The sequence below is a fragment of the Oreochromis aureus genome, linkage group 3 (genome assembly GCF_013358895.1).
Source record: "Oreochromis aureus strain Israel breed Guangdong linkage group 3, ZZ_aureus, whole genome shotgun sequence".
NCBI lineage: Eukaryota > Metazoa > Chordata > Actinopteri > Cichliformes > Cichlidae > Oreochromis > Oreochromis aureus.
In genome coordinates this window covers 44726879-44798967 of record NC_052944.1, presented here as the reverse complement: position 1 = coordinate 44798967, position 72089 = coordinate 44726879, and the positions used below count along the sequence as shown (strand labels likewise).

General features: G+C 39.9%; 3 protein-coding genes across 4 annotated transcripts; 1 reads left to right on the top strand and 2 right to left on the bottom strand.

The window, feature by feature from the left end:
* Positions 1-17369: 17369 nt before the first annotated feature.
* On the bottom strand, positions 17370-20790 carry LOC116318137 (tripartite motif-containing protein 16-like). Of its 2 annotated transcripts, XM_039608597.1 has the most exons (2): positions 19070-20790; positions 17370-17543 (listed from the first exon to the last, which is right to left on the bottom strand). In XM_039608597.1, coding segments are annotated over exons 1-2 (1437 nt in total). In that variant the 5' UTR covers positions 20506-20790; the 3' UTR covers positions 17370-17542. The 2 variants fall into 2 exon arrangements, with proteins under 2 accessions (XP_039464531.1, XP_031592947.2); XM_031737087.2 differs by lacking the exon at positions 17370-17543 and having other exon boundaries at positions 17783-20788.
* A 21997-nt stretch (positions 20791-42787) lies between these two features.
* LOC120438158 (tripartite motif-containing protein 16-like) lies at positions 42788-44493 on the bottom strand. The gene has a single exon (XM_039608590.1). The coding sequence runs from the start codon at positions 44462-44464 to the stop codon at positions 42788-42790; it is 1677 nt and encodes a 558-aa protein (XP_039464524.1). The 5' UTR covers positions 44465-44493.
* Positions 44494-51089: 6596 nt separating this feature from the next.
* Positions 51090-55556, top strand: LOC120438154 (protein NLRC3-like). Its single transcript, XM_039608584.1, has 5 exons — positions 51090-51156; positions 51730-51759; positions 53044-53119; positions 53249-53450; positions 53540-55556. Exons 2-5 carry the CDS (start codon positions 51752-51754, stop codon positions 54991-54993), a joined length of 1740 nt encoding a protein of 579 aa, XP_039464518.1. The 5' UTR covers positions 51090-51156; positions 51730-51751; the 3' UTR covers positions 54994-55556.
* Positions 55557-72089: the final 16533 nt, after the last annotated feature.

Sequence of the window (72089 nt, the reverse complement as noted above, 5' to 3'; positions counted from 1 at the left end):
CCACCGTGCTGCCCAATTATAAACATGTTTATTATTTTAACTAAATAAAGGAAGCAGAGCTGCCATTAGTCCAGAGTAGAGGTCGATCCTTCCTTTACTCTCTGTGTTTGATGTCTCAGGTTTTCTTTCAGGTCTCATGGCTGCAGAGACACAAACAGGTATGAGTCACTTAAAGTAAATATAAAACATAAAATAAAAACAATCTGCAATAAAATAAATTACATCTAAGTAAAAAGTATGTTTGTTTAGTACTGACACAGAAGTGATAACCTTTAATTGATAAAAAAAATCTAAAAAATCTTTGAATTGAACCTGTTACTGGTTGTACAAACCAAAGGTCACTGAGAGGCCGAGGACAGGAAGTCTTGGAATGTTCGAATGAATTATCGAACAGAGGCTGATTAAAAGAATCTAATCAACATGAAAAACAATGAAAGAGATCATTCATTATTTTCCCCACCAAAATCCCCGGCAATGACAGTGATCAAAGTGAAGAAAAACTATCAGTTAGACCTTCAATGCTACCAACCAACACTTAAGGCTTCACAAACATTCAGGGAAGCTCTCAGAGCTCCAAACTGAATATAAAATGTGAGTGAGGAATTTAGGAGAGATTACATAAACCTGTCAGAGCAGCTCTGAGTGAGAAACGACTAAAACTTTACCTCAGTGAGGAGGAGTGACCGAGCCCTTTGATTTGGAGGAAAACATGAGACCACAGATCAAACACATAAATAACAGTTCAATCTCAGAGTTGGTGGATTGGACTAAAAATAAAGAAACTGGAAGTCAGACTGTAACTGTGTTCCGGTCCTGGGTCAGTGACCCAGTGTTTTGTATTTTGAATTATTTATAGTCTTGGATTTCATTGTTATTTATAGTTTCTAGTCTCTTGACTTCTGTTTTGTTTCTGTGCCTCCCAGTGTTCCTGATATCATGTCTTTTGTGAAGGTTTAGTTCTGTACTCTTGTTCTCCTTATTTGTCTCCGTGTGTTGTTTGCTTAGTTCTGAGTCTTAGTTCTCTGTCACTACGTCTTCCCCTGTGTTCCACGTTTAGTTACTTTTGTTTCCTCTGTTCTGAAGTCTGTCATGTTTCCATGTCTCAGTGTCAAGTCTGGTTTTGATTTCATACTTCCTGTTTTATTTTGATAGTCCTTGTCCTGTGCTCAGCAAGTTGAGATTTTCTACATGGTTTGATTATCCCAGCTGTGCTCTCCTCTCTCCTGCATTTGATTCACTCGTTATAATAATGGATTGCATTTATATAGTGCTTTTCAAGACTCTCAAAGCACTCTACACTATTTATTCACTCTCACATTCACATACTGGCGGAGGCTACAGTTGTAGCCACAGCTGCCCTGGGGCAGACTGACAGAAGCGAGGCTGCCATATCGCACCACCAGCCCCTCTGGCCAACACCAGTAGGTGGTAGGGTGAAGTGTCTTGCCCAAGGACACAACGACCAGGACAGACAGAGCTGGGGATCAAACCGGCAAACTTCCAGGTTACAAGATGAGCGTCCCAACCCCCTCGACCGTGGCTCCCTTGTATTTAAACCCTGTGTTTTCCTCTGTCCGTTGTAGCGTTGTTAGCCATCATACATCTGCTCTGTGTTTCTGCTGTGCTCCTGACAAGTTCCTAGTTCTCTGTTCCTGGTTAGTTTTCTAGTTTGAGTTCATGTTTCCAGTTTCTAGTCTAGTCTTCTTGTAGTTAGTGTTTGAGGGTTTTTTTCCCAGTGAATAAAGCTGCCACTTTGAATTTACCTTTTGTGTTTGAGACAAACTGACAAACTGATTAAATATTTTAAAACTCCTCAGTGGGTAAAGCTACAGGCTGATATTTATGCTGGTGTTCATTTATTGTGTTGGTGTGTTTAATACTTAATCCAAATGAATAAAACTGAGAAAATGGTTCAGCTTTTAACAACAACAACAACAACAACACCATCAGCTCTTAGACCCTAAATAATTCATAAAGTCAACTGTCTCAGTAGCCTCATCAAATAACAGTTTTACACAAAGTTGCCCATTTTTATTTCCTCACCTGGAGGAGAAACATTGTTCCAACATGTTTCTGTGAACTTTGTCTTTCTCTCTGCTGAAGAAACTCCTGAGCCTCTCACAAGTGCTTCTCGTCCCTCCTCACAGCTTTAGGAGCTCTTTTATAAAAAAAACTTAGATCTTAACAGGAACTTTGAAATTCTTAGATTTTTTTTCCTGTGCATGAGCTTTGAATTTTAACACGGAAAGAAACTTTTAGTGAATGTGGGCCCAGATAAAAAGGTGCTTAAATTAAATTTCAATCTTACCAAATAATTTGCACATTAATCACCAAAACTGCACAATAGGAAACAAAGTCACCATCATAAAAATTAACATTACATACTTCACTCTGACTTTGAACTGAATTCATTCATAGTTTACTGAAACAACTCACCAGTGATGTTGAGTCGACATCTTCCAACACTGAAGCCATCATCAGTGTTGACATCATACAGGTACAGACCCGAGTCATCAATCCTGAGTCTGGACAGTTGAAGTCTGATTCGTCCTTCTCTGAGGGCGTCTTTGTCACTCTGGACTCGTCCTGAAAACTTTGCATCCTGAGACTCTGACACCTCAACACCTTCATGAACATGATACTGGACTAAATCTTTATCAGCATTTACTCATCTTCTCCCTGTGAGAGGAGACAGAGGTGAAGAGTCATCAACACGTGAGGTCAAAGGTCAGTCAGTACAGCTAGAAGAAGGAAAATCTACAGTCTGACTTCATTCACTCATTACAACATGTGAGCCTGTTCATGATCCTGATTATTACACTGACTGAGCAAAACTACACGACCTACAACCACTGCAATGGAAGCAACCAGAAGGAAAACCTGCACTTTGATTCACATTTTAAGGTTTTCAGAGCTGCAGAAATGATTTTCAGTCACAAGGTGGCGCCATGTTTTAACTGACAAAAGGGTAATACTGAAGTCTTTCTTTTTTTGCTTGTTTGTTTTACCTTACCTTTCAAAAAGAACAACCTAGACTGAGCTAATTAAATCTTACCAGACTTTTTTTAGTACAATAAAAAGGGAGTCCATGTCTTGACACTTTTCTTTTTTTACATTTCACACTGATATAAACAAATTTTTTTCGGTACTGACTCAGGTTTCTGTGGTTCAGTCAGGTAAGAAATAAAAACATTTTTGTTTAGTAAATCTAAATTTTCTGAAGAAGAAACATTCAAATAAAGCCGTTCTCACTCAAAGCTCTTTATAGCTTATTTACCAACTTACTCAAGTGCTTTTTTTCTATGGATGTGTGCCCTTTTTAAATTGGCTAAAAGATGCTTTTAACAGATGTGTAAATAACAAATAACACTCAAATTCAGAGCAGCAGGAAGTAGACCTGGAGGAAAATACAACAAAGATCACATACATACTGTTGTTGTCTCCTCTTCTTTCAGATGCCAGCTGTTTGATTCTCTTCAGCAGATGTTTCATCAGTGACCACGTCCGTCCTGCCAAGACATGTGATTCATTTTCATTTGTACACAGGACTCTCTCTTTCTCTGGCTGTAATGAGTATGCGCTCACACCTGTCGGGGTATTTTAAGCCTGATCTAGAGAAAAACATCACATCAGATAAGACAGTCACATCAAAACTGCTTCTCTAAAGTCTGATCTCATATAAACTATTGTCAGTTCAGACCTTCGGGATTTATTTGGAGAAAGTTTAAGGAGCCAGCATGTGATTAAAGGCCTCATAGTAAAAAAGCAGAAACTAAGAAACTTTTAGTGTTTGCGTGTTCACATGATGCTGGTTTATGTTGCTAACTGTCATTTTTGTGTTGGTTTGTAGTTTTTCAGCCATCAGTGAGGTGTGAGCTGCATTCCTGACAGCAGCTGTATTTGTGTGAGGAAGGCTGTGTGAGGGCTGGAGCCTATCTCTGCTGTCTCAGGCGAGAAGCAGGGTACACCCTGGACAGGTTACCAGTCTGTCACAGGGCTGACACCATAGCCCTCACATTCACACCTATGGGCAATTTCTAGCAGTTTCTAGTTAACCGAATCCCACTAACTTCATGTCTTTGGACTGTGGGAGGAACCGAAGGTACCTGGAGAGAACCCATGCAAACCCAGAGAGAACATACAAACTGAACAAAAACCCCCAGTCTGATGGTGGAATTGAACTCAGGAACTTGTTGCTGTGCGGAAACAATGTTAATCACCGTGTCACCATCCTGCATTCTTTCTATTTTATCTATTGTGACTTTTAATGGTGATTCAGGACCAGTTTTCTTGTACTTTATTCGTCACATGACAACACTCAAAGTTGTCAGTACATGGCGCCCAGCACTCAGGAGGAAAATAAAGATCAGTCCAAGAGAAGTCCTGCACAGTAAGTCCTGCAGTGGTGTTGTACACAAGCTTCAGTTTTCAGCCTTTCTGATTGGACAGTTGAAGAGTTTATGATCACACAGCTCCCTGACACTGACCAGACCAGATCAGCAACCTTTGACTATGCAGAGCCATGAAGGTCAATCACTCACACATTTCTAACCATGTGCAACTATCAGTAAATGGAAAACTTTTAAGAATAATGCAAATTTGATGCAACACTTGTTTAGTTGCTGCTTTGATTTAGTAGATGATTTCAGTTTTTCAAAACATGAAAAAAATGATGCAGAAAGACCTAGGTCATTGCTCTGCTGCGGGGAACAAATAAAGAATTTTACACAGAGGAAGAACTTATGTTGCTTTTATAATGCATGTGACAAGCAGTAAATCAGATTCTGATATTTTCAGACTTCTTTTTTTTGTTTTAACAAAAAAATCTATACATTTTTATTTCAGGAAATGTTTGGTTTCAGGTGCTGCTGCTTAATTTTGCATCTGTATTGGCTGACTGTCACAGTCATGTGTTAACGAGGAGAAAAAGATGATTGTTTGCATATTTTCATTTTGTGCTCTAACTGCCTGGCAGCTTCTACCCATTTCTGTTCAGGCACATTTATTAGTTTGATTTTTTTTCATGAGACACATAGTTAGATGTGGATATATTTTGGTAGCATATTATTCAAACAGCTTCTGGATCCATAAACACTTTATTAGTCTGACTCTGCTAAAACCTTGTCAAAACTTATGAAGGTTGTTGTTGGAGATGCTGGAGATTTAGTTAAATGAAGCTTATGTGTAAGTTCATCAAGGAAGATCTGCAATCACTCGTCAGTGTGCTTTTCCAAGTGTTTGGCTGCTGGTCGATTCATTACATCACGTTCACTTTCTCATGCTCTAAAACATAATGCTGATATCGTTGCTGTAGTCCAATCATCTTTCTGCCTGCCCTCTTCAAGCTGATCAGCCTCCACTCTGTGTAGTGAGCCTTCATCTTAATACCAGCTCTTCACAAGGTCGTGTGTAAGTCCTCTACTGCACACAGACAGTAATGTTGGATATCCTGTTGTAAGAAGAATAGCTAATGAATGCTGAATTTAATGTGAGGTGTTGAGTGTGATACCTTTCCATGTTGGTCACAACCTGCAGTCACCTGATCAAAGAGAGATAATTGTTTAGAATTGTATTTACTCTATATCTTTTCCCAGTTTCTGTATGGATCCTTTTTGGGTTGTTACAAAGGCAGTGAGCTATCTCAAAATTATGAAATGGGTATAAAATTAGCATCCAAGTAAAGCTGAGTATGGGTTCTTAAATCTATGAAAATAGTTCAACAAGAGAGTACTGCTTCTAAGAACTGAAAGAATTTGGGTTGAGTTGAGTTTCAGCAGATGTGGCTCATCATATCACCAAAAAAAAAAAAAAACGGAGAATCAAGTCAAATCCCTGAACACCAACTGAACCCACAAAGCTCAAGACTTTCATAACACAGACTATGAGTCATCGGCTGTTTTATATAAGACACATTTTTTCTTTTTTCAGATGATCAGTGTGTCAAAATATTCAACAAACTGAATTATGGAGCCTCCTTCATTTCTTTAAATCTATGTAGGTTGTATAATTGTATTATCATGTATTATATATTAGGTTGTATTATCATGCTAAAGTTAACTGCAGTCTATAGTTAAACTATTCAGTCTTTTCTTTCTCAGTCTTGACTCTCTGAATGAATGTTTTCATTCTTACTGTGTGGAAACTTCCAACAATAACCAAATAAAGAATCATCAAGAATAATAAGTCCATGTATATTTAGGAATATATTTCTCTTTAGTAAAAGTAATTCAAAACTTACCAAATTTTCATCAGCGTTGTTCTTCAGTCTGCAGCTTTACTTTCTGCAGCATGGTGTATTTAATTAATTCATTATGGCAGTCCTGGCATTCCATACATGTGAACGCTCTATATATGTTTTGCAGGTGCCGACATGCCTTCATTCTGTACCTCAAGGTAAAGTGTTTGTATAATGATTATAAGTTGTCTTAATAATCCTTTATTTTTATTTATAGATGGAAGTCTGCAAATTTTTTTTGTACCAGGATTTTAGAAAATCTGAAGGGTCAGAAATTCCTGACTGAATATAACAGAGCTGTAAACAACTGAGGCTCTGACTGAATTTCACTCACTCTGTGTGCTGAAAAGTGGGGTCATGTTGCTGGTGGTGCAAAGTCTGAGATGTCAAAAAAACATGTCAATGTGGGAACAAACACATGATGGATCAAAGTTTATGTCTGCAAAGTCTTCTCAGGCGTGCTTTCCTTGAAAACCAGTTTCAGTTTAATAAACAACAAATGAGTTCAGAAAATGGAAGAACTTCATGAAACATTTCACATTTACCTCTGTGGAAAAGAAACACAGCTTACTCTAAGCAGAATATTTAAAGAAGAACAGAATTATAGATTTGTGATACACAGATAGGAAGTGAAGTGATTACATGTTTATTACAATGAAATAAAATTTTAAAACCTATCCAAAAAGATTTTCTAAACAAAGATTTTGAAATCGCTGATATTTTATCCGTCAATTTTAATTTATCAGCAGGATGAATATATGGTTTGGTGTGAATAGCAACCTACAAGTGGAGCATAGATATTCAGCATTGGTTAACAGATCACAGAGTTTTAAAGAAAATTTAATTGAAAATGTTCACATAAACTTTTTCTTAAAAAAACCAAAAAGACAGAAAATATAGATTTTACATTATTTCACATTCATTTTATTCTGTGATACGTCAGATAGGCTTTTTTTTCTGTCACTAGGTGACGCCATGTTCTGATTATTTAAGTCATTTCTTCCATCTTTAACACAGAAGACTTTCAGTCACTGGTGCGGTAAAGTTAGACCTAGATCACACATTGGTTCACATGAACAAAGCTGTGAACAGCTCGCTGTGTCAAAACGTGTCTTCAGCTTAATGTTTAGAGTCCAATGATTCATATTTGCTCTGTAAATGTTTCCAAAGTTCAGAGAACCTACAGCCGATGGTGTGCCTGAACGCATCTTCCTCCTATCGGACCCATGACTCACACGCTCACACTAAAAGCCACATCACATAAAAAAGATACATTCGCAGTTCTGAGGTAAAACAAGACTCAGTCTAGATGTTCACACAATCTGATGCTTTGACTCTTACGTGTCATGAACCTTTTGAGTTTTCTGTAGTTTCATGACTTTTTGCTTTGAGTTTCATTTCTCTTGAACTCTGTACTTTTCTTATAACAGCTTTTCCCGGCCGGTTTGTTTAGCATTTCTGTCGTGTCTGTCTTCGTGTTTGATTTAGAGCATAGCTGACCTGATGATTATATTTGTGCAGTTAGAAGAGTTTACAGTTATCCATTCATACCAGCAAACCTCTCTTTCTGAGAAAATGACTAAATGAGTCATTTTTAACGTGTGCTCTCGCTGTATATAAAGGTGGACATGTGTTCACTCTCTCTCCCTCTAATGATGAAGAACCACGTGCATCTACAGATTGGACAGGTTGGTAGGAGAACAGAGACAAGAGGAAAGAATGAAGTTAAATGTTAAATACTAAGCTCTAATCAGAATAACAGTCTTGCAGTTTAAAAGCTCAGTTTCAGTGAAAGTCTGTATGAAGTTTTTTGATAACTGACTTGTACTTGAAGCTTAATGTGAAATCATTCGAAAGTTTTTGCTCACCTTGTGACTGACTCTCTGTTTAAACAGCGAATTATTATTATTATTAATTATTTCTTTTGTGTGTGTGTGTGTGGTGTTGTTGGACTGTGAGATCTTAGTTTACAGTCGGGTTTGTCTGTTAGATGATCTCGTTCCTCTGAGGACGGCCAGAGTCCTGCTTTGTGGTGTTGCTCTCTGGAGCGCAATATATTAATGCCTACTGAGATATTATTGATGGGATCATAACTTATAAGGTATGAAGATGCATCATTACAATAATAATTCTTCATTTTAGACTGTAGGTTTTATTAGTGTCACAACAGTTATGACCACATGGTTACAGGGTCACACACTCCTGTTTTCTGTGTGATTCACCTGTCTATTCGAATGTTACTGTTCCTTAAAAATCTAAAGACCCTTTTAAAAATGTCATTTAGAGAAAATCTGATGCTGTGAAAGCCTTAAACATTAATTCTGCTACTGGCTGAATTATTTTCTCATCGCTTTGTGTGACGTGATATAATTTGTAGTTTCCTTTGTGATGAACAGAATCAACTTTTTTGTGATTGTGCAGGTTTTTCTTCTGGTTGCTTTCATTGCAGTGGCTGTAGTTCTTGTAGTTTCAGTCAATTCAATTCAATTTATTTATATAGCACTCTTCACAGGATAAAAACCACAAAGTGCAGTAGTCAAACAGGGTAATAATCAGGATTATGAAGAGGATCAGATGCTGTAATGAATGAATGAAGTCAGACTGTAGATTTTCCTTCTTCTAGCTGTACTGACTGACCTTTGACCTCATGTGTTGATGACTCTTCCCCTCTGTCTCCTCTCACAGGGAGAAGATGATCTGCAGCATCCTGCTGCTCATCATCCTCACCTCATGTGTCTCTGGTTAGTTTATAGCTCTCTTTTGTTATTTAGAGAAACATTCTTGGAAAACGTGTATGAACTTAAGTGTTAGCAGTGACAGGTTTTTTGAATTCATGTGATTGACTGACATGTTTTTGTCTCCTGCAGCAGCAACAGACTGGCCAGAACCTGAGAGAAAATCCGAAACATCACTCACAGAAAGTTGAGACAATGATTCAGTCTCAGTCTTCACACAAACTGATGTTTTGAGTTTTCTGCAGTTTAATTACTTTTTGAGTTTTCATTTCTCTTGAACTCTGTTTTTCCTATAACAGCTGTTTTAAAAAAATGTATATTTTATCTTCACATCTAATTCTGTTCATGCGTGGAGTTTGTTTTATCTTTTCTTCCTCGACCTCCTGAGTCTTCCTGTCTCCTTTGTGTTTCCATGTGTCATTCAGTCTCTATGTTTGTCTTTTTGTGTCGAACTAGTCTCATTTCGCAGTTCTGTTGTGTCGGTCTTCATGTTTTAATTTCGTGATTGTTGTTCTCTGTTGTTCTGTTTTGCATTAATTTCCACTTACCTTGTCTCATTTTTTGGATTACTTTCAGCTGTCCCCCAACTCTTACTTCTACCCTAAAACTGAAACACACAACAGTTGAGATCGGTTTCATTAAAATATGAGTTTTACTGCTGAGCAGCAGAGCGGGACTCAACTCTAAAAAGTAAGAGTGAGAACAGAGGGAGAGCAGAGAGAGAGAGTTATGGTTAATTTTTTTGTGTGAAATAGAAACGTTTTCACTGCCATATAAAACAAGTTTAACCTGAAAAATATGCACAGCTCCTCTTTAAAAAAAATCCCGACAGCAGCTCAAAAAAAATAAAATCTCTAAATGAGGTATTTATAATAATAATGTGTTACTCATTATTATGACAGGGAAGTTGTGGCTCGAGAGTCAGCGGTCTAGGGCACTGAACCAGAATAGAGTCAGGTTGGTTCTGAGAAGTGGCGAGCAAGGTCCAGTTGAAAACGTCTGAAGTCTTACTTGTTTGTAGGTGGAGTAAGTTGGAGGGGAAGGCGAGTGTTTGTGGCCTGAGTCCAGTGAGGATTGATCCAGAGGTTCCAAGTAGTAAAGCAGGGAGGGAGGCAGGTGTGGTTAGAAAGCATTCAATGAGAGATTACCGGCTGTGGTGGAGCAGAAGTGACCAGCGTCCAGGTCGGAGAAGTTACAGTAAGATTGAGAGAGTATTTCCGTGAACTGGCAAAGACAAGAGAACAAGGTAAGTAGCAGGCACTATGACTAACACAGGATACGAGAAGCCATGAAGAAACATAGGTCAGCAGACATTCTGGCAAGGGTTAGTTGTGAGCGCTGGTGTTAAGTACTGCCAGTCTAATCAGCTCCAGATGGAAGCCCTGGGAGGAGTGATGATGACTCCACCCAGAGGAGGAGGGCCAGGCACTATGCAAAACACTGACGCACCCAATAAATAGAAGCAATAACATTAAAAACGACTACTTAACTTCTTTAATTGCAAGTCCCGCCTCAAATTAGTTTGGCCCATCCACAGCAGTGCCTGGGTCAGAGTCTGCATCACTAATCTTATTGGAGAAGGCACATTTATAAAACTCAAATGTGGTAAACTGAACGCCTGCTTTGTGTCAAGGCTGCACTCGCTGGGAGTGTTAAAATAAATGTAGTCATCATTTGTGTGTTTGTTGTCATCCTTCTCTGCGTCATAGACACTCTGAGTCCTTTTTGAAGTGTAGGGGAGGCACAGGAGTGTCGAGTTATTTAAAAAAAACTTCCCATTGTGTTTAGGCTGAAATGAAATGTGAATGTGAAACTCATAGAAAGGAATCAGGCTGAATATTTAAAAGATCATCGTTCATCGTTTCCCTGTGAAGACAAAACAGTTTGATTCGAGGAAAAAACTATTTAACCAGTTTGTAGACTAATCAGGACATAAAACAGAAATACTATATTTATAAAAAAACATAGTTAGTTTGGATATTTTGTTCTTTTTCTTATTGCTATGATTATCATAAAAGCACCTGTTGACATCAGAGTGCAGCAAAACTATGGAAACATGTACAAACCAACCAGCTTTAAACTCAAGGTGATGTACAACGAAAGGAGAGTGGGAAAGGACCCACCACCAGAGAGGTCACACGTTTCACATCCAAGCACAAACACAAGAAGTCCCAAGAAGCATTTTAGCTAAGTTTTGGGAAACTTTTAAGCGCTCCCCTCTGGTGACCAAAATGTGCAACTACACAAAACTGTAAAATGAACATATTCAAGTGCACAAACCGTGCAGATAACAAAATAGCACAAACAATAAAATTACACTATAAGATTTATGAGGGACAGCTTTGGCCACGTGCTTAATCTTGTCCCTTGTGCACAGCTCCACTGAAACATCTATCCTCCAGCATCTGTCTCTGCTCCATGTGTGGGAGGAGTGAGCATCACCCTTTGTGGGCAGGGTTATGTAGTCCTGTCCTCTTTATAAGCAGAGGTGGGAGTAAATTGAATCTCTTACACTCCACACCATTTTGCTGTCTGCCAACTGCCAATAAACCCTATATAAAAGAAGAAGATGTTGAATCTCTTTGTTGGAGGTTGGAGCTGCGAGTGTCAGGGCTTGTGTGTGGATGTGAAGTGGTGACCCAAACGCAGGACTCGTTGATTAGTGAAGGATTACCAAGATGTTTATTGTAGGTTGGATGAACAGAACATGAATGAATATTGACTGACTGGCTAACTGAACTGAAAACACACATGGGAATGGCAGTGACAACATCAATGACACGACAAAGGACCGAAGAGAACTGAGGGCTTAAATGCATGACTAACGATGACATTAGTGGAGACAGGTAAGTAACGGCTGAACTTAGTCTAACTAATGATGCATGGAATCAACTGGAACACAATACACAGGTAGACAGGCTGGCACAGAAAACAGAAAGTGAAAAACATGGATGTGGAAAATAAACTGAACATGACAAAACTGAAAACACTGGGTGAACCACCGAGGAACCCTGACAGCGAGTAAGTGCCCTCAGTGCAGAATGATGGTGTGACTGATTTCTGAAGACAGACTGATTTGGGTTTTGTAGAAAGTTTCATTTTCAGTCCTGTGAGAAGCTAACAGCAGACCCTCTTCTTGTATTACTGTACCTAGAACAAGTGTTTTACTTATTCTAGGGACATATTTCCAGACTGCTGCATACATGCTGCTGTGTACATGTTAAGGGTATTGCGCATTACAAACCGTCTGTTGGCCTGAATGGTGATAATCACTCGCGTTTTTATATACTGCCCGTAGAAAGTGCCCTGTTTATGTGAACTGTTTAATTGTTTAAGCGCCTCACTATTGTCTGTCACTGTTTGTTTATAGCTTATTTCTCAAATATTTATGCGGGACTTGTTTTCTGTGTTTGGTTTGTTCCATTGGTGCTGATTTTACAAGATTTCTTAGAAATAAAACTCAAATGTGGTAAAGTGAATGCATGCATCCTGTCAAAGCTGTGCTCACTGGGAAAATAAATTTGAACAGACATAATTTGTGTAAACCTGTACAACACCTCCCACACAGTCTGTTAAACCACACAGTTTAACAGACACAGAGGTTGTGTGTTATCACTTTAAACTGGCATGATTCGTAGAGATTAACCGAGTAAGGCGGGGATTTCGAGCAGTTGATGAGTTACAGTTCATATTTTTGCTGCCACGTTGGAGAAACTGTGTGTATCCAGAAAACCCAACATGGAAAAACAAACAAACAAAAATTAAAGTTTTTACGTTCAGGTGCAGCATGGAGCTGTGTGGGTCACTGTGAATTTTGCATGCAGTCAGAGCCCAGAACAAAACATCAAACTAAACTAAACTTAATGTCCAAATTTTTTCAGAGACTCTGTTTTATTCAGTGTTCTTTTTATTCTGAAGCTTCAACTGAAACATCAGTTTATCAGTGACGATCTTGTATATGAGAGTGAACTCCCGCAGTGGCAATAATCAGAGAAAACTCCACTTAAATGTTTTATAAAATTCTCTTTCGACACATTTCCTGTGTAGACTCTGATCTGAATCAAATCAGAAATTCTGCTCATTCTGTTTTTCCCCTTGTGACAACAACATTTCTAAATGGGACTGTGCTTTGGTGTTTCTGCAGTTTCTTCTTGATTTTTGTAATGAATTAAGTGTCAAAAAATGAGTGTCTGCCTCTGTTTCTTGAAATTGTGGCGACTAAACTTTGACCACATGAATGAACCTCCCTAATTTATTCATTTATTTATTAATCATGACCCGTAAAATAGGAATCGATGTGTGACTTTCACTTTGAAAAGTAATGAAATGACATGATTTACTAAAGTTGCTAGAAAACAACTGACGGTTCTGATGACTCCAACACTGAAAAGAAACCATCTAGCATTGATCCTGATGTGATAACTGTGGAGCCATTCACCTGCAACAAGAGCATTGACTCTGTCCTCTAACTGTGCCCCCCTCTCCCTGTTAATGCCCTACCTGGCCCCCCTGGCAAAACATTTGCTAGACCCGCCCCTGCACAGTTACCAGCTGTCAGCTACGTAAAAAAAGGATCCTGGTGTTATGAACTGTTTCTGAGAGACAAATAACTTCCCTTCAACTCATTCATGTCACCTAAAAAGTAAACCCGTTTCTCCATCAGTGATGTACACTGTCTTGTTGGTATATATGTATCAATCTAATAAACTTAAACCTACACCATCCTCCCTATTCTGGTATTCTAAACCAAGGGCGTAGATTTGGTTTAGCATTGGTGGGGACGGATGATTCAACCACCGAACCCTGCCCTGTTTTTTTTTTTTCCTTTTGTCTTTGCTTCTTGATAAAAAAAAAGGAGAAATATACTTGCCTACATGTGCTATTCTACATGCTTTTAAACCATTTAAAATTACAAATCATAGTTTTATATGTGAATTATATAATGTTAAATTACAATTAAACAAATGACTGATTTTAGACTTTAGTTTACTTCAGCCATATTCCATATGAATCAGGTATCATACAAAAATAAAAAAAAGCTTCAAATAGAGTCATGACAATAAAAGAATATGACTTTAAGGACCTAACAACATTACTTCAGTTATAGTACACCAACATCTCTGATACATTAGCACCAGAGATGGGCAGTAACGCGTTACTGTAATCTGATTACTTTTTTCAAGTAACGAGTAATGTAAGGGATTACTGTTGCAAAAACGGTAATTAGATTACCGTTACTTTCCCGTAGGAACGCTGCGTTACTGCGTTACTAAAACCGTGATTTCTTGCGAGAATGTCTCATGACAGTGACGTAAGCAAGTGCAACGTTCGTGACAACAGCTGTGTGCAGATCAACAATGGACAGTGCGGGAGAGAGTTTGAGCATGCAGCGTTTAAAGCGTGGAAGTACTGACCTTACTTTAAGTTTGATTCCATAAAAAGTGGCATAAACATTAGTGTCCGTTGTGCGTGGGAAGAAAACTTCTTTTTACAGCGAAAAAAACCCCTAAACTTCCAAGCAAGCAGCGAGTGCGCTACGACGTAATGTGAAATTCACAGAGAAACTCGCGGATTCTTCAACTGACCGCTGCGGCACACCTGCACCAGGGTAAACCTCCGCCTACCCCACTCCTGCTTCACAGGTGAAAATAGAGCAACTAGTCTTTGACTTTATTTATTTTCTGCTGTGTTTTACTTGCATCTATTTGAAAGAGTGAGTGTAAACACAAAAAAATATTTTATTTTATGTGCTGGAATGTGCAGAAAATAGGTTTAAATGTTAAACAAATTTCTTCCAGTCAGAGAATGTTGCATATAATTAAGTTTTTGCTTGATGCATAAAGTTAAAAGATTTAAAGTTTAAAGTTTTAAAAAGAGACTTTTCCATTTGATTACATTTCGTATGATGGATTATGCAGAAAAAGTAGAATTGGGCTGAAAGATCTATCGCTTTATCACCTATTCAGGTTGTAAATCGTGTTTTTAAAAAGTAACTAAGTAACTAAGTAATTAATTACTTTTGAAAATAAGTAATTAATAAAGTAACAGGATTACTTTTGGGGAAGTAATCAGTAATTAGTAACTGATTACTTTTTCAAGTAACTTGACCAACACTGATTAGCACTAAGGGAACACTGAATGACCTGCTGGTTTTTGTCCATAAAACTACTCATCTAAGATGACCAGAAAGTAAAAGATCTCTCAGCAAAATTATGCAACAATTTAGGCACTATTGCCCCGATCAAATCAGTGAGCTGGGACTTTTTATTCTAAACATGAACTACTGTTACAGCAACAGACATGGACTACTGGTGCCCCACACAACAACTCAATGTCCACTATGTGAAGGATACTATACTGTCCTGGTGGACATGGCAACACTTTTTCATGGTTACATACAGTTTTAGACTGATGTGGGCCAAAGCCTAGCACATACTTGCCAACCTTGAGACCTCAGAATTAGGGAGACATTCAAAGGGGTTTTACAGTGTTTACTTATCGGAAAAAAATAAGTTAAATGTCACCGGCGGGTGTCCAAATTCAGAGGCTCCGTCCACCTGAGGACCCGGCCTTCGCGGTCTAAGTGGGCCTCCAAAGCCGGGTAGACCGGAAATGAGCGACTGTGAAATTGGGGGGTCAAGCCTTCATAATTACGTCACCTCTGCCATCTGCTCCTTGCTGTCCAAATAAAATAAAATATAACCGGACGCTTATGTAGATTCTCGACCATCTCACACTTCTGTTTAATCAGTTTTCTGTTTGACATTTATTCAGCTGTGTGAAAACCCCGGAGGAACCCCCGAGGATTAATAAAGTTTTATTTAATCTAATCTAATCTAATAACTTTAATCTCAGCCAAACCGATTTACTCATGAACAAATAAAACACTGAAAAAGGCCAAACAATAACATGTTTAAGTTATTTGAAGTTTACACAGCTACATTCTCGCCTGAAAATATGTTAAAAGTTTATTTCGCGACCCAGAAAGAGTAATAAGAGTAATATTAATACTAAGTAGCTGCAGTAGTAGTAGCCATTGTTGGAAACTGGAATTGGCTGGGCCAGTCTAGGATATGGTTTTTCAATTTTGTTGTCTGGGTGGAAAATCGGGAGAAATTGGGGCGAATGGTGGCTCTGGGAGATTTTCGGGAGGGGCACTGAAATTTGGGATTCTCCCGGAAAAATGGGGAGGGTTGGCATGTATGGCCTGGTATTGCCTGTAACGTTATTATGACGGACAGATTTTATGAGTGAACTTGACTTTAAGTGACTTACAGGTTTCTTTGAAAAATACTTTCTTATAACCAGGTTCTTCCTTTTTGCTACCATCCTCCTCTCCTCCTTGCAGGTCCTCACAGCGCAGGCTTGGTGCTGCTAAAACTAAACAGAGCTCCCTGAAAGGCACAGCCAATCACATTGGCCATATTTGTCACATGAGGTAGGACTCCAGTAGAGAACGTAATTTAACTCTTTCTGCACCGCTGGGCGAATGAGACGTTGACAGATCTTTTTTTTCTTTCTATCAGTTTTGTTTTTCTTTACTCGAAGAGATCAAATTATTGGTGGGGACAATTCAATAATAGCTGGATATTGGTGGGGACACGTCCCTTCCGTCCATGCCAAATCGACGCAGTACTTAGCTGAAACCCAAAGACTGCTTGGTCGAGTTAACCTCCTGAACTATCTACAACACATGGTGGAAACCTGAAATTAAGACAAAGAAGGCTAGAGGTGAGACATGATCATTACTGAATATTAAAAATAACAAATGACAGATTTTGTGATATTTCCATCAATTATTTATTTACCACATCAATTAACAGCATGGCAGGGTAAAATATTTTTCTAGCATGTCAACCTTTAAAAAGTGAAAGGAGACAGAAAGACAGGTGAGAAGAATAAAACTTAATTGACTTTTTGATGGCATTTTTACACACAGTACTGGTACAGAATCTAGAAAATGTGGGAAAACACTGGCATCATAAACAGTACTTAGCTACTTCTGAAGAAATTATGATGGGACCCTGAAAAAAAATTACTATGTACAATAATGGATTTCTATACATTTTACATCAGATGAAAACGTTTGTTGTAAGATTCAGATAATTATTTAATATATTATTTAATAAAAGCTAGATATTTTAAATGAGAATAAGAAAGAAAAGTATATCTTTCCCTGTTAATGCCCTACCTGCCCCCCTGGCAAAACTTTGCTAGACCCGCCCCTGCACAGTTACCAGCTGTCAGCTACATAGAAAAGGATCCTGGTGTTATTTGTCTCTCAGAAACAGTTCATAACTTCCCTTCAACTCATTCATGTCACCTAAAAGGTAAACCTGTTTCTCCATCACCTGTTCAGCTCTGATGATTCAGTAAGGACATCTCCTGGTTTCATCTGCATGTTTCCCTCTCACCAGATAACCAAACCGATATCATGACCAGCAGCTTTACAGCTGTGGCTCCAGCAAACATCAGCTGATACTAGAAATTAATATTAAATAAATTCTAACAACAGCTGATAAGGCTTAAACGTGCTGATGTTGTTTAACACGACCGCCGCTGGTTTCTTCTTTCTGGCGTGAAACACAAACAAGAGAGATGGGACTTGCGTCAGAAAAGCCGATCAGCTGCTCATTGATCAGTTTCATGATTGAAGTAGCAACAGGAGAGGGAGGGGGAGAGAATGAGAGAAGAAGAAACAGCTGTCCAGCGTAAAGATGCAAAATAACTCCAGCTTTGTGTCTTTTTTTTTCATTCTAGCTGAAGTCCGGGCCAAACTGTGTTCCTTTTCAGCTCAATACGAAACACGCAATATTTTCTCTGAATGCGGGATGACTCCGTTTTTTACGGGATGGTTGGCAACTCTACTAACTAACCTTATGAATAAAATAAAGTTCACTATTAGTAACATCACACCACCCGCCCAGCAGTATAGAACAATTGAGTTAGCTTTACACATCTCCCAGCATCTGGCCAATCCACCACCTTTCATTGTTTATACTGTTACGGGGAAAAAACAAAACAAAAAAAACATCGGCCCATAAAAAAGAAAAATCGCTAACGGCGCACCGAGTCCAGCTATGGCTGCATATGTGTTTAGTAGTAATTTGTTTTTGTAAGGCATTGCCATATTGGAATCCCGACTTCTCTGACGAGGCTAACCAGAACACCGTTTACTCAAGTGTGATATTATTCCCAGGTCTGTGTTCCGATTTCCGAGGTAAGTCGAACGCAACACACAAAGTAACGAATAACGACCCATCTAAATCCCAGTAATGATTAACGTATTCCTGATTTTGGCCTGTATTTGGCCTGGCCTGTATTTCTTTAGCGCTTCACTTAGTCCCTATGGACCCCAAAGCGCTTTACACTACATTCAGTCATCCACCTATTCACACACACATTCACACACTGGTGATGGCAAGCTACATTGTAGCCACAGCTGCCCTGCCCTTTTGGCATAATAACTAGTTACCGTGCTCGTTACCACAATAATAACGTAGTTACTGTAACGCATTAGTCCCTACACTACTGATGAATCACTGCAGCTCCAGTATATTGTTGCATTTGACAACCCACTACAGCAACTACAGAATAAAACCACTAACCAGACTGATGACAGATTTCAAACATGCTGAATATGAAGAGTAGTATCATTTAAACTCACATGATTATCAGCCATAAGAACAAATTCAGATTTATATTGATGTAAGGTATATAAATGTAAGTACAGTTTGAATCAGTGCAATATTATTTTCACACATCAATGGACCACTGAACTTCTCAGCTTCTAAAATGTAAAGCCTCATTTAGAAACTACACAAGTACATATAATGGTCAGGGATCAACATGAACCTGTCTTCTCTATTTGACTTTAATCAACTCTGCAGTGTCTCCATCTTTCCAAAGCCAAAGTCCAGCATAGAGCGGCTGAGTGAATGTGGTCTGGACTCTGTGGAGGAGAGTCATGGTTTCAGAGACGCTGTAGAAAGACAGAATACCTGCTCTGTGATCCAGGTACACTCCTACTCTGGAGGACCGAGGACCTGAGAGGTCAGTTCGGACATTGTTGTGCCAAAATGTAAAACTTTTTACGTACCAATATAATGCCCACGATATGTCAGTATTTCCAAATCCACATTCACTGCCCTTCCCTGTTCTGCTGATATTCTTGTATGTAACTGCTACACAAGCGTTGACCCCGCTCCACTCCACCTCCCAGTAACAACATCCAGTCAGACTCTCTCTACTCAGGACCTGATACCTTCCAGTGAATCTGTCTGGATGATCAGAATAAGACTGTTGTTGTTTCATTAATGTTACTTTTCTGTTCCCATCAGATAATAACAGATGTGTGTTTGCTGTGTTTGGATCCAGTGTGATTTCATGTGAATATTTTAAGAATCCAGCTCTGGTCTTTCGCTCTGGTGACAGTAAAACATCCACTTCAGTGACTGTCAGTGAGATGTTTGTCCATTCCTCTCTCAGAATGTCCTGTAGTTTATCTCTGGTCTCTGACACAGCTGCTGTCACATCCTCAAAGTAGCTCAGAGGACGAATATTGATGCTGGATGAGTGTGTAGACTCACTGAGGGCTGACAGTGAGGGGTAGTTGTGTAGAAACTGGTTGTGATCCTCTGTGTGTGAGAGCTGCTCCAGCTCGCCGTCTTTCCTCTTCAGCTCAGCGATCTCCTGCTCCAGCTTCTCCTGAAGCTCTTTGACTCGACTCACTTCAGTTTCCTGCTGGGATCTGACCTGCTGCTTCACATCAGAGCTTCTTTTCTGGATGAGACGGATCAGCTCAGTGAACATCTTCTCACTGTCCTCCACTGCTTTATCAGCAGAGCCATTGATGGCCTCCACCTCCTGTTGAAGCAGCTTCACATCTTTCTCTCGCTCCTGGATTCTCTGCTGGATGTTTAGTCGTCTCACCTCGAGCTCCTTCTGCTTCTCAGTCCTTTCTGCTGCAGCTGGGACTGTTTCATGGCCTTTATGTTCATCCATTGTGCAGAGATAACAGATACTCTGCTGATCAGTACGACAGAAAATCTTCATCACCTCATCATGACGAGAGCAGATGTTCTCCTGGAGCTTCTTGGAGGGGGCCACCAGGTTGTGTTTCTTAAACTGAACTACATCACAGTGAGGTTGGAGGTGTTTCTCACAGTAAGAAATTAAACAGACTAAACAGGACTTGATGGCTTTCAGCTTCCTCCCAGTGCAGACATCACAGGCCACATCTTCAGGTCCAGCATAGCAGTGATCAGCTGGAGCAGCTTGGAGTCCAGTCTTCTTCAGCTGCTCCACTAAACCTGCTAACATGATGTTTTTCTCCAGGACAGGCCTCGGTGTGAAAGTCTTCCTGCACTGAGGGCAGCTGTGGATTCCCTTCCTGTCCTCTTCATCCCAGAAACCTTTAATACAGTTCATGCAGTAGCTGTGTCCACAGGGAATAGCCACCGGATCCTTCAGTAGATCCAAACAGATGGAACAAGAGAAGGTTTCTCGGTCCAGCTGAACTCCTTTCTGTGCCATTTCTCCTCTCAGTGTCAGTGACTGTGTGAGTTTCTCTTCCTTATAACTGAAACCAGTCTGAGCTCTGATCTCAACAACATGTGTTTCTGCAGTGAATGGAGCCTGTCAGCTCTTACACGTCACCACATGTTGGTTACACCCATGTTCAAAGTGTAGATCTGAAGGGGAGGGAACGAGGAAACACGTGGACAGAGAGGAGGTGCTGTGTTTAAGAGCAGGAAGAAGAGGGAGGGTTATCAGGCTGTGCTTCACTCCAGGAAGAGGAGCAGCTTGAGAGCGATACTGTGTGTTTAACCCTTTATTTTCTGCTTACATCAACTTTTAAGCTTGTTAACACTTTCTTCTAGATAAATAAACTTCACTTTAGAAATGTCAGAGTTCTCACTGAAGTTAACAAACAGTCCTTCAGTTTTAGTCAATGCAGGAGGATAATGATCCTAAACATACAGATAAAGCAGCCACTGACATGATGCTTATGTTGCATTTCAGTTTATGTTTATTTTAAAATGTTTCTGTCCCTCAAACACCATCAAAGGTGAGAGGGTGCAGCAGGTGTAGTAGTTGGTATATGAGGCAGTAAACAAATTAAATGGTTTTCAAATACAGTCATCTCCATAAAAATGTGATAAATGTTTGACAGGAATAAAAAAGAAACTCTGACTCCTTCTTTAAAAGTATTTTTCTGTTATTACGGTCGAGTTAATCACAACAATAATCTTGAGTAGGGACGTGGCTAAATACAGGTATGTATTAATATTAACCCTTTATTGACCAAGTATCATGCAGGCTGTCTGGACTTATTTGGTAGTTTTGGCTGTAAAATGGCCAGAAATCATACTATAAGTGAATGTTTTTGCTCCTTTTCTCAGAAAAACCTCAGCTTTCAATATCTAGCATTCATTTTACATTATTGTATTGTTAAGACAATGGAACAATAGTTTAAAGTGGAAAAAAACAGACTCTGTCTTATCAGATTTATAGTTAAGTGGAAACTGATATTCAACAGGAACAAAATGTAATATAACATCAACTTTAAATATGAATTATAATAAATATGTACAAAAGGCTTTTGAGCCTAGGCCACTCAGTTTTTAAATCTCCAGGCCTTTTTTGGGGCATTGCCACTTCCCACAGCAGAATAAGAATAAGAATGAGCAGTAGGATTTAAGATTGTAATAACGGACTGAGATAGAAGATGGCAGCACTGCATGAAGAAGGATGCCAGCTGCCGTTAAATCCCAAGGAAGAAAAAGCAGTCTTCGGTAGGGATGGGTATTGATAAGATTTTAACGATTCCGATTCCATTTTCGATTCTGTTTAACGATTCGATTCTTTATCGATTCTCTTATCGATTCTTGTTTTTAAAAAGGAGAACACTAAGGTCGATTAGCTTAGAACTGTTTTATATCTTCTCTTTCAACAAGATAGAAATTTAGGAGTAACATGGCCTTACAAACCCAACAGTGAGATCTTAAGAGATCCACAGCCTACGGCTCTTCAATGGGATGTCACAGGGTCCCCGGGGAAAATTGTAAACGTAAAATAATAAAATAAATATTCTTCTGTAGCAATAACAAAGTATAACATAAATTATTCTGTAGCAATTACACAAGAATATCCAGTAATGTCCCTGCCTACAATTAAACACATTCACTTACCATCTGCTGTGGCAAATGGCTGCAAGGTTTTGACCACAAACTAGTCACTGCTCGGTGACATGCGGGCCTGAAAAGAGACGCTACCGGTAGACTGCAGCGACAACTGCCAGCGGCGCCAGCCAGACTCTGTCTGTCTGTCTCATCACGGTCACCTAAATGCACAATGGCAGGTTTTGTAATAAAGCAGATCGCGCTAACATAATATGCACTGTTAGTTGATTATTTACCTGCCGCATTAACGGGAGATGACGTGCAAACGTTACCGCTGCTGCTGCTGGGTTGAGATTCACGAGTCCGGAGCGGAATTAAAGACATTCATTTAAGTTCATCGCGTGTTTTGTGAGCAAATGCTTTTGCATATTCGTAGTGTTTCCTCCCTTAATGAAATATCTACTTTGCAAGTATTGCAAGTTGCCCTGTTGTCATCCGTTCTCGTAAAGTATAAACAAACTCTTAAGCGTTTGAGCCGCTTAGGCGCCGTGTTTCCTGCCAGGTACGCTCCGACGCTCCGCAACGTGGTGACGTCATTCGGGGCGACTGGAATCAATAAGGGAATCGTTTGCAAAAATGGCAAACGATTCCAAGGAATTGAAACAGTGGGAACCGGTTCTCAACAAGAACCGGTTTTCGATACCCATCCCTAGTCTTCGGTATCGTAGCTATGTCCAAATTCAGAGACCGCTTTTGTAGGCCAATTATGTTACAGCAACGCGAGGAAGGCTGTCCAAATTTGAAGACTCTTCCAAATGCAGCCGACAAATGCGTCCTTAATTTCCCCAGATTTGAAGGATGGGTCGGGTGTATCCTTCGATGCCCAACCTATCCCAGAATTCATAGTGCGGCCCAGCAAATTCCAGTTTCCAGGCGAGAATGTAGCTGTGTAAACTTCAAATATCTGCTAGGTTTATCAAGACAACACATTTTGAATCCAGCTGATTTCCTCTCTGCGCCATTTTTCCTGTTTGTGAAAAACAAGAGGAATATCCGAGGTGAATTCTTTCCTACCAAGGGGACAACATTTATCACCTGACAAGTGTGCTAGTTCCATGACGCCAGGCTTAGCACACTCAACAAAACATATGTGAATTTTATCTAACTTCACATATGTGAAGTTCCAGCAAAAGGCTTCAGTTTTCAGCCTTTCTGGTTGGACAGTTGAAGAGTTTATGATCGCACAGCTCCCTAACACCGACCAGACCAGATCAGCAACCTTTGACTATGCAGAGCCATGAAGGTCACTCACTCACACATTTGTAACCATGTGCAACTATCAGTAAATGGAAAACCAAACAAATAAAGCATTTTACACAGAGGAAGAACTTATGTTGCTTTTATAATGCATGTGACAAGCAGTAAATCAGATTCTGATATTTTCAGACTTCTTTTTTTTGTTTTAACAAAAAAATCTATACATTTTTATTTCAGGAAATGTTTGGTTTCAGGTGCTGCTGCTTAATTTTGCATCTGTATTGGCTGACTGTCACAGTCATGTGTTAACGAGGAGAAAAAGACGATTGTTTGCATATTTTCATTTTGTGCTCTAACTGCCTGGCAGCTTCTACCCATTTCTGTTCAGGCACATTTATTAGTTTGATTTTTTTTCATGAGACACATAGTTAGATGTGGATATATTTTGGGAACATATTATTCAAACAGCTTCTGGATCCATAAACACTTTATTAGTCTGACTCTGCTAAAACCTTGTCAAAACTTATGAAGGTTGTTGGAGATGCTGGAGATTTAGTTAAATGAAGCTTATGTGTATGTTTATCAAGGAAGAACTGCAATCACTCGTCAGTGTGCTTTTCCAAGTGTTTGGCTGCTGGTCGATTCATTACATCACGTTCACTTTCTCATGGTGTAAAACATAATGCTGATATCATTGCTGTAGTCCAATAATCTTTCTGCCTGCCCTTTTCAAGCCAATCAGCCTCCACTCTGTGTATTTTAAATTGCACTGCTCATCTTTCATTCTCTCTTACGAACCACTTCATGCAACCCACCTACTCCTCGTCTTTGACCCATGTAAGCTTCAATCTTATCTTCACCACCACCAGCTTCTAGACTCCAAAGGTTTTTTTCCTTCAGTTCCCTGCTGGGATTTCATTCTGCTGTGATCAGCCTTCGGAGTTTGATCCCTGAATAGCATAATTGAATGTTCTATATCAATAAATCATGTTCAGTTCATTCTAATGATCTTTCATTATTGAAATGTTTTCTTTTCTTCTTCTCTACTGAAAATCTGTAACTGTTTTCATACCATTAAATATTCTCACCAATAAAATCAAATACAACAGTCTGACTTACAGCTGATCAAAACCAGTTTACGTGCTGTGTGTACAACCACATGTGGATTGTTGCCCGGCAGAGATGGGCAGTAACGTGTTACTTGTAACGCATTACTGTAATCCGATTACTTTTTTCAAGTAACGAGTAAAGTAAGGGATTACTATTGCAAAAACGGTAATTAGATTACCGTTACTTTCCCGTAGGAACACTGCGTTACTGCGTTACTAAAACTGTGATTTTTTTGCGAGAATGTCTCATGACAGTGACGTAAGCAAGTGCGACGTTGGTGACAACAGCTGTGTGCAGATCAACAATGGATAATATATCGAGTGCGGGAGAGAGTATGAGCATGCAGCGTTTAAAGCGTGGAAGTACTGACCTTTGAGTTTGATTCCATAAAAAGTGACAAAAACATTAGCGTCCGTTGTGCGTGGGAAGAAAACTTCTTTTTACAGCGAAAAAACCCCTAAACTTCCAAGCAAGCAGCGAAAGTGCGCACGACGTAATGGGAAATTCACAGAGAAACTCATGATTCTTCCACTGACCGCTGCAGCACACCTGCACCAGGGTAAACCTCCGCCTACCCCACTCCTGCTTTACAGGTGAAAATAGAGCAACTGGCCTTCGACTTTATTTATTTTCTGCTGTGTTTTACTTGCATCTATTTAAAAGAGTGAGTGTAAACACAAAAAAATATTTTATTTTATGTGCTGGAATGTGCAGAAAATAGGTTTAAATGTTAAACAAATTTCTTCCAGTCAGAGAATGTTGCATATAATTTAATTTTTGCTTGATGCATAAAGTTAAAAGATTAAAACTAATAAAACAAGTTTTAAAAAGAGACGTTTCCATTTGATTACATTTTGTATGATGGATTATGCAGAAAAAGTAGAATTGGGCTGAAAGATCTATCGCTTTATCACCTATTCAGGTTGTAAATTGTGTTTTTAAAAAGTAACTAAGTAATTAATTACTTTTGAAAATAAGTAATCAGTAAAGTAACGGGATTACTTTTTTGAGGAAGTAATCAGTAATTAGTTACTGACTACATTTTTCAAGTAACTTGACCAACACTGTTGCCCGGTAACTAAAAACATGAAGGTGAGCCATAGATAAGCAAAGAGAGGAATGCTGACTGATCACCATGGCATCGTTTCACTGATCAGGTATTTTACTGTCAGCATAATACTTTGTGTAGCACAAAACAGAAAGCACACAGAGTCCTGGATTTGAGCAACAGAATTCAAATTGTTGAAGAGACTAACATAAAGAACAACAGGACACAAAAGAAGCATGAATTTCATCCGTTTCATATACTGTATGCTTCCTTTTGCTCTGTTGTGTCTGTTATGTATTTTGGTGCTATTTTATTATCCTCTTTGAGAGCATTTAAAACCAACAGCTCTGAAAGTTAAATGTGTTATACTGACAGTATCAAATATTAGGTTATGTGTTGATTCCAGAGGTGGGAAGTAACAAAGTGCAAATACTTTGTTACTGTAGTTAAGTACAGTGGGATGCAAAAGTTTGGGCAACCTTGTTAATAGTCATTATTTTCCTGTATAAATCGTTGGTTGTTACAATAAAAAATGTCAGTTAAATATATCATATAGGAGACACACAAAAAACTAAGGTACCCACCTTGTGTCATCATTTTGATTGATGACCCTAGCCTTGACCTTTTGACCTTACCGGAAGTGTGTAATATGATCCATAAGCGTGACGAATTGCATCCGGAGAGGGGAGGGGGGAACTCCGGAAGTGTGTAATATGATCCATAAACGCGACACCTGTTGCGACACCTGTTGCGAAAAAAAAAAGTTTTCTCCCTTAGAGGGAGGGGGGTCTGTGGAGGGAGGAGAATAAAAACAGAGAGGGCGGCGCACACTTTTCTATGCACAGACACCAGATGGATCCTTTCATTCTGCAGCCCTGCGTTCCTCTGTACTTGGACGGGGAAGAGATCTGCTCTCCCGAGGCCGTAAGCATGGGAGGCAGCAGCGGCGAGTGGTCTTTGTCGATTATCAGCGACACCCCCGTCACCGTCTACAGTAACAGATCAGAAGCAACCGATGCTCCGCGGAAAGAAGGGAGAAATAAGGACGTCTTCATGTTCCGCAGCCAGATACCGGCTCCGAGGAGCTTGCGGGGAGAATGGCCTCTGCCTATTGAGGGCTGTGGAAAGTGGGGCTACGTCTTCGAGTATGACATATTCAAATACAACATATTTACTATTGAAGGCCTCAATCCTGACCTTTTGACCCTACCAGAAATACTCCGGAAGTGTCTAGTCATTTTCAGACCTGTGCATCATGTTCCATAAGCATGAGGGGATCAGAGAGGGAGGGGGGATCCTGAAGCATAGGGGTGACGCAGCTGTTGAGTCAGTGCTGTATAGAGAGACAGAGCGGCAGTTAGTTTTCCACAAACTCATAGTTTGAATTCTGTTTAAATATTATGACAATTTTCTCTGTATTTCTTTTTACAATAGCGGATGTATTTTACTTTCTTAAGCTGCACCAGCGCTTGTAATGAAAACAAAGAGTGACTTCCTATTGCCTGTAGAGAACCATTTCTTTCAATAGTATTTTATTTTCTTATAATACAGACGCAATAAAAAACCTTTAAGATTATCTGCCTAGCAACAAATTGTATTTTTATAGAGCGGGGTGGAGGCAGGCGCTTGTGATGAAAAGAAGAACTTTCTATCCGCTTGTAACCTACAGGCCGCCCACCTCATTCTTGTAAAAAATGAATATCCCTTAGTGAATACTTAGGAAACTTACTTAAACAATTAAAACACCCTCGGATGCGCTACTTTTCTTTTTGAGAGTCCCTTTTACAACAGATTTTTTTCATTAGCAGAAAATAGACAGAATCCTTAAAAGAAAAATGGTCGTTTCACTCACTCACACACACACCCACCCACCCCCACCCCGCGGGTCAAGGAGGAGTGAGACAGCAGATATCAGTTTTTCTCAATGCTTATAACCTATAGCGCGCCCTATAGCGCGCCCAAAAAAATATTATTATTAAAACACCTATATGAGGTATGTTTTTTGGCTGCCCGCTCCTTCTCAGACCAAAGTAAAGAGTTTTTCTTCATGTTTGAGCTACTTTTACAATGGATTTTCTCAATAGACAGAAACCCTAAAAGAAAACGGCCTTGTTTTACGCACATCAAGAAGGAGTCAGACGATCGCCGGTTCATCCCGGTCAATTACCTCTGAGAGCTCGGGATGCTTCCTCCGTAGGATACCATAAATGTATGAGAAAACAACCCAGAATTTTTTGTTTTGTTTTTTTTAAGCGAGAGAGAGAGAGAGAGAATCGATCAAACTTTTCTACAACACGTTATACCACTCCGGGCCAGGGGGGCGATATAGCATGGACCGGCTGGATGACTACGCCGGATGGAAGCATAACCGGAAGCGTGGCAGCGAGTTTCCCTCTGACCTTCATCCTGCTCCATGGTCAGCCGTTAAAACTTTCCTCAATATTGCTGTAATGTAACAACAAAGTTAGTTTTTTTTTTTTTTTTAAGATCAGACAGGTCCCAAAACATTCCTTACATGCAGTCACTGAATTAGCATCTGTGGCACAAATAAGCTTCAAGGACTGACTTGTTTTTTAGAACCGACCTTTGACACTTGGATGTTGGCTTAAGTTTTTACACAAAGAGAAATTTGACCCTAATAAAAACAAGAAACCCCCCCCCCCCCATAATACTGTGGTGAATACTTACCTCAGCTTTGAAGGGTTTTTTCACAGCTATTTATTTAGAAAAAAAGTAAACATGTCACAAGGACACAATGCACATTGCAGAGTACATGAATGGGAATTCCTCCTCTCTATACTTACAGTCCTGCCTAACAAATGCCGAGTCATCATCTCCATATTGTTTGTCCCACTTTTCGAGTTTCATTGAAGTGTGCCCAAGTGCACAAGATGTAAAACAATGTATTAGTTTTTTAAGCCCCCGTCCCCGGTCTAACAAGATGCCATTCATTTAAGAGACTAATAATTTTTTTATTTTAAATTGTGCTAACTTCAACGCAGTAACATTAAAAATAAAACATAGCAGAACTCATTTTTGTTGGACACAAGAACAACTCAAGCATATTTTTCGGGAGCCGGAACTAGGGCTTACAAGTTTGCCGTGCCCCTGGGGACCAGTGCGAGGTTGTGTGGCGCGGAGGGTCCAGACACTCCCACAGCACAGACTTTGCTATCCGCACAGAGCTTTTCTGGTGTGTCTCATGCAAAAGAGACAATACAGCTCACGGTAAGCCTGCCCTTTATAAATATCTCTTTGATTATTCAAACAGTGTTTAAATTGTGACTCCAAAAACATTTTATCTATGTTAAAATATACAGATATATATATTTCAAGTTTTTAGCTTAAACAGACTCTTGAGCAAAATCCGTAATGGCATAACCAGTGTGCAGCCTAATGTACATCTTTTAAGTGTATGTTAATCGGTACATGAAGCGTACCTCTGAAAAGAGTCCATCATTTGTGAATTTACAGATTTATTTTTTTAACCGCAGTTTTCACAAACTGCGGATGATGAAATCCTCTGTATTGTAGAAAATGTCTTTAAACTATCGCCGTTCCTTACTGAGTTCCCGAGCTACTTCTTTACTATGTGAATAAACAATTTGAACGAGAAAGGATTTAAAGACACATTGAAGCAAAAGTAAAAAATTTGTAATGAAATTTATGTGACCGTTCTTCTGAAATCCGACACACTGAAAATCCAAGAGCAGCTGCAATCCTCTGCATTAATGATCTGTCTGTTTCTCTCCTTGTGTGTGTGTGTGTGTGTGTGTGTGTGTGTGTGTGTGTGTGTGTGTGTGTGTGTGTGTGTGTGTGTGTGTGTGTGTGTGTGTGTGCTCACAGAGGGGAGGTCACGACAGGAGTTCCCTGAGTTGACACGTATGAACCATAAAGTCAGTTTGGACTGAGGAGCAGTTGGTAAACTACATTCAGTGTAGACAAAATTACTTTTTATCCAACGCATGCACAAGAATCCAAATCTCTGTATCACAATGATTTTGTTAAAGCCTTATTATTTTATGGGGACAAATTACCGTAGATCATTAGTAGGGAACAAAAAAGAAGGATCACATCGGCAATGTGAGACAGAAGTCTTGACACGTGCTTATAACTTAAAACACAAAAAAACCCAGCTACAGCTGGTAAGATTTATGGTATGAACCAGACTTTCACAGTCTGCATCTTTACAGAGGTTATTTTCTGCTTTTGTTCACTCCTAGTGTGATTAACAAACAACAACCCACAGAGCCCACTAACTATTAGTTGCTTTTTCCCCTAAACAGTCAGTTGACTGAGAGAAATGCAATCCATTATTGTGAACGCTGAAGGAGATGTGCTCCGTAGTCAAACTTATATTTCCTTAACATATATCCTATGTTCTGTTTAATCCCTTTGATGGAAAATTGGTTAAACCGTTGCTCAACTTATGTCCGAATGACGGCAGATAATTCTGATGAAAAGGAAACTGACCCCGTAAGCACTTTGCAGCTGAGTCGAGGGCTCGTGCACATAAGGTCAAGGAGGTGTCCGGCGTGAGTGTGGCCTGACATTCCATTTGGGACAGCTGACAGACACATTAGTGCAACTCAGAGTGTGAGCAGCAGCTCCTGTATACTGAACATAAGAAAAGTAATGTGTAATGCTTCTTTTTTTAAAAGCCAAGATTCCAGGGCTCGTGCTTATATGGTTCAAAAACAGGTTAGTTTAGCGATCGTGTAACTGTGTCCTTGACCTTTTTACCGGTTTGAGGAGTTGGTTCCCTGGTCCAGATATTTGGGGATGGTTCAAATGCCGAGTCTCCAAATGCAAACAAAAGGATAATTTCCACGTTATTTCTTAAATGTGTATAAATGAGATTGGATGATGTCCGATAAAAGTAATAAACGATAAATGTAAATCAGTCTTTTTAACTGTGCAGACTCATTTACAGTGAAAGCGATAAAAAAACGATCATGACTTTAAAGAGATTATGAACAAAATGTCTGTGAAGGTTCTCAGTCATCCAGGTCATCGTAGTCAAAGGAATTTGCAAAGAAAAGCGTCTGGACTTCTTTGAGTTGCTTGAAGACGTTTCACGTCTACATCTCTCCAATGTAGAGGTCTACATTGGAGAGACCAAACAGCCACTTCACAAGCGCATGGCACAACATAGAAGAGCCACCTCCACGGGACAAGACTCAGCAGTCCATCTGCATCTTAAGGACAAAGGTCACTCTTTCGAGGATGCCAATGTTCACATTTTGGACAGAGAGGACAGATGGTTTGAAAGAGGAGTGAAAGAGGCCATCTATGTCCACTGTGAGCGACCATCTTTGAACAGAGGCGGTGGTTTACGACACCAACTGTCTGCCATCTATAATCCAGTTTTGAGTTCCCTCCCCAGACGCCTTAACGCCCACTCACATCCTGGGCCATCTGACCTCAGGAATTCACATGACAAGGTGGGGCCAGGTTTCACAATGAGCTCACCCGAAACCCTGGCTGATTAGGTACCACACCCGCTTTCACACCTTGGCTCATGTGATTAGAGGATCACCAGGGGGTCCTTTGTCCCTCTTTGGGGGGATACTCCCACTGGGTTTAAATCTGGGACTCTCGGCCATTTGACCTTAGAACTGAAGAAGCTTCTCGGATGAGAGGTGAAACGTCTTCAAGCAACTCAAAGAAGTCCAGACGCTTTTCTTTGCAAATTCCTTTGACTATGAACAAAATGCAATACATTTTGTTTTTTGCTACATTAACAACTTTTCCAACTCTGATTCTCTGCAGGACCCACACGGACATCAGTTCAGACTGAAATCCAGTTCAGACGACACACGCAACATGTTCAAGCTTGCACGGAGGCCTTTCAGTAAAAATAAGAAGATGGTTAAGGTGAGAGATTGCTATTCTGTCTTTTACATCGGTACAAAGGGAGGACTAAATGCCAAAAAAGAGAAAAGTTTTTTAAAAAAATGATGCTTTAAAACAGTTCGAGTATCTTTGTGTTTACGGGGAGAAGGGAATAACTGCGGCCGAGGCTCTGAAAAGAGACGGTCGCTTCACCGATGACCTGGGCTACTTTGAGCTGGTTAACATTAAGGACGAACGTAAGACCGAGTGCACAGACATAATTGATTGTCTGGACAATAAGAAATTCCAGATATGTTTTCCACAGGCAGCAGATACGGAAATAAAAGATGTAGCCATCCCAGGGCAGCAGAAACCTCCACACGCATCAAATAATGCAAAGCGCAGCGGTGGAATGACATCAGTCTTAGATGTAGCACGACAGAACGGATTGAGTCTAACAACAGCAATCAAAGAAACGGGCAGCAGCGTTGACCGTAAGGAGGTTTACGATCTACTTTGTCAGCAGTATCCGCGTCTGAAACGATGGATGGAGAGTAGATTCCCCAAAAATTCTTTCCAGGAAGCACTGAAGTACAGGAAGGAGTGCTTTGGAAAGAGCCGGCAGTCTTTCACTGAAATTCGCAGTGTTATGTTGCTGCTCGAACTGAGCCAGTCAGTTTGTCTCATAACTGGTTCCTTCATAAAGCAAGGCACAGGCTTTGTGCTATTTGACGACTTTGTCTTGACCAACGCCCGCTTATTCGACTACTGGGTTAAATCAAACACACCTAACTGGCGTGAATTTGTAAACCTTACCGTGGTCTTTAACTTTGAAGACCAAGAGTCAGACAGGAACAACCTCAGTGCTAAGGTGTTTATCGGCGACGATAAGTTAGATTATGTCATACTTAAGCTAGAAACAGAGAAAGTGCCGCCGGGGCTCCTTAAGAGATTTGGGCCTGTACCTTCAGACGGCGAGGCCTGTGTCGTCGGACACCCAGGAGGAGGAGTGAAAAAAATGAGTCCTACGTGCGTCGTCGAGAAAGAGAGGCGAGAGCATGCTGAGAATAATGACAATTTAGAAGACTGTGAGGGATTTTGCAGTCTTTGTGAAATCAATCAGCAGATCAAAAACGACCCGTATGAAAATACCTACGTCACCTACAACACTCTCATGTACCACGGCTCTTCCGGATGCAACGGAAACCAGGGGTTCCATTACCTAGTTTGCATTTTGTCAAGTGCAAAATGTCAAGTCAAGTGTTGGAGATCCTAATTTCAAGAGGCAGACTGTTCCAAACTTTTGGCGGAGCAGTTGCAAAAGGCCGGTCTCCTGCATTTTTATTAATTAATTGATTGATTGAAATTAAAAAATAATCTAATAAAAACAACGCACTAGTTCTTATGAATTCTTTATTAGATTTTTTTGGATGTAGGATTAAAACGACAACTTGTGAAGCGACAAGGTCCATCCTACCTGTGTCAGAAAAGAGTCAAAGTTAGAGCAGCTTACATTCAATCATTTGTCGGTAACCTAAAGATATGTAAAAAGAGAATTTGTAAAAGTAGTCACCTGTCCCGGTTGCTTCTTGCAGGATGTGGAAGCAGCTTAATCACCTGCTTAAGACCCGTGAGTCATATTCAGTGTTATTAAGACATCACAGTTTTACATACCTATTCTGTGTAACTTTATCACAGGTTTTCAGATGGTCTCCATCACTCTGAGCTGCTCTTCATCAGTCCAGACAATAATGCCTTCAGTCTCCTGCTTCAGTCCAAGCTGTTCTCCTCCTGACTGCTGCAGGGTTCCTCCTGTTCCTCTTTAATCTGTGGAGGCTCTGGGTCCTCCTGGTCCACACTGGAGTTCCTCTCCTGGTTACAGACCTGCTGCTCATCCAGACCCTCCTCTTCCTTACAGTCATGATGTTGTGGTAGATCTTGAAGAACAAAAAAACAGAAGAACAATAATCACTAATGTGTTGATACATAAACTCAAACTATTTTATAAAGCATGAATCAAAACCTGACTAAATGGTGATCAGCCTGTCACATGACCAATTATGAGCCACACACACAACAGCTCGGTGAAATAGTTGCGCACACACACAGCCACACGCTAACATGTTAGCATTGAAGCTCCTCACTGTGAGCAAAGACACAAAGTTCACCAAACTAAACTGCAGGGTGACACCATGAAAACATCAGTGTGTGAAATCCTTCTTTAAATGAAGCTTCACTTCAACTTCAGAGAAGTCTGTTAACAACTTGTTACATGTGTTTTCTGCTGACATCTAACTAGATCTTTACTGCACAGTCTCAGTGTTTACAGAGGATCTAAAACACTGACGCCTGATGACCATGGACCTGCACCAGTCCAACATAGTCCATCACTGGACACTGACCCACAGCACTGATAAATACCCAGTTTAACTTCTTCTAGTAAAGTCAGTCACACTGAAGAATCTGAGCTTGAACAGCACAGAGTTAAAAACATGTCCATACCTGTGATGTGTAAGTTTATGTTGGGTTTCCGGCTGATATCCAGCAGTCTGTGCAGACGGTTGATCTCCTCCTCATACTGGACGATGGTTTTTTGAACCTCTGAGAAGATTTCTTCACAAACAGCAGTTAGTCTCTCCTTGATGAACTCTCTCAGATACTGAACTGAACTCATTGCTGCTTCAACTCAGGCTGAGCGGATCGATACAAGCATCGATGAAGTGATACAGACGTTGGTGTCAGATCCACACTGACGTGAGGGGATGGATACTTTAGTTTGTGTCTCTCCTCTAAGTTCAGTCCGCTTCATCAACAGCAGCCATGTCTGCACACACACCGCTCCTCTACCACAGTAGTGCTGTCCTCCTCCGTTCTTCTTCAGGCCTTGATGGCATTTGACAAATCAGCTTACAGGTGCATTAATCCCGCCTACTGGACTGGAGTGTGGACAGGAGAATAGCAGGAAAAACATGTATAATTATATTCTTTCATCAATCTTATAATTCAATAGTATAATTTGCCATTTATGCCTAGATTTCTGAGTTTAATGAGGAGTCTCTCTTTCCATAACATGTTGTCTGGCTGTATTAAAGAAGACAGCTATCATCATTTCCTTATTTGTTTGAGCTTTCCTGATTTCTGATTCCAAACATAGTAAAGTATCCATCGTCCCTCTTTCTTTATGAAACCCACTCTGATCCCCAGAGAAGAGACTGTTAGTATCTAAAAATCAGCTTCATCTGTTTTCATTCTCTCCATGGTCTTCCCCAACAATACGATGGGTTTTTAACTAGTTTACTGTTGTCTTTAAAATGCACACTGGAATCATTCAACACGTTTATGAGAACACACCAATTTACTGGAAGATTTAATTACACACTAATCAATATTACAAACAAATAGTACATTTATTTAAATAAGCTCAAAACATTTCTGACTGTGTGTTTAAATGAAATAAAGTCAAAGGTAAGTCAAGGTCTCCTCCTGACACTGATTTTCTTTCCACACTTCTGGGTTTTTAGCACGGCCGTCATCTCTGCTCTGTTTAGCTGTTACAGATAAATGATCAGACTGTGCATCTTTACTTTAAGTTCAGCCTTTTCTTCATCATCCGTTGCATTTATAACACCTGCTGTTGCAGCTGACAAGCACATTATATCAGTAACACTCTGTGTTCTGTGAACTATTATATCTTTTTCCCCTCTCATCATTAATACACACCATATTATTACCTTATGGATCAGGCAGCAGGTTATTGAGTCATGTGTCTTTACCTTGCTGAACCACATCCACATAGTTAATCGTGAGATAACTACCAACTCAAAAACACGTCTATATTTGTACAGTCAGAGGGGGACTAGTCCATTGTTCTCCTCACAGTTTCAGTCTGGTAGAGAAGAGTTTCTTTCTCGATCCCACAAACAGCACTGTGAGTCTGTCTGCTGCACAGAGCCGACCGGAGGACCTGTGTCTGTCAGACCCCGACACAGAGCCCCGCCGCAGCTTTAAGATCTGCACTCAGTTTCCTCATTTCATACACTGATGTAATCATAGTGATTTTAGTTAGGGGGTTATTTATTTGAATGAGGCTATCCAATTAAGATAGATTTTATGTTGTTGGTTGTAAAGGGCTGGATGGATATTTTATTTTATTTTTTATTCTATTTTTCAGTTGTATTTTTTACAATTTGGTGAACTGACTTTTTTTTTTTAATAACTTGGCCTACCCTTTATAGTTTTGTTAATATTGGCATAAATGAGAAGTGTTATTGTCATATTTAATATAAACTACTCTGTGTTTATTAAGGCTGTTGTGTGTTTAACATGTTTTAATGCTTTGTATCTTGTTCTGTTTAATCTGAACAAGCATCTAAAAACAGTCAGTGATCACTGTCGGCCTCTCTCAGTTTTTATTACCACTGTTCAGTTTAAAGCTCAGTTTTTAAACCCTTACGATGTCTCTACAGCCCAGCCCATGCAGCAGTATATTAATGACTAACCTCGTATTGTGGATGGATTATCTCAGTTGTTCTCCTGACTGAAGTTTGGTCTGTTTACAGCATCCTGCCATGTGATTACATTTGTCCCTAACCATCGGGAACCCTCAGGTTAACTTTTATTGAGTGGAAAAAAGTTAGTGTTCATCTTCCAGCTTCACTGTGTTTATATTATGCTAACATAGCTGCGTAGCTAGCCACCACGTAGCACATCATTATATACCAGCTAGCCCAGCTAGCTAACCTTACAAACGTCACTGCTGTTTAGCTTTCTGTCTTCATTTATGTCTGAAGTGATAGCAGAGCTGTACGTTTTATTTTTTTCATAAATACCTCAGGGTTTGCGTGCCTCAGTGACACTAAGAGCTGGACCAGCAGAAGCTTAGCCTTCAGGTGGGACACCCAAGGTGGTCAGATCTTAGGGTAGAGGCCTGACAAAGTGCAATCCAATTACAAGACAAAAACTGTTTTCTAGAGCACCCCACCATCCCATCTCTTTGCCGCCTCCGTATCCACCATGTTGTCCCCTTTACTTTTCTGTCTGCCCCCTCATATATGCATGTCTACAACGGGCCCAGATATTAGCACTCTTAATCTCCCTACAGGCGTATTTATCGCTGTTGTAGCTGAATCTGGTTCCACTCACCGAACGACGACCGTCTGGAGACGATTTTATGATCACTTTAAATCCGTCCTCGTGTCTCCTTGTCACGGTTACACTGCGCTCACTGTCCGTTTCCTCCACATTACAGGTTTACTTTCACTCTGCTTGTTGTTCTCCTTTTCCGCTTTGTTTTTATCTTATTTCACCTCTACATCATCTTTCCCGCCATCTACTCCTGTTCTCATTTCACTTCCGTCACTTCGCTCTGCCGCCTGCTGTCCATTCACAGACTAACCGGCCAACCGTCGCCATCCTCTTGTCGCCCCTCCCCCCTCCACTCGTGCTCTGCTGTGGTTTGTTGTCGTGCGGTCACGTGACTGAGCAGACGCCTTTGTTTGTTTGTTTGTTTGTGGTTTCCAAAACTTATAGAGACAGTGTAAACAGGTCCAACAAATCTGCGATGTGTTGAAAGACACTTCCTTTACCTTATTGATACAGTATTTATCACAGGTCCTCCATGCATTCTCCTGCTGCATATCATTACATAAGGAAGAGCAGGAGTGTTTAGAAGCAGAGACAGTAACAGAACTAATTATATTACTAATATGGTTCATTATTATTTCTCTTTCAACACACAAGTGACAAAAATATATAAAGCTGTCATAAATTCTTCTAACCTGAAGGCTAAATCACCAACATCAGAGTTTGGTAACAGTATGAGGACACTTTTTGGTACAGCATCAAAAACTACAGCAGATTCTTTTGGATATTTGTCTTTTCTTTCTTCATCAGCTTTTTCATCAGCTCTGCATTTCTAGTAGATCCTGAGTCTACATCCTAACTTTCTTCATGATCTCAGCTCTCTGCTTCAGGAGAGCTGAGAGAACGAAGCTGCTCACTGTTGGGTTTTGGTTCACTGTGGGCACTTTCCTCATAATTATGAGAAGGTATCAGCCTCCTGCTTCAGTCCAAGCTGCTCTCCCTCCTGACTCCTGCAGAGTTCCTCTTGACCAGCGTAGCAGTGATCAGCTGGAAGTCCAGTCTTCTTCAGCTGCTCCAACAAAGCTGCTAACTTGGTGTTTTTCTCCAGGACAGGCCTGAAAGTCTTCCTGTCCTCTTCATCCCAGAAACTATTAATACAGCAGCTGTGTCCACAGGTTGTTGTCACCGGGGTTGTTGCTATAGTTTCTGCTTCACGAGCAGTTTGGGTTCTTCTGGGATTTGCGCCGAGATTTCTCATACTGAAAGCAAGAATCGTACCCCACACATCATGACCAACAGTTCTCTCAGATGCTCGGTTATTTTGGCGTGTGAGAGAGTCTGGCTGGACGTTGTTGCTGGGAGGTGGAGTGGAGAGGGGGAGGAGGTGAAGTTGCAGTCACATACAAGAATGAAGAACATCAGTGTAGATTTGGAATGAATGATAAAGTAAAGGTGAAACACATTGTAGTGTAAAAATGAATAATTATACATGTGTGATGCAGGATTATAGAATATTTTAAAATATTCTAACTTGAAAGTTCCTCTTTGTAAATCATGTTAAGATTAGTGGTACAGGTTGTATCACAGAGTCTCTCAGCCTTCCCTTCCTACTTTGTACTCATACATGTTACAAGTTGCTATCAGGGTGTTGGCTGTATTACACAAGGTCCTTACCCTCCATCTTTGTGTATATGTATATAATATGTAAATCTCCAATCAACCAATTATGATGGACCAATCTGAAGGAAACTTTACCTGAAATGAATTCAGTCTAATCCGTCACCATCAAAGTTGCTTGGCGTCTAGTCCATCTGCTCTGGCCCTGAAATCAATCTTATATATTATAAAATCATGATTTTAGCAGAAAAAGTCAGGACATTTGTGTTTGGTCATTTATTTGTTGTAACAGTGCTTCTTGGCAATGAATCTTACACCATTGTGTACACCTCTGTGAAACCTTAATGGAGCCACATCTGTGAGGAAAATGCATTTCTGGGGCTGTGTCAATGCCAAACAACTTATTGTGTGATCTACACAACCACGTTGGCTTATGGGCAAAAAACAGTGGCTGAAGAATGCGATGCCATCCACAGCAGTGTGTGATCAGACTGGTGACCAGTATGAGGAGGAGGTGCCGAGCTGCTATGTGTGGTTCTTTCACTTGCTGTTGAGGTCTCATTATTATAATAGTTGAAAGTTGCAGGTTTGCAGATATTTAGTTTTTCCACAGTAAACTAAACAACAGATTTTCATGCTGAGACGTCGGCACACAAAGAGGAAGATGTGTGGCATTTGATTGGACAATGGTGGAGCGTTGTGTATTTCAGGCGCTTAATGTCATTAAACCGCACCAAACAAAGCACCATGTGTAAAAGAGAGAGAAGAGAACAGGAGAAATTATTTCATTTCCAATAGTTTGGAAAAGTAGGAGTGCCCACTCCGGGTCGGGGATGAGTTCCTGCCCCAAGTGGAGGAGTTCAAGTATCTTGGGGTCTTGTTCGCGAGTGATGAGAGAAGGGAGCCGGAGATCGACAGACGGATTGGTGCTGCGGCTGCAGTGATGCGGACGCTGCACCGGTCCATCGTGGTGAAGAGGGAGCTGAGTGTAAAAGCGAAGCTCTCAATTTACCGGTCGTTCTACGTCCCTACCCTCACCTATGGCCACGAGCTGTGGGTAGTGACCGAAAGAATGAGATCGCGGATACAAGCGGCAGAAATGGGCTTCCTCTGAAGGGTGGCTGGCCTCTCCCTTAGAGATAGGGTGAGAAGTTCGGCCATCCGGGAGGGGCTCAGAGTAGAGCCGCTGCTCCTCCACATCGAAAGGAGCCAGTTGAGGTGGTTCGCATCTGACAAGGATGCCTCCTGGGCACCTCCTGGCTGAGGTGTTCCGGGCATCAGACCCAGGACACGCTGGAGAGATTATATCTCTCAGCTGGCCTGGGAACGCCTTGGTGTTCCCCCGGATAAGCTGGAGGAGGTGGCTGGGGAGAGGGAGGTCTGGGCTTCTGTGCTTAGGCTGCTGCCCCCGCGACCCGGCCCCGGATAAAGCGGATGAAGATGGATGGATGGATGGATGGGAATGTGTCATACTATATATGGATATTTGTGTAAAGGATTAGTATACTGTTAATTTGACACCTGGAAAATTATTCATTTAAGGTAAGGGCAGAGGTCACTTCCTGTCTAGACAAAGGTCAGAGAAACTGCTCCTGGTGACGGTCTAACCGTGTGAATATCAAGCTAAGAAAGAAATAAGAAGTGCTTAATTTCCTTTTTTTTTTTTGCCTGTCCCATTTGGTTCTTTAGCCATCAGAATTGTTGTCTGAAGGCCAACAAGGATACCCAATGGATTTACTTTACCAAGCAGATCATCACGGCCTTTGTTATTGTACATTTGTGTTCACCAGTTCTACGGTGTACCTGAGTACGTTAAGAGGAGCAAGAACTCTCGTGTCTTGTCTATGTGTACAAGCCAGCATACAGTCTATTTGGGGATTATTGATGCAATTCACATCTCATCCTAAAGTTAGTTTTGCATTCATAAAGGTATCTAAAATAAAGTACCAATTTTCTCTTTGAATTCCTGAAAAATAATTTTGTTCATTTGACTGTTGTACAAACGGTTTTAACCATGTATGTTCCCCAATACAAAAATATCATCCATAAATTTAATAAGTAAAATAATCCATCTTCCATATCTGTGAGCAACATTTTAAGTATCTTTACCTGAAAAGAACTTCTCAGTGTGGCAACACCTCCTGATTTATTTCCCCTAAGAATCCAAAGGTTCTCTCCCTTCTGAGTTTTCCAGAAATTAAAACTTGAAGCCACAGCATGTGTTTCTTGTGGAAAATAAAAATGTGCCTGAGGACACAAAGGACCCGGCAGATGCATATGCAGACTTTTATTATACGTGTGTGCACTTCTGCAGTTTACAGAGCTCAGCTCTCCACTCTCTCCCAGCTCCTCCAGCTGCACCAGCACCGATCAGATCTCTCCTCTCCGGCAGAGCAAGAATGAAGAAAAAAAGAAAGATTACTTCCATTTCTTTAAAGGCTACTGAAGCTGCTGATATAACTTGCATAAATAAGAAAAAAGGAAAAGTTGGCAAAAACACAGGGGACACTGAATCATCAACGGCAGAGTTTGGTAACAGTATGAGGACACTTGTTGGTACAGCATCAAAAACTACAGCAGATTATTTTGGTTTTATGGTTATTTTCAATTTGTGCAGAAATTATTTGCATGATAAAAAAAACATTATAATGGGTGTGCTTATTGTTCAATGTTAAGTATGTATGTGGGGAGAAAATACAAGGATAGAAAACTGTGTGACATGCTGTTCATTGTTCCCACTTTATTAGAGATTTACATGATGAATTCACTGTGGAAATGAATTACAAGGTCAAAGATAAACAGACATAAATCACATGTGTTTATATGTGAACAAACAGAAATGTGTTAAACATATAAATATGCATTAAAGCCACTAAACTGTCTCATAGTCCCTGTTAACACATACCTGCTGACACATGATACACAGTAATATGTGTTTGAATCCAACCTGAAACCTGTTAAAGTTCAGATTTCTCCACATGCAGGACAGAGAAATTCCTGCATCTGTCACACAAAAAGTGGAAAATATATTTGTTTGACATTTTAATCATAATAACAAAGAAATAAACTGTTGGTAGATCCACTTTTTAGGAAGATGAGGTGAAGAGTGTTCAGTGGAAAAAGGCCAGTGAGTTCATGTAAATGCTGCTTCTGCTGTAAGAAACAGACCTAAAAATGCATACAAATGATTTTCATTTGTATCCATCATCTTGAACACTGGCTATAAATGTGTTCACTTCATTATTGTGTGATTTGGTTTCTTCACGTGTCTCCTTCAGTGCAAATAAAGGACTGTTAGAGTGTGTGCTGTGTGTTTTTCTGAAGCCTGACAATCCTTTCCAACAAGTATTTCCAGCTGTTTGTCTCCACTCTGCACTTTAATCTTTCTTCCTGTCATGTCTGTGTTTGTCCACCAGGTGTCTCCCTCAGCTCATTTTCTCCAAATCAGAAGCATCAGATTTGTGGAGACGCTCTGCCTGCCAGACACAGCTCAGGGCAATGAAACATGTCTATCCTCCACAATATACAGGCCTGTGTTATTTAGTGTCTATATTTAAATGTATAAATGATTGAGTGTGATCAAACTTTTCACCTGAAAAATGACATTAATATAATTATTCTAGATACAATAATAATAATATAATATCAATAACCTAAAAGATTGAAATTTTTGTCGCATTTTAAAAGTTCAAATCTCAAAGACATTAAGTTTACAGTCATATTTGATCAAGAAAATCAACAATCTTCACATTTCAGAAACTGGAACCAGCTTTAAATGTGACTAAAATAATGATAAAACAATCAATTCTCTAATCATTGACTAACTGATGAATCACTGCAGCTCCAATATATTGTTGCATTTGACAACCCACTACAGCAACTACAGAATAAAACCACTAACCAGACTGATGACAGATTTCAAACATGCTGAATATGAAGAGTAGTATCATTTAAACTCACATGATTATCAGCCATAAGAGTCCTCAGGAAGTACAAGCTGAACTCCAACCTGTTGCTGACCTTCTACCGCTCGTCCATTGAGAGCCTGCTAACCTACTGCATCACGGTATGGTACGGCAGCTGCACCAAGGCGGATAGAGTGAGGCTTCAGAGTGTGGTCAAGACAGCACAAAAGATCATCAGCTGCCCTCTCCCCTCCCTGATGGACATTTATTCCTCCCGCTGCCTCAGCAGAGCAGCAAACATTATCAAGGAGAGCTCCCACCCTGGTTTCAACATGTTCAGCCTGCTTCCCTCAGGGAAGCGCTACAGGTGCATCAGCACAAAAACCCACAGACTCAAAAACAGTTTCTTCCCCAAAGCCATAACCACCCTGAACTCACACATGCACCGATAACACAGCCCCCCACTTCCCACTTCCTCTATGGACCACCACTGTGCAATACCAATTCCATGTGCAATAACTCAACTGTACATACATAACACTATTTATTACATATTGTTTACGGTTTGTAAATTGTACATTTTATATATATATACATCTTCTTCCCTATGTTAATACTGTCCATGTGTATATAGCGCTGCACAACTGTACCCCCAACATGTTTACACTGAGTAGGAGATGCTCTGTATCTCATTGTACAGCTGTATAATGACAATAAAGGCATTCTATTCTATTCTATTCTATTCTAAGAACAAATTCAGATTTATATTGATGTAAGGTATATAAATGTAAGTACAGTTTGAATCAGTGCAATATTATTTTCACACATCAATTCTCTGTTTATTTGACTTTAATCAACTCTGCAGTGGCCCCATCATCCCAAAGCCAAAGTCCAGCATAGAGCGGCTGAGTGAATGTGGTCTGGACTCTGTGGAGGAGAGTCATGGTTTCAGAGACACTGTAGAAAGACAGAATACCTGCTCTGTGATCCAGGTACACTCCTACTCTGGAGGACCGAGGACCTGAGAGGACAGTTTTAACATCATTGTGTAAAAATTGAAAACTGTTTGTATTACAATATAATGTCCAAGATTTGTCATTGTATCCAAATCCACATTCATCGAGGCTCCCTGCTCTGCTGATATTCTTGTATGTGACTCCTAGACCAACTCCTCCCCCTCTCCACTCCACCTCCCAGTAACAACATCCAGTCAGACTCTCTCTACTCAGGACCTGATAACACCAATCAGTGAATCTGTCTGGATGATCAGAATAAGACTGTTGTTGTTTCATTTTTGTTACTTTTCTGTTCCCCTCAGATAATAACAGATGTGTGTTTGCTGTGTTTGGATCCAGTGTGATTTCACATGAACATTTTAAGAATTCAGCTCTGGTCTTTGGCTCTGGTGGTGACAGTAAAACATCCACTTCAGTGACTGTCAGTGAGATGTTTGTCCATTCCTCTCTCAGAATGTCCTGTAGTTTATCTCTGGTCTCTGACACAGCTGCTGTCACATCCTCAAAGTAGCTCAGAGGACGAATATTGATGCTGGATGAGTGTGTAGACTCACTGAGTGCTGACAGTGAGGGGTAGTTGTGTAGAAACTGGTTGTGATCCTCTGTGTGTGAGAGCTGCTCCAGCTCGCCGTCTTTCCTCTTCAGCTCAGCGATCTCCTGCTCCAGCTTCTCCTGAAGCTCTTTGACTCGACTCACTTCAGTTTCCTGCTGGGATCTGACCTGCTGCTTCACATCAGAGCTTCTTTTCTGGATGAGACGGATCAGCTCAGTGAACATCTTCTCACTGTCCTCCACTGCTTTATCAGCAGAGCCATTGATGGCCTCCACCTCCTGTTGAAGCAGCTTCACATCTTTCTCTCGCTCCTGGATTCTCTGCTGGATGTTTAGTCGTCTCACCTCGAGCTCCTTCTGCTTCTCAGTCCTTTCTGCTGCAGCTGGGACTGTTTCATGGCCTTTATGTTCATCCATCAAGCAGAGATAACAGATACTCTGCTGATCAGTACGACAGAAAATCTTCATCACCTCATCATGACGAGAGCAGATGTTCTCCTGGAGCTTCTTGGAGGGGGCCACCAGCTTGTGTTTCTTTAATGGAGCTGCATCATAGTGAGGTTGGAGGTGTTTCTCACAGTAAGAGGCTGGACAAGATAAACAGGACTTGATGGCTTTCAGCTTCCTCCCAGTGCAGACATCACAGGCCACATCTTCAGGTCCAGCATAGCAGTGATCAGCTGGAGCAGCTTGGAGTCCAGTCTTCTTCAGCTGCTCCACTAAACCTGCTAACATGATGTTTTTCTCCAGGACAGGCCTCGGTGTGAAAGTCTTCCTGCACTGAGGGCAGCTGTGGATTCCCTTCCTGTCCTCTTCATCAAAGTGGGTTTCAATACAGTTCCTGCAGTAGCTGTGTCCACAGGCTGTAGTCACCGGATCCTTCAGTAGATCCAAACAGATGGAACAAGAGAAGGTTTCTCGGTCCAGCTGAACTCCTTTCTGTGCCATTTCTCCTCTCAGTGTCAGTGACTGTGTGAGTTTCTTTTTTTTTTTGGTGAAAGCAGTTTGATCTCTGGTCCAAACCTGTGTTTCTGCAGTGAATGGATCCTATCAGCTCAGAAACATGAGCACATCTTGGTTTCACCCATCTGTAATCTCCATATCGGAACAAGGGAACAAAAGCAGCGGCAAGTCAATATAAAATTTTTACTGAAAATTGTGAGTGAAGAAGGTACCACTATGTAACAACGGGGAAGCCAATGCTACATTACAAACTAAGTTACACATACAAGTGACAAAGAATAGAATTTCTGGACTCTAAGACCTGTTTGTTCATCCAAAAAAGTGTTTACCAAGAATGTAACTTGCTGGAAACATGGAACTTATTTATATTATTCTAGTTATGTTATTATTTTAGTGCATTCACTCTGAAATTACTCTGGTAATGATTACTTTCCAATACCTGTAGGAGTAAAATGGACTGACAGGATCATGAATTTGAAGATGAAAATTTAAAGTTGTGATCCTAAATAAACTCCATCTGGTCCTGACTATTATCGTTATTAATAGTAGTAGCAGTAGAGCAATATTTAATGTCAAATTCAGCTAAACTTAAACTTAAAATATTTTGTATTTTCTGACTTCTTCTAGATCCCATCTTTACCTTCAAGGCCCACCAGATGGCTTCAGTTCACACTATTAAAATCACAGTGCTGTCTTCTTATAAGTCCACTCAGCAGCAAATAAATAAAAGCTGCTGCAATATTAGGGTGATATAAACTTTATTAACAGTAATATGATGTTTATGATTTTGCATCAGTGCTTTCAGTTTTAGTTCTTTTAATGCTAAAATGTTTGCACAATCTCAGTTTGAAGGATTTGTTTCCTTTTTTTTTTTTTTTTACCACTTTGCAAAACAGTCAATAAATTATTCTTTTTAAAATAATACAACTGCATGAGAGCACAGGGCTGCACGTGAGCCTGAAGATCATGCCCAACCTTTTTTTCCTTCGTTTTTATTTATTTCTGATCAAATGTTCTGATTTCCTGAGAGAGGAAGGAAGTATTTAAGACACACATGAACTGTCACCGTGTCTGTCCTGTCTTGACCTCCACTGTACGCTAAAAATAATTTGAGTGACGCCTGGAAACAGCTGCTGGAGTCTCTGCACTGGTGAAATGTCCCTTTAACAAAAGCGTTAGTTTGAAAAGATTAAACTTGTCCATTGAATAAATGATAAAATTGTGAACATGCAAAATAATCTCCTCACGCCAAGGAACACATCACAAACAGGTCAGTTAAAAAAAACCCCTGCTTTTATAGGAGCAAAAGAAAAATAGGACGAGGACTTCTCCTTCACAACTTACCAACAGGCTCAGAGACGGAGCGAACGAACTGAAGCTGGGACAGACAGATCATGCAAATATGCAGTAGCGGTTTTTGATACGGGCGACACGGGACGGGGCGGCATCACGGGCATCGCAAAAAAAAAAAAAAAAAAAAAAAAAATTGCTCGTAGTCATGCTACCCCGACATCAGCCAGCGCATATTGGGAATGGCATAGGCACCGATCGGTTTTCTATCGCCCATTTGCTGGGAGTAAGGGCGCCCTCCGTTTGCGAGGTGCGCCTGCTGCTTGCGGCACAGAGAGGAGAGGGCGGGGCGGCGGGGGATTCTCTGGCTGGCTGGAGCAGCATCTAATAACCAACTCGCAAAATAAAACAAAATGAAAACAAACCAACAAACACGAAAACATCAGACATTATGATACAGACTCGAAATTCTATACGCGAAAAGTGAGCGCGAGAGCCCTCGGTGCGCCTGCTCGCTGCCAAAGTCAAAGTAAACTTTATTGTCATCTCCGCTACATACAGTCCAGTATATAGAGAGACGAGACGACGAGGCTCCAGTTACAGCAGAGCAAGAAAACAAACAATATATATATAAGAAGAGTAAGAAAATAAATACACACTTTAGGACTCGGGGTAAAGGGATCAATAACAATTTAAAATTTACAGTTTGATGATTTAAGGTCTCACACACAACCCGTCGAAAGGGGAGGGGCCGGCTGCTTCCAAATAGAGCACATTTCATTCATAATGATGTAAATCCAAGCCCATTATGTATTCATGATTTGAATCCTGGGTTGTGTGAAATCTCAGAAATACACCCTAGACAAAGTGAATCTGTTAACTAAGGTGTAGGCCTGTTAGGTTATGTTGTGGTCAGGGGCGATTCTAGGATCAGAGCTTTGGGGGTGCTGAGCACCCAGAGAGCTGCCCAGCCAGGCGAGATAAACTTTACTCGTCACGATGAAATTTCTTCCCTGTCTCTGTCAGTCCCTGCATCCTTAAATGTCTCCAGTTGTCCTGAGTTCTCTCTGACTGTCTCCTTGGTGCATTTAAACCCCTGTTCCTCCCTGTCCTCATCGTATGATGTCTTCGTCTCCGTTATCAGTCATCATAATTTTACCATCTCTGTGTAAGTCTGCAAATTTCTTTATTAAATCATAAGATTCTTAAATTCATCAAGTCTCTCTGTGCCTGGGTCCTCGTCACAAAACATGACATCACTGTTTTGTACATTTTAACACAATTTAATCCCCACATGTGTGAAAGAAAAGCAAAACACTTTTTAAAAAAGTCTGTAACAAAACCATCAAATCAGATGAAGGGTATTTAAATGCTGCAAATGAAGAATGGATTGGAATAAAAAAAACAAACATATCCTTACCTTAATTACTGGGAGAAAAAGATGAATGATGATCATGGTGAGTAAAAAGTAAACTGAGTGCATTTTTTGGGGCCAGAGATTCACTTTTAATGTGTATGTTTAATACAATACAGATAGATAAAAGTACACTCCAAAAAATAAAGTCCTTGAAATGTACAGATGTACAAAATATTGATAAAAAAAAATTATAAAAATGGACGTAACTTTGCCTATGGTATACAATGTATGAAAAGATCTTTACTGCAGATACTACTATGGCTCTGAAGATTTTTTCTTTTATTTTAACCTATGTGGCCTCACCTTGAGGTTGGCAAATCGGTCTATCACTTTTTGGTGATCAACTCTTTCAAGAAGTTTAACAGCTTCTGTTTTGCCTGTCACTTTTCCCTGTCTGTTTCCTTACCTGGTTCTTCCTGACCTTTCACTTTCTCCTCACGTTCCCCTCTTTCCTCTCTCCCTCTTGGGACTGACAATCATACACAAATAGATTGTATTCAATTAGATGAAAAAATTTAATTAATATGAAAAAACAAGTACTATTAAGATCACTAATAAAAAAAAGTCCTCTCTCAGTGTACTTTCAACCAAATGCAAATAACCAAACCACATGAACATCTAATAAAAATATAAATATTGAAACACTGATCCAACATCATTCTTGATTGATGGATCATTTGTTCTTACACTTTTACCTGAATGTTACTCCTGGGTTTAATATCGGCACATTCACATATGACAGAATAACCAGCTTCTCTCATTCCATTTCAAACAGGACAGTGGTAACAACAGAAGCTACAGACAATTTTAAGTTTTAGATTTTAAATAGGCTGTATACATTTCAGTGGGAGGAACAGGACGGTCAAATGTCGCTGATTTTACTACAGAGTAGGACGGATTGTAGGGTAGCAAACATCGTCGGAAAACACGTTTTCAACACTGAAGGTTACCTGGGTGTAATGTTTTTCAGCTAAAAAGAAACATGACTCCTACCTAACTATATAAAGAGTAACTGAAGGTCCACTAGAATAGAAATAAAAGCGTTCTAACATCTCACCTGCTTGTTTTTATTAAGGTATGTACACGTATGTACATGTACACTACTTTTATTAATAGAGGTTTCACTACTGAGGTTAAAAATGATATATAAGTCACTTAGATCACTTCTAAATGTTAATGTTTGGTTTATTTCAGTGTTTCATTTGTTCCTGAGTAAACCGGTTTGGCTGTGATTAAAGTTAAGCTTCATAACATGTTACTCACAGTTAAATTAGGAGGGGACGGCAGTAAAAACTCCGGACCTGTGACATCATCACGCACGCAGGTGTTCCGACTGTACAAATCACGAGTCCGTGCTCGCGTACTTGAGAATTGAGAAACGGCCGACGAGTCCGTGCTCGCGTTCTCGGCAGGTACGTACTCCCGTGCGTTCTCGGCGGGTACGTACTCACCGAGAATGCGAGTACGTACTCGCGTACTTGGGCATTGATAAACGGCCCCAGAGTAGGGGAGAGGCGAGCTGGAACAAACCATTTTAGGAGGGGGGGCTGTCTATACTTTTGTTGTTAAAATGTTACGTCTCAAACAAGTACTGTATGCTTTTTATATTTTAGTAGTGTGTCACACAAACAGCAAATATTGTCCAAAAAAAGTAAGAAATCTTTGGGGGTGCTTTGATTCATTTTGGGGGTGCTTCAGCACCCCCCAAAATGGGCTAAAATCGCCCCTGGTTGTGGTGATCCTCGGGTTGAAGGATGGGTGTTCATACTGGAGTGCAAAATTAAAACCAATGGAAGATGGACAAGAAAAGTTCAAAGTCATCAGGGGCTCAGTTTAGAAAAAAGAGAAAAGAAGAAGAGGAGAAACGAGCAAAAGATACAGATAAGCAGATGTGTCATTGGATAATGGCAGGTCATCCTGAAACAATCAGAATCAGAATACTTTATTAATCCCTAAGGAAATGGCAGAGGGAGTGTTCGCCCAGGGCGCCAAACAGGCTAGGACCGCCACTGTCCTTACCATTAAATCGAACCTCTTTTCTTCCTCTCCTCTCCTGTCCCGTCTTTCTTATCTTTCTCTGTGTCTGAGTTCAGCAGCAGCTGGACCTTTAGCTACAACACACTGAGTAGGATGCTTTGCTTTCATTCTTCTGTCCAGTTCATCTGAAACCAGCTCGATGGTGTTTGAAGACTGTGCTGGCCACTCCACATTTTCAAACTCAAATGTTACCATTAGTAACATTTGAATTAATAGATGTGATGAATAGGTGTGAAACACAGAGCCTGTAACCATGTGGTCATAAATGTACTGACACTAATGAAATCTACAATCTAAAACAAAGAATTATTTGATTCATCTTCATACTTTATGAGTTATGATACCATGGATAATATCACAGTGGACATTAAGCTTCAAGTACAAATCATTTATCAAAAAACTTTACACGAACTTTCACTGAAACTGATCGTTAGGTTTTAAACTGCTAGACTGTTATTCTGACTGGAGCTCAGTATTCAGCATTTAACTGCATCTCTTCAGTCTTTCCTCTTGTCTCTGTTCTCAGATTGACCATCCCTCCTACCAAACTGTCCAATCCGTAGATGCACGTGTCCCTTCATCATTAGAGGGAGAGAGAGTGAGAGCGTGCCCGCCTTTATATACATTGAGAGCACATGGGATTTCCTCATGCATCACTTTAAAAATGTCAGAAAGAGGGCTTTTCTGTTCTGAATGGATAACTATAAATGCTCCTAACTGCACAAATATAATCATCAGGTCAGCTATGCTCTAAATCAAACATGAAGACAGGACAGAAACGTAAAACAAAATCTAGGCAAACCATATATTTATCCTGCTGGTAAATGATTCATAGAGTTCTGCCATTTTTCATTTATAGAACTAAGAATTGATTTTCAAGTAAATCACACCTGAGAAGACTCTGCAAACATAAGCTTTGATCCATCATGTGTTCGTTCCCACAGTGACATCTAACCCCATGTCAGACTTTGCACCCATAGCAACATGGCCCCAGCTTTCAGGACACAGAGTGAGTGAAATTCAGTCAGAGCCTCAGTTGTTTACAGCTCTGTTATATTCAGTCAGGAATTTCTGAACCCTTCACGTTTTTTCACCATTCTGGTAACAAAATTATCAGACTTCCATCTATAAATAAAAATAAAGGATTAATAAGACAACTTACAATCATTATGCAAACACTTTACCCTGAGCTACAGAATGATGTGAGACGCAGAAAACTGTGTGATGGTCCGTTTAGGTTTTTCATAATGAGAGTCTTCCTCACATAAAGTATAGACACTGTGAGGACATTTTATTTTAAGTCTGTTATAATAGAAAATGTCTAGTTCCTTTTCTCAAAATAATGCAAAATACAACCTTTAGACAAACAACAACCACAAATTGCATATTACAGAGTATCAAAGATGTATTTAAGAAAAACACCTTGATTTAGTAGATTTTTGAATCACTTTTGGGTGATTTAAACTGAATGACCCCGTTGCATGACCCAGTGTAGGGCACACTATAGCTGTTGTAAACATGGCCTCACATTTGACTCAAGAATATTTTGATTTAAAAATGTGTTCATTTTCCTGAGTTTTTGGACTACAAAACAAACCCAAGGCATCGCCCCTGCACCAGCAAATGACTAAATGTGCCCGAGACTTTCTAAAGTTGTTGGTCAAGCATTTGATCTGATAAAACAGTGATGCAATACATAGTGCGGGGAATGAGATTCAGTTCATTGTTTTTAGTTTTAAAGCATTAAAAGAACACAGTGCCAACAGTAAGTCATGAGGAACTAGATCGTAATCTAATACATCTGAACTCTGCTCTGTTAGTATAACCAGTCTGAACCATGAAGGCGTGTCGGCACCTGCAAAACATATATAGAGCATTCACATGCTGCAGAAAGTGAAGCTGCAGGCTGAAGCACAACGCTGATGAAGATTTGGTAAGTTTTGAATTACTTTTACTAAAGAGAAATATATTTCTACATATACATGGACTTATTATTCTTGAAGATTCTTTATTTGGTTATTGTTGGAAGTTTCCACACAGACCGACTGAAATCGTTCTCTTTGGAGAGTCAAAACTGAGAAAAAAAGACGGAATAGTTTAAGGATAGAGTTCTGTTAATTTTAGCATGATAATAAAATTATGTGACCTACATAACACACACTGGTCATCTGACGAAAGAAAAAACTTGTCTTATATAAAATAGCTGATGACTCATGATTTGTCAGATCTTTTAATGATATGATGAGCTACATCTGTTGAGACTTAACCCAAATTCTTTCAGTTTTGAGAAGCAGTACTCTCTTGTTGAACTATTTTCATAGATTTAAGAACTCATACTCAACTTTAGTTCTTAATGACTCAGGTTTACTTGGATGCTAATTTTATACCAATTTTATAATTGTGAGATAGCTCACTGTCTTTGTAACAAACCAAAAACGATCCATACAGAAATTGGGAAAAGATGTAGAGAAAATACAATTCTAAACAATTTTCTCTCTTTGATCAGGTGACTGCAGCCTGTGACCAACATGGAAAGGTATCACACTCAACACCTCACATTAAATTCTGCATTCATTTGCTATTGTTCTTACAACATGATATTCAAAATTACTGTCTGTCTGTAGTAGAGGATTTACACAAAACCTTGTAAAGAGCTGGTATTAAGATTAAGGGCTGTGGAAAGATGGGCACCAGTCTGCTTCTCTGTACACCGAAAGAATCTCTGATCGAGCAGGAGGTGAATGAAGTCCAATATTCAGTAGTTTTACTGTCACTCTGTCCAGGAATATGATGTTATGGAGCTAATGTCAATAAAGAGCAGCCAAGCGTAACACCAATGTTGTTTCAAGTGGGAGATGGTAGTGGGGACTGCTGTAATCTTGGCATCTTCTGTTGATCTGTTGGCTCTGTATGAGTTTGAAGTTGGTCAAACGTTGGGAGGGAGGCGTCGGATCAGTACCTCAAAACACATCATTGTAAAAGGTGTCAGGTGGGTCTTTTTGGGCAGCTGGATGATTGTGGCTGAAATCAGGCATAGTGGGATGAAGGACTAGGGAAGTAATGCTTTTAACATCTCAGTTAAGGCCTTGGACAGCTGATCTGAACTCTCTGAGGACCCTCCTGGTCACTACATCTGGTTTGGCTGCCTTTCTGAGGTTCACTGCCCTCAATGTTTACACTGTCACTGAACATATCATCTGACAGACAACGACACAAATGTGGTAAAGACGTGCTCTATTTCCTCTATGGATGTTGCTATTATCTTTGTCCAACGAGGGGTGTAAACAACATTTACACCGCTTGTTGCACAACCTGGTTGAAATACTCAGCTATGATGTGCAGTACGTCAGGGTTAGTCATGCTGGCTACTAAGTGCTTTAAGCAGCTTATCCATGGCTATGATAGCTTTAGCATAGATGGTAGGTATACAACTGTTACCATGATGCCTGTACAGCTGCTACGGTCCTTTCAAAGCTTATTCTTAAGATCAGATGATTCTGATGAGTATAAGTCGACTCACCCAACACACAGCAGTAGTTGAAAGCAAACAACCACACACATACATATACATCGCACAGTAAACAAAGCACCTGCAGAGAGCTGCAGCATCTATGCGTGCGATTAAACCATTTTTCCTTTACAAAAGATTTAGAAATGGACATAACAGGTTCACATTGAGAATTTTACAACATAGTAGTGTTTGTATTGAGATGTTAATCAAACAACAAAAAAAGAAAGAAAGAAAAAAGCACCTCACTTTCCTATTTCGTATGTCTTTGTGCGTACTGTATAATAGTAAAAAACTTTCTTTTTTCCACAGAGTCAAACAAGCCTCAGATGTTCCCATTTTCCAGCCTGGCCACCAAAATCACACTGACCTGGACTCTATGTTTACGGTTTGTAAAACAACCTCCACTCTTCACAATCATGTCCCTGTAGCACCTTTTGTATCAACAGACTCTAATTTAGTTCAATATAGATTTGGTCTCTTCTGCATTTACATTGTATAATGTGATCTGTTTCAGCTGCTGGAGGATGAAATCGTTGTCTTCGTGAAGAATGAGCTAACAAGGATGAAGAATTCTCTGAATCCAGAATTCTCTGAATTGTCAGAAAGTCCAAATGAGGACGAGGAGCAAAGGAGCAGAAGGGAAGCATTTCTGAAACTCACAGTGCACTTCTTGAATAAAATGAATCAAAAGGACCTCGCTGTCTGTCTGCTGAGCAGTAAGAGGATTCCTTTTCATAAATGCATTCTCAAGAAATTCTAATATTTTCTTTTGAAACATTATTTTAATTATTTTTCTTTCCATTAGAAAACACTCATCCCCACTTTGGGTCTAAACTTAAATCTGACTTAAAGAAGAAGTTACAGCCTGTGTTTGAGGGGATTTCTAAAGCACGAAACTCCTCCAGCCTGAATCAAATCTACACAGAGCTCTACATCACAGAAGGCGGGAGTGGAGAAGTCAATAATAAACATGAGGTCAGACACACTGAAAGAAATGTCAGTAAAGGTGAAACAACAATCAGATGTGAAGACATGTTTAAAACATCAACTGCAAGAGACAAACCAATCAGAACAGTGCTGACAAAGGGAGTGGCTGGGATCGGGAAAACATTCCTGACACATAAGTTCACTCTGGATTGGGCTGAAGGCAAAGCTAACCAGGACATAAAGTTGATATTCCCATTCACATTCAGAGAGCTGAATCTGCTGAAAAATAAAAGGTTCAGCTTGGTTGGACTTGTTCATCACTTTTTTAGTGAAATCAAAGAAGCAGGAATCTGTAACTTTGAAAACTTCAAAGTTGTTTTCATCTTTGATGGTCTGGATGAGGCTCGACTTCCTCTGGACTTCCACTACACTGAGATGCTGACTCATGTTGCAAAGTCTGCATCAGTAGATGTGCTGCTGATAAATTTAATCACTGGGAATTTGCTTCCTTCTGCTCACTTGTGGATAACCACAAGACCTGCATCAGTGGGTCAGATCCCCTCCAAATATATAGATGCTGTCACAGAGGTCACAGGGTTCAGTAACCCACAGAAGGAAGAGTACTTCAGAAAGAAATTCAGAGATGAGAAGCAGGCCGGCATCATAATCTCCCACATAAAAACATCAGAAAGCCTCCACATCATGTGCCAGATCCCAGTCTTCTGCTGGATCACTGCTACAGCTCTGGAAAACCTGTTAAAAAGCAGTGAGGAAAAGGGATTGCCCAAGACCCTGACTGAGATGTACATCCATTTCCTGGTTGTTCAGACCAAAGTGAAGAATATTAAGTATGATGGAGGGGAAAGGACAGATCCTCACTGGACTCCAAAGAGTACGAAGATGATTAAAGCACTGGGGAAACTGGCGTTTGAGCAGCTGCAGAAGGGCAACCTGATCTTCTATGAATCAGACCTGACAGAGTGTGACATTAATGTCAGAGAAGCCTCAGTGTACTCAGGAGTGTTCACACAGATCATTAAAGAAGAGAGAGGGCTGTACCAAGAAAAGGTGTTCTGCTTCATCCAACCGAGTGTTCAGGAGTTTCTGGCTGCTCTTCATGTCCATCTGACATTCACCAACTCTGGTATCAACCTGCTGGAAGAAGAGCAAACAGCCTCAATACAGGCTGAAGAGTATTTGGCAATACATTTCTACCAGAGTGCTGTGGACAAGGCCTTACAGAGTCCAAATGGACACCTGGATTTGTTCCTTCGCTTCCTCCTGGGTCTCTCAATGCAGACCAATCAGACTCTCTTACACGGCCTGCATTGAGAGATACAGACAGGAAGCATCCAAGAGACCAATCAGGAAACAGCCCACTACACAACAGTTCAAAAGTAAGATGAGCTCATCTGCAGTTCTGTGGTTTCCCTATAACAGACAAGAAGGTTCTGGATTCAAATCCACTGGAAACTTTCTGTGTGGAATTTATATGTTCTCATCATGTCATTAGTCAACTGATGATTATGACTTTATACATAAAATCTGTCCTGGTTCTCAAGTTTCAGCATTGGATGAGTTGGAAAACTACTGAATCAACAAAAACAGTATCAAGTTTTTTTCTGCATATGTCAGTCATCCATGAAATGTTTAAATTTAAGACTAACCCATTATAATGATTTAAAAAAAACACCAGCCTTATTATTATCATTATTATTATTATTATTATTATTATTAGTTTAGTTTTCTCTCTTTGTGCCTCTCCTCTGTCGACTCTTTATGTGTCTGTACGTTCTGTGATGGTTGTATAAGGCAGCAACCCCACTCCACAAATATGTCTCCCTAAATTTAGTTAATGTGTTATATTTGTATTTGAACAATAATGTGCAAATGTCAAACTGACAAACAAAAATAAATACTTGCATAAAAATCTTGATCACTGATTAACTGTAACATAAACTTTAATCAATATAAATACAAACATGCATATACAGAGCATCAGGTTGGCTGAATACACAGAATACAGTCATTAATTATAAATACAGAGTAGAGATTTTCCTCGCTGAATTTTATTATTTCTTTACTTATTTATTTACTATTGAACACACAAGTGATAACTTTTATCACATTATTCAATTATATTTAATTCAATTCAATTTTATTCATATATTACCAAATCACAACAACATTTACCTCATGGCACTTTATATTATACTGTAAATACAGTTGACCCCCTATGACCAAGCACTAATATGGTAAAACAGCCACTGCTGGGTTCTTTTTTAAAAGTTTTTCAAGTTAGCTTCTAAAAGAAATCTGATATTTCTTCCGCACTAATATTTTATCATTTTATTACAATTATAGTCATATACAGGAAATGTTTTGTGTATCCTAATCAAACACAGGGAATAGGGCACAGCAGGTGAAGACAATAGGGGTAATATGAGGACTGTAAAGACAGAGAATAAAAGAAATTACCAAAATAAACCAGGAAAGCAAAGATACACTAACACAAAAAAGAGGAAGGCACAAAACTGATCCTTACAACAGTAAAATTTAAAAATAGGAAATTCACAATCTAACAATATCACAAAAAGTCAACACCACAAGAATTAAGAGTGGATTTGTACGAAGTGAAATGACTTGTAACGGACAGATACAAACTTACTGACGGTTACACCCTCAAGCAGTAAAGAGGATGCATACTTTATCGCAACATGGCCGATTTTTTCACTAAGTCATCTACACAAGGTATTTTGTAGAGAGTATACGCAGTTTGTGTTGAAACAACAACAGTTTTCAACTATTCTCAAAATTTCAAATTTTTTCTCAGAATGAAAAATGATGATCAATTTGTTCTCTTAATGTACCCTAACACATGTGCTCTTTAATCTCTTTGTGTGTTGTTCTTGCAACACCCAAATTTACCCGTTCTGTGCAGTAACAGGAGCGGCAACAAGAGGCTGCTGGGAAGATTAAGCCAGGCTCCTGATGACATTAAAACACATCCAAGATGTGCTCCTGTAATATACACTACAGACCAATACAGATCCCAAACAAACTTCAACACCAGTATTCCCAGTATGGTCACAATGGTGTAAAATGCCCTCTTCTTTGATTGGTCAACCCTGTCCCTGTTCCTGCTCTCTTCTCCTGGGCCTGGATGAATTAAAACACAGAGAACAGAAAGGCTGCAGAAGGAGGAGACGGTTAAAAACAATATCATGAGGAAAAAATTCACAATGGCGAGGATGATATCTTTTATTGTTATAAAACCTGTTAATGCAAAGCAAAGCAGCCAAACACAGCCTATGCTGATTATCCTTATTCTGACCCCTCTTCCTTTCCTTAAGCTCCGATAAGTGATGGGATGAACAGCAGCCATGTAGTGCTCCACACAAGTCAGCATGTGAAAGAAGATCTGTCCAAAGCAGGCGAAAGAGAAAAAAATGAACGGATAGATTAATATGTTCAGATTATTCATGATGCTACCACAATAAGTGACGATACACGCTAAGACAGCAAAAAGGTCCATGATGACGATGTTGTAGGTGAAGCAGTCTGAGTGACTCAGAGTTACTTCCATAAAGGTGGAGCCTTTTTTTCTCCATTCTTGGAGACCATGTTGGAGGATGAGGATGCAGACAGGGAGGACGAGGAAGATGATAATGATGCTAAATGCACGATAGATGAGGGAGCTTGGTTTAGAGATGAGACAGTGCATGTATAGAGGGAGGGAGGTGTTCATGGAGGAAAGGTGCAGATCCAAAGTGGAGAATGATGAGTTTGCTGACATCTGGAAAAGAAAAAGACAAAAAGGACAAACCACTGGAATGTAAATTAAATTGACATATATTCAGCTTTTTTCCCTGTTTATTATCTATTTAATTTCCTCTTTTATAACACTTTGTGATTTTTCTAAATTCAGGTTTTGCTGATATTAGATGTTATACAGTTGAGGCCAAAATTATTAACCCCCTTTATGAAATTAGGCAACACTCCTGATTTCAATTTGAAAATGACCATTAACAACAAGTGTTTGTTTTTTAAAGCGTATCTGTGTCCAAAATAACAAGGTCCACTAATTGTAGTAAGGATATTTTATTGATAGACTGAGTAGAAACAAGAAAAGGCAAAAATGAGACATCCAAAATTATTAGCCCCATGCCCATTAATAGTCAATACTTTACCCTTTTTGAGCCACAACTGACAACAATCTATTAGACTAGGTCTTTACTACGTTGGCACAAGTCTCCTGAGGGATTTTGGCCCATTCCATTGCAAATTGTTCTAGCTGGTCTAAATTGTGTGGTTTCCGAGCATGGACATTCACTTCGAGCACTCGTCACAGATTCTCAGTTGGATTGAAGTCTGGGCGCTGTGCGGGCCACTCCAAGATCTTGGTTTTGGTATCCTTGAAAAACTGTTGAACTAATTTCGATGTATGCTTTGGGTCATTGTCTTGTTGGAAGACCCAGCGATGACCTAAGCCTAGACTAAGCAGATTTCTGCATATTCTCCCTCAGAATGTCAGCATAATTTTCTTTTTTAATGATGCCATGCACTCGAACAAGGCTCCCTGTGCCTGAGGCTGCAAAACAGCCCCACAGCTTGATGCTCCCACCACCATGTGGCAACAGTGTTCCTAGGGTTGAAGACCTGTCCCTTTCTTCGCCAAACATAAGCAACATCCATGTGCTCAAACAGTTCCAGTTTAGTCTCATCAGACCAAAGCACAGACTTCCAAAACTCATCTTTACATTTCAAATGTTCACGGGCAAACCTCAGTCGGGCTGTGATGTGCCGCTCTTTGAGTAAAAGGGTTCTTCTGGGACGATGGCCGTAAAGCCCACCACAGTGAAGAGCCCTCACAACTGTGTTCCTTGAAACATCAACTCCAGAAGAGGCCAGGTCAGCAACAATTATCTTGGCAGATGTCTGGGGTTCCTTGCTGACATCTCTGACTATTTTCATCTCCAGAGTTCTTGAAATCTTGCGCTGATGGCCACGGCCAGGTTTGTTTCTAACAGAATTTGTCTCCTTGTACTTGGCAATGATGCAATGTACAGCAGTTGTAGACACTGTGAATTGCTTGGAAATGGCAGTGTAGCCTTGTCCCTTATCATGAGCCTCTACTATCTTCTTTCTGAGCTCCAGACTGATTTCCTTTGTCTTTGGCATGGCGAGTAACAGTACTCCCTCTCATGTGTTCAAGAGCCCTGTTCCTTGGAATCTTTTTATGTTGATTGGATGTTGTTAGGAAGCCAAATGATTGCACAGGTGTGGGTTCAAAGATTGGTTAATTAGTGTAGATGTGTTTTGAAAGCAAACATTCACATGGGGCTAATATTTTTGACCACCCCATTTTTTACTATATTTGATATAAAGCAAGACTAAAAATGTACCAAAAGCTAGTAATGAGCACTGGCGAATGTTTGATTATATCAAGTTTCATCAATGTTGCAAACTTTGGGAAGAAGTTTAGGAAAATGTTCCATGATTCCTGGGGGGCTAATAGTTTTGGCCTCAACTGCATAATGTGGAAATTGCAGTGTTGTCTTAGACAGTAAATTTGTTGGTATGGAGTAGGACGTGTCTCAAAATGGATTGGGCTACAAGCACTGCTATGGGTACTTTCAGGTTAGTATCTCAAAGTTCGAGTTCCTAACTTAAAATGGCAGCTGATGGCAGTGGAGGACCGGTCATTTGTGTGAGCCTGGAAACTCCATGATACAGCAGCGAGTTGGCTGCAGCCTGAGCTGTCAGAGAAAGAATGTTGGGTTGGTGGTCTTCAAGCAGTTTGTGGACCTATTTCTCCCCAATCTGCATCCCCAGATTTCAGTGGGAGCAGGCACTGTACCCATCCCATGGAGGGCCACACAGACACTGAGTGTTGGAGCTGCAGGCAGCCAGGAGAACTGCAACAGCAGGGTCCACTGGGACAGGTGTTCCCCATCACCAACGCTCTGAAAATCTCCCTCGGTTCAGGAGGGACACACAGTGTTCCATTAAGGTGCCAAAGAGGTATACGCCAGGTGTTGGTGGACATGGGTTGCACACAGGTCCATCCAACCCCGGTTCAACCAGGGGCCTTGGTGGAGGCAGAATGGATGGAGGTTAGGTGCATTTAAGGGGGCATTCACAAATATCCCACAGTGTCACTGCGGGTAGAGTTTAAGGCAAAATACATAAAGTAAATGCTGCAGTTAGGTTGCGCGTGACGCATATCTTAATCCTGGGGACAAATTTGCCAGAGTTTCATTACCTGTTGTGGCAGCGTGTGGGGATGCTCTTTGTATTATCTACACCAGCCCATGTTTAACCCCTGACTTTGGGAGACAACATGTCTTTTTATCTTACTGTTTAGGCTCAAATCAATTTGAAGTCTTGCAGTGACAAAATAATAATTTGACCCAATTGCATTAAAGCAGAAGTAATGAGCCCATTCTGAAAATGTAAGTAATAGAAAGTGCAGATACGTTTTTAAAAATGCAAGGAGTAAAAGTAAAAAGTAGTCAGAACAAAAACAATAGTCAAGTAATGTACAGAAACCTGAAATTGTATCTAACTACCGTAGGAAGTAGTTGTTCTCCATTACTTTCTACCTCTGCAACCAAATGATAAAACTTGATGGTTACTTGGTGTGCTCTGAAGCAGCGCGGGCCTACATGCACTTCATAATGATTAATGATAGGCTTTATCGAGTAAATTGTGACACTTGAATGGTGATTTCGATTTTCCAGGTGGCTCATTATTTTTATTTTTATTTTTACTTTGTACTTTTTCCAAATTTATAGTATATACAAACAAAAATAAGAGAAAAGAACGCAAAAGAAACAAACTAAACATAATGAAACACACATAATGTGTGGGGTAAAGAAAGAACAAATTATACACATATGTAAACATAACTGTCGCGACCCGAACTGGGGCGGCCCAACATCTGTCCAAATACTCCTCCGATAAACTAAATTACGCCACCACAAAATCCCGAGAGTCAGTAGGGCACCCCCAAACTCCCATGGCCATTACAAATCCCTATAACCAATTCCAGTCGAGATCCTCTCAGTTCTTGGGGAGGGGCTCCTACCAGCCAAGGTATGACCAAAGTAACGTCCTGTTGATCCCGTCCCAAAACACCATCCACCCCACCCCTTACATCCAAACAAAGACAGCCAGACAGAGCCCGTTGTCTGGTCCTCTCCCTGACAGGTCCAGTTCCATCCATATAGTCACAAAAAATTTGAACCCAGAGTGGAAAATAGCAGATAGCTATTTTCCAGGAGGCTCATAATTCCATGGCAGGGCATATGGGATATGATAAAACTCTGGAGCAAATAATGGCATGATTTTATTGGCCAGGCATCTGAATGGATGTATACTGATGGTGCATGTGCTACCTGGAGTATCAGCTCCCAGCTGGCCATTACAAAGAAGCCCTAGGGCACATTACCAACAATGGAGGTCCCGTTTGAGTGCATTTTCATGGACCTCATCAGGCCATTTCATTGGAGTGCATGTGGATATTGGTTGCATTCATTCTGGTGGATTATACAAAGTGATGTCCCAAAGCAACACTGCTGTGCATCATTTCACCAAAGAGTGTTGCACAGGGGCTGTTTCAGGTCATCTCCTGAGCTGGCATCCCAAAAGAGAGACTGATTGACCAGGGCACTTCATGGCTTGCACACTAAAGAAACTCTACTAATAATCAATATTGAATCTGTTTGGACCAGTCTTTACCACTCTTAGACTGTTGGGTTGGTGGAGTGGCTGAAAAAGACTTTAAAGTCCATAATCGTAAGTTCATTCATGAGGCCAAACACATTTGGGATTGCAGGTTAGACCCTCTATTGCTTGCAGTATTAGCATCACCGAACCCACAGAGCTTGGGGTGGCTCACCAAACCCCACCAGAGAGGAAAAATTACCAGCCCAATATTCAGGCTACATCCACACGTACACGGGTATTTTTGAAAACGGAGATTTTCCGTTTTCGTTTTTTTTAAAAATCCCGTCCACACGTGCAGTTTTGAAAAAATATCTCCGTCCACATGTAAACGCCAAAAACGAAGACAAACGCTGTTATGAACATGCCAAAGCAACAGGTGGCGATATAACCCTGAACCGTGTAGAAATGTTGGCCAATCAGAATTCTAGAAGCCAGGGGGGGGGGACAAGAGCGGAAAGAGTACAGAAAGATGGCGAATAGAAGTAGGACTGAGTCGTATGTGTGGACAGACCATGAGGTGGAATTATTCCTCAACTTAATACTGGAATATAAAACGGCAAAAACACAAGAAAACGTGGACTGGGAGACTTGTCAGGGGAAATACGCTGACATTCACGCTCTTTTTTTAGAGCAGTACCCCTCTGAAAAGTCACAAGAATTTCCTCATCGCAAGGAAGATATAACCAGGGCCATCATCACCACCAAGCTGAAGGCAATAAGGGGGAAGTATAGGCAAGCGGTAGTCTCCGGTCAAAAAAGTGGTCATGGTAGAGTGGTCCTACTATACTTTGAGCTGTGTGAACAGATATGGGGTGGCTCGCCAGCGACTACTGCCATTCCGTCAGGTATAGAAACAGCAGATGTTGACACAGCTTCTCACCGTTCGGAATCTGCATCTACTTTGTCTGCACCTGACATCTCGACTGTGGAACTGTCAGATGTGTCTGATCAAGCACAGTCTGAGGACAGCGATTTGCCCACTTCTGTGGTAAAGGAACGAAGAGATCTGCTTAATGTAACTATGGTGTAAATATCGCTTTTTGAAAGTGATTATGATAATAAGGTTAGCCTACCATACATGTATAAATTAATCCCTTACTATATTCCGGTAGCCCAATTATAGATGCCTTTAGCACCTTTCAAGTTTGACCCAGTAAAGACGCAGCTTAGCTTTATTTAATGTTGGTGTTGAATCCCTACCTCAAAAATGTTGTGGCGTTGAAAGTAGAGGGAAAGAAAACACCTAAGTACAGCACTTAAGTAAATATTAATCTTGTTGTTCCACCACTGATCTATTGTGGTTAATTTGTTTTTCATTATTTTATTCTACCTTTTGTCAAGACAAAACTCAAAGGCCACAGACAGGACAGACTTAAAAGAAGACTTTCAACTGAGACACAGCTGCTGAATGTTGCCGAGGTGGACATACAGATGAAGAAAAGAATTCTGGATATGATGGAGACATCTGAGAGGCGAGCTTCTGAACATTACAGTACATTATCAGTCACTCTTGAGAGACTTACAAGTTCAATTGCAGATGGATTTTCACTGCTAAGACAAGCCATGGATCCACCACCACCACTACCTTTCAACATGCCACCATACCATGGTGGGCACATCTATCCATGTGCACCACCACCACACACTGTATCTGGCACATTTCCACCCAACACTACCATAACTGAGCAGCCAAGCACTGCACCTAGCCCGCTGTTACCTTTGCAGGGAACAGGGGAGTTTTCCTTCACACGAGCACTTATGGAGGATGATATTTGAAATAATCTGCATCATTACTTTTGCTGGGCAGTAAATGACTAACGTGGGAGGCTGTTTGGGCTGCATCTGTACATTTTATTTATCGTTTTAATTTATTTTCATTATGCTTTATGTTAAAACATTGAAAATATGTTTATTTTTAATTTTTTTTGCATTTTAAGAATGCTCAACTGTTGACATGTTACATGTTTTCCATTAGCTGTTCTGCAGCTCCAATGTTTTATGTTTCAAACAGCTGTTAAATGTAAGAGGTCTTCCTTGTGTTCTCAAAAAACCTTTTATCTTACTCCTGAGAAGTTTGTGGGTTTGTTTTTTGAAAGGCAGCTTCTTTTGTGTAAGTTTTCCAGTGTCTTCTTGATTAAAAATGTTAATAACTTAAGACTGTATTATGGATTTTGTCTCAATGGCTGTTGCAAGAGTTTATTCAGTAAAGCACTAAACTGAAAATATTACAGGGGTCACAAAACGTGTACAAGATGTTTTTTGTTTTTTTTTTAAAAAAGGGTCTCATTCCCTGTAAAGAACATTTAACTGAAGCAAGATGCCACTTATTGAACATGGTCAGGATCACACTGGCTGCCTCACTGGCTCTCTTGGCCAGAGTTTATTCAATAAAGAAATAAACTGAAACTTTTACATGGGTGACAAAATGCATACAATGTAACAAGAAAAAGTCTTATTCTCTGTTAAAAAACAAAACAAAAACAAAAAACAAAAACTTTTAACTGAAGGCAAGGTGCCACTTTCTTATTGAACATGGTCAGGATCACAGTGCACAGATTGTGAAGTGTCACATACACTGACTTACAATTTCGGTAGATATGACGGTGTCCTACAATAGAACAAATCATTTTTTATGGATCGGTGAATTCAGTAAGGACTCTCCTGACTCTCTTCCCTGCTGATGTCATGCAGTCAGCTCTGTGGTAAGTCTGTGTGGCTGGCTGGTTGTCCTTGTCCTGCTGAATTACTTCAGTGACTGTATTCTCATCCATCATGTCTTTGTTGGCCTCACAGTAGTTATGGAGCACAAAACAAGCATAAATGACAAGGGGAAGTTCAGTTAGATCAATGTCCATTGGCCTTCACAATGCTCCAAACCGTGCTTTCAGTCTGCCAAAAGCACATTCAATGACCTTTCGAGCTCGACATAAGCATAGTCCAAAATACTGTTCCTGAGCAGTGCTTCCCCCGTTGGTGTACTCTTTCATTAGGTAAGGAAGCAATGGGTATGCTGGATCCCCAATGAGAAAAACTGGAATTGCCTCCTCATGTTCCACAATTTGTTTTTTTGAAGAAGGAATCCTGCCAGTCTCCAAATGTGTGTTCAGCGTGGAATTTGCAAAAATGCGGGCGTCGTGTACACTGCCTGGCCATTTCACCACAACATCAATAAATGAATAACTATAGTCACAGGTGGCTTGTATGTTCAGAGAAAACCTCCCCTTCCTGTTAACATAGTCCATAGAATTCGTGGATGGTTGCTTTATTTCCACATGGGTCCCATCCACAGCACCAATACACTGAGGAATTCCATAGGCTCAGTAAAAACCTGCTACAAGTTCCTCTACTTTGGACTCTGTGAGTGGTAACTGTATAAACACAGGCCCCAAGTGAACAGTAATTGCCGTGCAAACTTGTCTTATTATTTTCGACACCACTTGCCTTGATAGCCCGAAAGCGTTTGCAGTCTGTCGTAACCTCCCCTCATCAGCCAAATAATACAGTGTGCATGCCACCTTTTTTACAACACTAACGGGCAACCTCATTTCGGTTTTTTGGCCTTCGATGTGCGGATGAAGTAGCTCACAAAGAGTCAAAAGTGAAGTCCTTGACATGCGAAAATTCTCTCGCCATTCTTCTGGAAGAACCGCCTGGCTTTCAAAGTTGTCCCACCAAGCGGTGGTCCGACCCGGTCGAGTCCAAAACCGACGAAGACATTGGCGTCGGGATTTAGGTTGTGGGACAGTAACTGTGTGTGTATATGTATGCCTGTTAAAGCTGCAGAGAGTAAAATTAACAATAAAAGTATTTTGCCTAAGTCCTCCATTGTACAAAGTCATCTCACCGAAACAAAGTGGCGCACAGCTTACATCAAAAAAAGGCGCACACCTTTGACGCTGCGTTTTCTCCGTTTTCCTCCTCCACACGTAAATGCAAAAACGGAGTTTTCAAAAATATCCACCCTGGCCGGAGTTTTTAAAAATCTCCGTTTTCAGTGACTGAAAACGGCGTTTACGTGTGGACGAAAGGTGCAAACGCATAGAAAAATCTGCTTTTTCAAAAATACCCGGGTATGTCTGGACGTAGCCTCAGTCAACTTCCAAACTACACTAGATAATCCGGTCTTTAAGTGATGACGTGATGAATCCTGTTTCCGGGCCCAAACTGCTCAGCATTTAATAAGGCTGTTTTGTATTTAACATGTTTTAATGCTTTGTATCTTGTTCTATTTAATATGAACAAGCCTAATGACTGAACTCGTATTGTGGACATATTATCTCATTTGTTCTCCGGACTGAAGTTTGATCCATTTACAGCATCCTGCCATGAGATTGCGTTTGTCCCTGACCTTTGGGAACCCTCAAGTTAACTTTTATCGAGAGGAGTAAAGTTAGCGATCATCCTTCAGCTTCACTGTTCATATTATGCTAACATAGCTGTAACATGTTAGCTAACATATCACGTAGCACATTGTTATATACCAGCTAACCCAACTTCAGTAACCCTACAAATGTCACTGCTGTTTACTTTCTTGTCTTCATTTATGTCGGAAGTGATAGCAGAGCTTTACGTCTTAATTTGTTTCGGAAATCCCTCAGTCAGAACATGGTATATTATATTTAGATGGAAACTAGCGAGCTAACTTCCTGCTAACTTCTAACAACGTTACATTTCATAAATTCTGTTTTCATGAATGCCTGGATATTAAACTTAATTGTTACACCTGGTAGAGCAACCACACTGATCATTTTATTACAGATGAAAGAATTTTAGATAGTTTTTAACTCTCAGAGATGCCACAGTGATCATGTGACTTAGGGACCTGCAGAGGAGTTTGGGCTTAGGCACGGCTAATAACGTCAGACTTAAAAACTGGATAGACACCCAAGCTGAGTTCATCCTCAACCTTTACTAGATTCCACCCACATGCAGAGCAGGGATGACCCTTAAAAGATGGTAACAACCTCACCGCCAACTAAAGAGGCCCCAGCCCCCAGTTTGACCGATGCACAGATGAGTGTCACGTGTTCAAGACTGGGGCTCACACTGAAATGTGATATTTTGATCTAATCAGCAAGTAAGTCAATTTGAGGCACATAACTTCTACATTTTGAGATAATGATCCATTATTTTGCTCGACTTTTTGGCTTACTTCTGCCTGGCTCTGGTGGAGGAAAACAAGCATCCATAGACATCAGTTAGATATGCTAAAATGCTGTAAGGTAAATTACACTAAATTATGGGTTTGAAAACATTTTAAGAAAAAAACAACTCCACAAATTTCTGCTCTTTCTGCGTTTAAACTTTTTTATTTGTATTTTTCAGTAATACTATATTAAAATATTAGTAATGGTGCTGCATGATGACTATGTCTCACAGTTAATTTTCTGGGAAATTTGACTACTTGGGCAAACAAAAATAATTTTAAGATAGAGAGATTTATTTGTCTATTTTTTATTTCATTTTATTGTCTCCACCACTCTATTGACTCCACCACCCGTCTCAATGCATTCAATTCAAGTATCGTTTACTCGTATTAAAAACTGTGACAATGACAAACTAGGAAAAACATGACAGCAATGACAATTATTTTAACGTAAACACACATAACAAACACACACACACACACACACACACACACATATAATATGCAGAGTTTTGTATATTCAAATAAGTCACAGGCAATAAATGCATCATCTGTCACTGTCTCACCTCTACTCTGATCATAGTTTTACATGACATATTTCCTTAGTAGCAGGAAAAGCTACATATCTTTAAAGCACATTAAAATATCCCTCAAGAATTCTTTTTATATATGTACTTTTCATAATTTTCTTTCACAATATGCTGTTAAAAGGACTTTGACTTGGAACTTAAACACATATAATCTATTTAAATATTTTATATAAAATATTTTTGATAGGTTTGTAGCTTGAACCTATTCGCTGGAACGTTGAAGGCAATGTGATTACACAGCAAGCAAGACACGAGTAGGCAACATTCTTTATGTTTCACGTGCACGGGAGAGAACTGGACAGGCGCCGTTCCTTCGCTTGACCCCAGTTGCTCTCGTCCGTTCCCCCGTAACACTGCTCTTTTATTGTGGTTACATGAATATGCATAGGTTCATTAACATATGACATAGGTATACATGTGAACAAAGAATACCTTGTGTGTGGGGGTCAAACTGTGACCCCAGGAAGACTCCCCAGAGCCGTCCATCTAAACAAAAGGCACTTAGACTAAAACAGACATAGATACGTTTATCCTACCATAAAACAATAAGACAAGGTACGACCTCTCCCATGCTCCTAAAATGTGGGTGTGAAAGTCAGAGAGCTCTGGAATGCACACAAAGCTTGCAGACTATTAAGGATCAAACCTCTACCAATCTACACCTAATTATAAAACTCTAAGAATATATAAGTAGATATTTCTAAGCATAAATGACAATCACAATACAAATCTAACAATTTTATACATAAACTGTCTATCCCCAGTGTTCAAGGTGGGGTTTTTTTGTCATGCACTGACTCAAAACCCGTATGGTATTATACATTCTGAAAATTTAAAACAAGTTGTACAGACTTAGAAAACTATAGTGTTTTCAAAATAGTACTGCTGGTCACTAGCCACCACTGATGAACATATACACACATACTGTATACTGTATCACGGGTACATCTTGAAAACTGTACTTGTATTAAAAATTATGACAATGACAAACTAGGAAAAACATGACAGCAATGACAATTATTTTGACGTAAACACACACACACACACACACAATCATTCACATATATAACAGTTTTCAAGATGTTTTTTCTGACATACTCAAAGTCATAATAGATATTAGTCAGAAAAATGCAGAATTTACAACAGGAAGTGTAATTGAAAATAAACTTTGTTTATTTTGAATTTTATTACAATCCAAAGGAACACCAACCTTATGATTCTCTTCTCTTCTCTTCTCTGTTGACTCCCCTTCATGTGATTATTTGCTCAAAACATATTAAAGCTGCACCCCACCCCACTCTCTCTTTCCAAGTACAATTCAAATATAGTTTATTTGCATAAAAAAGTGTGACAATGATGAATTAACAAAGGAATAATTGCACGCTCAATGAATTGATCAGAACTTTATGTTTATCTATAATGCTAGAGTAATTTTCTACATTTATTTGATTAAATAATGTATCTGCACATGCAGTGCTGTTGTCTATTAGGATGAACACTGCAAAAAAATCTAATGATGTGCTGACAATTTTTTATGTGTATCCAAATTAAACAGCTTCATCAGCCGTGTGGTTTGTGAGTGTTTATGTGTGTAGTTTTGCTTTTCAAGTCACACCTGTGACTGCAAAAGAAAACACATTTGATAAGCATGGCAAATGTAAGTGTATTAATAACCTTTTCAACAAGCTTCAAACTGTGCTTCATACAACAACTTTAATTAAGCAGGAGGAGAGCTTTTCTCCTGACAGCACTTAGAATAAGCTGTACTTCGTCAATGTTTTTCCCTTGTTGCTTGACTATAACTTTAACATTTAACAGTAACTGGATTGTGTAGAACCTTAGATGTTGTTCCTGGATTTTTCACAGTTTGTATGAGCATTTCATACTTTGATCTTGGGGTCCACCCCCAGGAAAATGGTGGCATTGTGTTAACGCACCTGAGTGCTTAAGACAAACAAATTGTTAAAACTTCTGCACTGATAAAGGTGGCCATGTGTGTGGGTGATCAAGTGCCTTTGATTGGTTATATCAGAGCTGGCTGAAACCTAACCTTTTAATTCCCATAGAAGCAATAAAGCTATGCTCATTTTTTTTCTCCACATAGTCCTGAGGAAAATTTCTTTCTTCTTTTTATTTTATTTTTTTGCATAACTTTTTTCCACGTATAAATTTGAAGGTAACCTGTCATTGAAAGTGGTTATTTCAAGCACTAGAGTAGAATTGATGTAGAACACAATGTTAATACATCTTATGTTGATACATGAGATGTTTCTCACATATGTGAAGATTTTGGAGTTGAGTGAAGTTTTATTTTTTTTTAAAATGTAATCCTACAAAATGTAATGCTTTTCTCTGCATGTATTATTTTAGGGTCTACCGTAAAATATAAAGTCCCTTGAGGTGACTGTTGTTTTAATTTGGCACTGTATAAATACAAGTGAATTGGAAAAAATTGAATTGAATAATACGGGTTCATGCGCATACACATATATGTTTCTATGTCTGTGGGTCATGTCAGGTCTTGTCCCTGTCTTGGTCCTCCTTGGTCTCTCAAGCTCTGGGGGTGTTACGTCCCAGTCTAGATTGACCCCGCCCTGGTTTCTCTGGATTTCTGGGGCCAAGGGCTCCCCAATGCATGTTTCACATCCTGGTGGGGCAGGGCTTTGGCTCCCCACATCCACTATTAGACACTAGTGAATACTGTGAATACTAGCACAAGTATTCACAGACACCCACTATCCTGGCCGGCTGCTGCCTCTAAAAAATATTTTGTATTATTGGTGCTGTGTGCTGTTCAATGAAATGTATTATTTATTATTTACTGTTGTTTATTCATATGTTAGTTGTTGCCATGGTTTCTGTTTTTTTTATTTTTTGGCAGGTGTTGAAGCAGATTCTCAATGTTCCTCTCTCTCCATCTTTCTATCAATCCATCTGCTTCACCTCTGTTTTTCTCTCCCTCTCCTTCTAGTAACTTCTCCCCAACTTCTCTTTCTTCTTTGTCTTTTCCATCCCACAGTCTCTTCCTTTTTAATGATAATTTTAGAATTTTCATCATAGCAAATCCCATTAAACAAAACAAACAATCAAAAAGAAAACCCTTAAAGACCTTTAAACCTGATAACTGAGAGACCATAGAGAAAATCTGACATTTGCTGATGAGGTAAATTATTAAGCGACTTTTAAAATATTAAAAAATGGAAATAAAAAGATGATCAGTTCTTTTTTGTACTGCAAACCATTGAAGGGACGTCAATGCTGGAATAATATGTTAAGAGAAGATGTATGAGTAAATGCACTGACTGCTCATAGTTGAGTGCACTGGAATTAGACAACTCATTACTATAACTGCATTGTTCATTGATTGGCTCATCCAAAACTGGAAGCCTGGTACCACACTCGACTGTTCTGTGATGATAACAGAGAAGAATGGTTTAAAGGTTCAGTTTAAGTGCTTCTAAAATGTTTAATTATCAACCACTTTGGGAGGTTTTTCATTTCTGAATGATATCCTTAGTTTTGACTTTATTCAAACTGTTAGGCCTCATGCATCGACTCCTGCCAACTTCGATAGCATATCTTTGTTAGAGCCACGCTGACATGTTCAGACACAGTTTTAAAATCGCTTAAAGAAAAAATACTAATTATTTGAATTCACCACAAAAAAGACATAAACAGCAAACTGTGGGAATGTGACTGAATGGGGTGGCTTTAACAGAAAGCAGTCATATAAAGGACAGCTACAAGTACTTGGGTATCTGACAAGCCAGCAGGAACTGTGAGACAGATGCATAGAGGTCCATCACAGCCATGTACTTCGTACAGGAGACAGCTTATAGAAGACAGCTGAATGGTAGAAATAAGATTCAAATCATCAATAGGTTTGCTCATCCAGTCATTAGAACCCAGGTGTAATAACAAGCTGGCCACAGGAGGAGACAGATGCCACAGATGTCAAGCTACAAAAACTGTTTACAGTGCACTGAGGTCTCCATCCAAAGTCAATCACTCTGAGGCTAAATGAGAAATGAAATGAGGGAGGGCGAGGATGAGTGTCAGAGCCACAATCCAGGATGGAACATGGAGCATCCTTGAATACATCGGGAAGATGAACCCTCGAGATGATCTGCTCAAAGCACAGACTGAGAGGGAGATTTTTTTCATAGTGTGATCTTTAAGTGTCAGGAACAGTTTGAAAAGTTGGAGTGAAAATTTGGAGGGTGTTGGAAAATCTTTTAGTCTTTAACTTCAGGTTTGGAGATTGGGGCCAGTCCTCAATATGTGACCTGAAAATACATTAAAAAGAGTAAGTGGGAATATAAAAATAAGAAGCGTAAAGTTCTTTCCAGAGAAAGGAAAAACATTCTGCAGTGGGTTGTTCCTAGAAACAACTTTGTACATCGGTGTAACTGTCATGGTTCTTGGTTTTGGTCTCAGGGTTTTGAGTTTCTTTGGAGTTTTTGGAATCACCTTTATTGTTAAATGTTTTCTGTTGTAATAACCATCATTTAAAGCCAGAAAAAAGAAAAAAGAAAGGAAAAAACATATTAACCTGCTATTTAACTCACAGTTAGTTATTTCAGTAAATTTGTTTGCTTTTCGAGAGTTTGTACAGCTTATATACATTTATAGGCTTTGGGTACAAGTCTGTCAATCCCTAACTATTTATCATCACAGATATAAATGGATTAACCCAAAGAAGGTAGAATAGACTATTTACAGCAAAAACTATATTTATCGTGTTGATAAATTAAAATTGGCAGATAAATTCTCTGTTAAGAAAATCATTTAGATGGTTTTTAAAATTTAATTTCATTGCGGTGAAGCATGGGTTAAAATAATTATCTCTGTAAATCACCACTCACTGTTAAAACCTAAAAACAAAACTTTTATGAATTTAGAGTAATTTCCATTTCTTTGTTAGGTCCCTCGATCACAATTGATGTTCAAAATGATTTGAG

What these genes read in the sequence shown, in the direction of transcription:
- LOC116318137 (XM_031737087.2), bottom strand. Translation starts at nt 20,505, where the DNA reads ATGGCACAGAAAGGAGTTCAGCTGGACCGAGAAACCTTCTCTTGTTCC.
- LOC120438158 (XM_039608590.1), bottom strand. Translation starts at nt 44,464, where the DNA reads ATGGCACAGAAAGGAGTTCAGCTGGACCGAGAAACCTTCTCTTGTTCC.
- LOC120438154 (XM_039608584.1), top strand. An exon ending in ACCTGGACTCTATGTTTACG is followed by an intron (nt 53,120 to 53,248) that starts GTTTGTAAAACA and finishes GATCTGTTTCAG; the next exon opens with CTGCTGGAGGATGAAATCGT. An exon ending in CGCTGTCTGTCTGCTGAGCA is followed by an intron (nt 53,451 to 53,539) that starts GTAAGAGGATTC and finishes TCTTTCCATTAG; the next exon opens with AAAACACTCATCCCCACTTT.